Source organism: Miscanthus floridulus, chromosome 12 (genome assembly GCF_019320115.1).
Source record: "Miscanthus floridulus cultivar M001 chromosome 12, ASM1932011v1, whole genome shotgun sequence".
Classification (NCBI taxonomy): Eukaryota; Viridiplantae; Streptophyta; class Magnoliopsida; order Poales; family Poaceae; genus Miscanthus; species Miscanthus floridulus.
In genome coordinates, this window is record NC_089591.1 from 45061840 (window position 1) to 45133365 (window position 71526).

A 71526-nucleotide genomic window follows, 5' to 3' on the forward strand; every position below is an offset into this window, starting at 1 on the left:
ATATTTAAATACTACCCTGAAAACTCATTTCAAAATCTAAGCATATTTAGGCTTCCAAAAATTATGAAAATTTTTGTGTGACCTCTCTGTGATGTATATTATTTAAGAAAAATATGAAATGTTGTTTTTCAGTACTTTTTGAATGTGATAAAAATTGCTTAATTAATTAATAAATGGGTTTCCATGATTTTTCTAGGCTTAATTAATTATCCAAAAATTATGAAATTTGTTTTGCCACTTACTTATCATGTGATGAACCTTTACAAAAAAAATTGAGCTCAATTGGAACAAGTTGATTTATTTCATAATTTTGAATTAAATAATTAATTCATAAAAACAAATAGTAACATTTAATGATTTATGTTTTGTTTAAAATTTTGGATTAAGTGATGACCTTGGGTCATTAGTTGGTAATGATCCTTGGCAATTGATGTATGTGTTACGAAATAGGTTTAGTTCGTTTGACTTGCAACTGTTCCGCGAAGAAAAGTTGTATTCGAGTTGTTAATTTTGCATCCATCATCAAGCATCATGTTTTGTATCCCGCATCATGTTAAACATGGCATTGTTACTACGTGTAGTGAACGAAGGTGAACACGTGTTAGTTAATCAAGTTGCGGAGGAAGTTAATCTGTCTGTTGAGGTCGGACCTGATAATTGTGGAACGTCGTAGGAACCTAACTTTTCCGTCAACGAAGGCAAGCCCCGGATGCATTTAACCCTACCTTGTGTTTTACAAATTTTATCGCTTTTGCTTTTATATACTGCATTAAGTGATTAGGAGTCAAGTGGAAACCTAATTGGTGCATTACCAACCTTGTTTTTCTATATCTACCTTGTTACCAGTTTTAATTCGTAAATATCTAGTTATGCTTAGTCATGCTTAGTCGGGTGATTACCTGTGACCTGCGAGTTTTAAATGGATCTTTGGTTACTTATGTTATCATGAGATATGAGCATGGGAAGTAATAAATCTAGATCGAGCGGACTCGATGTGTGAGAGCCACAAGACATGGAGGTCTTGTGAGCGGCTTCTTTCTGCCTGTGTCGATTAAGGTCCGTCCATTGTTGAATTGCATGAGGTGAGACTTTGTAGTACTAACCACATACTCCAGTAAGCCTTAACTCGTCTATTCTATTACAAGAATGGCTACTCGCGTACTGGGAGTGGAGAGATGGCGAGAGTAGCGTGTACCCACGTGGTCATGGGCTAGAATGTTGGAGTACTGTATTCTCGGGTGGCGCGGACCTGTTCTTGTTTTAGAAGATCCGAAGGTAGGTTGATATATGTAAGTCGGGGACCTGCATATATCGTGTGGTCTGGAATCTCCAGCTGGGTTTATAATCGGTTCGAATCGTTGTTGCTCCTCGGTTATGGAGACTCAACTCACTGTTCATCATCGTAGTTAATAACTAAAACTTGAGCTGGATTTGAGAAAGAGTTTGATATGAAGTTCATGATCTCATTACGGATCATGACAGATTCATATATGGTTCTTATGAAGTTTTAAATATTGAAATACTAAAATTTTGTTAAAGAGCTTTTACGCAAAAGAATATTGATTATTGCTAAAGCCATACCTTGAATCCCTGAGCCTGCATTCCTAAGTTGTCTCAGTTTTTATTCCAGTTAAGTCTTGTTGAGTACTTTTGTACTCAGGGTTCGTTGACCCTTGTTGCAGGTGAGCCTCATAAGCAGGTCTGTTTTGGACCTTGCTGCATGACTGTTGTTCAGGTCGATGACGATAAGTGAATGTGTGATCCTTGGGCAGGATGCTTATTTTGTGTGTTTGTATTATGCTACTAAAGCCACTCCACTACTACTATGGTTTGTAATAATTATCAAACTTAGTTTGTAAGGTTTGAAACAACTGGTTTGTAAACTAAGTTATCGTAATACTTTCGCTATTTTACTCTGATGTATATATTTGAATAAATATTGTAATACTGCAATGACTCTGTAATGTGATTCTGCTCAGAAATCATGGATGATTTTGGGTTCCCCGAGGACACCCGACAGACTTCTTAAGTTACCAGAAACATATGCATAGTTGTCAAAGGTCGTTGGACAGCGACAAGTACATGTGAGTCCTATAATTTAGGAGGTTCTACCACAGTTACGTGGGGTTATTCATGTTAAAAGATGTATGCTAAAAGTTAATATTACTAAAAAAAAGTTGGCTTAAAGCTAATAACTAGCCCTAACCATTACGGGTGCCCTTAGTCTTTTGTTGGCACATCCCCCCCCCCAATATGTTTTTGTCTGCAATTTTTTGCACTCTTGGAGATACCCAACAGTGAAGCAATAGTTTATAATCTTTACTTCCCTGATTTTGTTTAATTTCTGTTTCACATAGAAACTTTTTCTTCTTATTTGCTTATTTACGCGAAAGAGCACATGTTCGATGAATTGAGACAACCTGTTGCGAGAGATGTATCGCCCTAATGCACCTAAGGTGGATATGACATGGTTGATCATCATCCTCTATAATAAAATTCATATGATTGACAAATAGTTTTAAAAACAAATTTAAGCATGTCCATTCATATGGTTACTCTCCTTGATTTGCACCTTAGGCTTCCTGGAGGATGAGGATCACGTGGCTGAGGTGCTGTCGCGGTTGGCAACCGAAACAATGGCGTCGCCGAACATATACGTTTTGCTAGGTCCGTGCTATCCTCTCAGTACACAAAATACTGCAGCAGCAAAGAAGAATTTTCTTAGGAAACCCACTGAGGCTAGATATACTCTGTTTTGTTTGTCATGTAATACAGTGCATTCTAAAAATTTTAAGACAAATAAAGAGGAAACATAAAAGACGCATGCACCTTTATTTTATTTCTTAATCTGGTGTTATCATCAACGTGATTAATAGTGATTGATTGATAAATAGAAAATAATTAATGCAAAACTAGCCTCTGCCCTCTAGAATGCATTATATTTGAGGGAAGTTTTGAATGCGAATGCACTGTATTATAGGACGGAGGGAGTAGCTTCTATAGCACGCTTATAAGGTAGACCACACATTGCAACTAGGGTTCAAATACTAAAAATTGCATCCCCCGACATATAAGTCATTTCAACATCTAAATATCATTTTACACATTTCTCAGTTGTCTACCCATAGAAACGTGGAGATGGCAATGATAATAATCTGTTGCTGACTTACTATTATTTTGATATGTTTCCTTTATGGCTAACCAGCATTGTCCGATGTAGGCATCAGACCCTTGGCGTCTATTCGCTTCAACTTATCAGCCTGATTTATTAGTCATGGTACAATATTTTTCTCTCACAACAAATTAGTCAACCATACTTTTTAATCTGTTTTTTCAGCTAAGCGAATAGGTGGCATACGCTTGGGTCTAGATGCATATGCCTGACAAACTTACCTGGCTCAGGTTTCAAAGTAAACACGTCCTCTGTGACAAAGGCTCTCCACGTCATTAAGGGTAAGACTGTCTCCAACAATCACGACCCAAAATACAAGACTTATTCGTCTTTTGGGTAGTGCTACAGATAAATGGTTCAATACCTATTTTTGGTCTTCTCCAACAACAAGACCCAAAAGACAACTCTTTCTGCAAATGGATATTCAGGAGAGATGATACTCAGATTTAGGTTATGCCACTCCTGGCACCTAAAACGAGTCTTTCATATAGGTACTCTGTTGGAGGCTATATGTATTGTGTTGGAAACCCATTTTATGTTTAGGTTCCGCAATGGGTCTTCTGTTTGAGACAGCTTAAGAGGGTTAAGCAGTCTTGACAAAGTGCACTGTAGGTCTAATAATGTATTTTACTTTTTAGAATGTAACTAAAACCCTTGCTTGGCACGAAGGTCACGTGAATATCAGAGTTCTCGGTTCGTTCTCCAATTGCACTCATGTTCTATATCAAAATATCTTTTATTTTTTACTCAAAAAATATATTTTGTTTGTTTACTTTTATGTACTTCATCCGTCCACAAAAGAATACAACTATGATATCTATTAAAGTAGTCTAGGTTTGACCAAATTTACAGTGAATAATATTCACATTTATATCTGTAAATTAATTTATTATGAAAGTTTTTGAAAATCTAATGATATTTTTTACCGATTTAGTTAAACTTAAAAGCATTTAGTTTGTTGAAATAAGAGAATTGTATTTTTTTTTTACGGACGGAGTATCCATTATGGACGACTTTAATAACGTGACAAATAGCATATGTATTAGATGTGTTTCATAGGAAGCACTAATTGTTATCTAATAAAAATTAGCTAAAATTAATCCTATTCCATCTAATAGGGGCCAATAGATATGCTAATTTTTTAGTCAAAGTTCTCAAGTAGTTATTAGTCAACTAGCTGACTAACCTTAATTAATTTGAAGCGCCCTAGCAGATCCAAATAGAACCATAAACATGACTTCATAGAGTCTTAGTGGACCCACCACAAGCTCCAATATAAATGGCTGCATGTGGTTTAATATCCGTCGGCAGATTTAGTGTATACAACTTTTTTAATAAACAACATAATTAGCAATACCAATCTGTATAAATAGGCTGTTTGGATCATGCCCTCCGAGGAGGACCGCGCCCAGACAACTATGGTAATGTTCATAGGACGCTAAGGCCAGATATTTATCAGGAAAGAGAGGAAAAGTGTTTCATTAGGATAAAACTCAGTTGTCACAGTTACTCAGCCTGTTCGTTTGTTGGTTTCAGTCAGCCCAAATCAGTCAACCAACAGTGTTTTTCTCTTACAATAAACCAGTACTAGTTAGCTTAAACCAGCCCAGAAACCAACCAACGAACAGGCCTGACTGCATCGAGAGCAACGAGTTTCAATATCTGGCACCCGTGTGGATCCCCAGCGTCACGCGCGTCTTCTCCTTTCCAGCGTCGCGCGCGCGTCTTCTCCTTTGCGGCGTGACGGTTTTCGGTCACGTACGTATCTGATTTGCATCTGGAGTAGTACGTAACGGGACAGGAGCTTAGCAGCGTAGAAATGGGAACATGACCCACGTTCCCGTGTTCCATGTTATGCCCCGTTCGTTGGTTTGAATCTTGGCTGAAACTGATTAAAAAACACTGTTCTGACTGAATTGTTATGAGAAAAAAACACCATACCAACTAAAAAAACAAGTCGAATATAGGATAAACCAAACGGAGCCTCTGTTTTCTAAGTTCCGGGAACGTCTGCGTTCCAAAAAAAACGCGAACGTTCTCATTCCTACATTATAAAATGATATCTCAAATTTCCGTTCATGTTTTCGTTCTGGGACGGAAACGGGAACATGGCTGCTAAGGACACGAGCAGTACTTGACGGGACGGCTCGGCTTGCATGCATGAAATTTTCTCCCATGCGTCGCGTACATGAATGAACCCGATGCATGTACGAATGAACTTGATACTTGTAGCTTGCGTGTAGTGTGAACGATGACTGTAGTCTGAAAGTTTTCTTCACATGTGAAGCCTTACTTTGGCTTTCTCTGGAAAATTCTCCGTATTCTTTCTATATTTTCCATCGAAGATTTTGTATATCTTAAATTATAGGTAATCATTTTAATGTATGCATATACACTAATGAATATTGGATTGATTATTTTTTATTTTACAATGTTTATTTGTCAGCATACAGTATATTGTAGTTATCAAAGTGACTAGGTTTAGTTTAGATATATTTTTCAAATGGCTACATAGTTTATATGGCACATAGAATCAAGACATCAGGAACATATTAACTGCTGCAGTTTGTCTTGCAAACGGTGAAACGAAACCCTCCACTGAGAGAGCCAGTTTCATTTCTCAATCCAAGTCTTGCAAACAGTGAAATGAAACCCTCCCCTAGTGCGTAGTCGACGCTGCCGTAGGCCCCCGCCTCCACCACCGCCGGCCCCCTCCTTTCCTCCTTCGGCAACTCGCCGGAGGCCGAAAGAAGTGATGATCCACCTCTCTAATAAGTTTTTTGAGTAGATCGAGTTATGTTGGAGTTAGTGTCTCTCTATGCCAAGTTACTTGGTATTGGGGATTTGTCTTCTCTTCCTCCTTTCCGGCGATGGCGAAGAGATAAGATGAATTTGGTTTCTCTTCGGCGACTTTGATGAAGACGAGGGGACAACTACTGTGTTAGCAACTTCCTTCGCATGGCGACATGAAGATTTTAGGTTTTCGGATGGCGACATCAAGGCGGAGATGATGTTGTCGTCATGGAATAATTTTCACTGGTCTCTTCTTCGTTTTGTTGTGGTTAGATCTGACCACGATGAAGGACTAGTGAGAATAAGTATGTCCCTCAAGCCGATTAATGGTTCTGAGTTGGGAAGATTCATATTGGTTTTCCTTATTCTTCGGTGACAGAAGAAAGAAGAAAGACACGAGAAAGAAGAAGTTTATGCTCAATTCCGCCTATACGAGTATTGATCATCGTTCGTTGAGCATATGTTCTCAGGCCTTTTGCTGAATGCTTGTCAGTGCGGTCATCCATATGAATCGTTGTACAGGTTTGGGATTTAGATTTGGAGCTATACGAGACGTGGGTACAATGTAGATGAAAAACGGTTTCTAGATATACGTATTATGGCCCCGTTGGCGTGCCCTTAAACCCAGCTTGATCCGCTTATTTTTTCATCCAGAACCGTATTTTTCTCTCACAAATTTATCCAGTATTTCTCCAAACCATCCAGATTCCTCCAGAATTTAGACAAACGAACATGCCCATATATTTCAAAGTACCTGTAACGTGACGATGTACTCAGCTATAATTTAACATAATTTTTCTTTCATCTTACAAAATCTAGGAATAGCACAAGTTCACTTTTAGCCTCATCTTAAACGTACAATAAGCTATTCGGCTAATGGTTTTTGTGGCTGATAAGTCGATTGATGCTGTTTTGTTATAAGAGAAAAATATTATACCATGACTGATAAGTTTCAGCGAACCGGCTGTTTGTTGGGCTGCTGCTACCGCCGCTTTTACTAATATAGTAATTTTGTGAGAGTAGAAAAAACGGCTGCCATTTCCCTCTCATAGATTTATTGTAGCAAAAGCGATTGTAGGCTGTCGGCTGTGGTCGCAGCCGAACAGGAATCACCCGATCCTGAGATTCCCACGCTTGAACTTGAAAATGGGGTGTGCAAGTTGCCACTCGTGGACTCGATCCGCTCGCGTCTGAAACCGAGACTGTTCGCGTTTGCGACCTCAAAAATATCCTGCTGTGCATTTGTTTAGAGATCCGGTACTTCTATTTCGCCCAATTTCAAGGCTATGTTCATTTGAGCTTATAAGTCCAAATTAACTATAAACTAATTTTTTTTTATATAATAAATTAGTTCTATAAATCAGTCGCGATAGTAATAAGTCCGGTTGATAAAAGCCTACAATACTGTACAATTATGCAAACACCCTGTCAGGCTGTCTGTCACTGTTCCTGTTTTGTGATCCTCCCTCTCCTCTCGTCTCCCTCCCACTGGTCCTGCACTCCACTCCTCCCTGTTCTGTTCTCCACTCTCCTCTCCCCGCCCTCGTCTCATCTCTCTCCCCTTCCGCTCCTTCTATCTATCGTACGTACTCTACTCACTAGTCACTACACTCTCACTCTCTCTGAGCAGTCACTTTTGTACTGTCAATGCTTCTTGTGTGCATTTCTTGTTGATTTGGACTGTGATTGGCCTCTAATGATCGCCACCAACCACCCAGCCACCCAGGCCAGCCACACATCTCACCACCGGGCACCACCCTCCGTCCCTCCACCTCCACGCCAAAATCCATGCTTGCTTGCATCAGAGCTAAATTAACCACGCTTCGCTCGTCGCTCCTCACGCCCCCAAAATAATCCAGTCTCAGCCCCCACATTGCCCGCAAATCCAACCTTTTTGGGCCCAATCAATCCCCAAATCCACCTTTTTCGTCACTCCATCCTGTCCTAAATCCCCTCCCTCCCCGCAAAGTCATACCTTTCCCACTGCCTGCGCCCGCCCCCTGCAGAAATCCAGAGATTCTTGGCCACTTTGGTTGTTCCCCGCATGAATCCGGCTTCGCGCGCCCAATTCTCTGCAAAACCCCAGTTCTTAGAGGTTGTTTTCTTGGGAAATTTCTTCATTCTTTGGTAGCGCCCAATTCTGCTGGGGGTTCTTGGGTGGGAGATCCATCATTCCGTTTCGGCTTGAGCAGCCGGGGGAGCTGAGCTGAGCAGCGCGGCGCCCATGTCGGACTCTGAGCTGTCCCAGGGCACGCTGGTGTTCGGCCTCCACCTCTGGGAGCTCGTCGGCATCGGTGTCGGTGCCGCATTCGTGCTCCTCCTAGTGCTCCTCTCCCTGCTCTGCCTCCTCGCCTCCCGCCGCCGCCGCCGCCGCCGCGCCGCTCCCGTCCTCCAACTCCCCGTCGTCGTGCCCAATGCCCAGCCCAAGCACCCCGCCGCCAAGCCCCCCAAGGACATCCAGGAGGTGCCCTCCCCCGGCGCCGCGGCCCCCGCCGCCGCCCCGGCCAAGGCGCCGCTCGCCCAGGTTCTGCAGGCGCCGCCGCCGGACTCCATCCAGATCGAGACGGGGAAGGAGCACCGCATCACGTTCCCGGAGCAGCCGCCGCCCCCGCACCACCAGCGGAGCGGGGGGGCCTCGTCTCGGTGCGCCAGCGGGGAGAGCCGTGGCGGTGGCGGGGAACCGGGGGTCCCGGAGGTCTCGCACCTGGGGTGGGGCCACTGGTACACGCTCAAGGAGCTCGAGGACGCCACGTGCATGTTCGCCGACGAGAAGGTGATCGGCGAGGGCGGCTACGGCATAGTGTACCACGGCGTGCTCGAGGGCGGAGTGCAGGTCGCCGTCAAAAACTTGCTCAACAACAGGTACTGATGCTACCTGTGGATTGAAGCATAGCCGTATTTATAAGCTTGTGTGTTCAATTGGCTATCGTCTTTCTTTTGCAAAATGTTGATTATAGTCTAAGCAAGATGTATACGAATTGTCAATGGAGATGTGACAATTCAGATGGTGACACTCTGTGCAAGAACTTGATACTAGAAAATATCCAACTGAGTTTTGTTTTGTAGGGTTCATGCTTAGTAGTGTACTCAGCCATATATATAATATAGATGATGAAATGTGTGTTTGAATTAGTGGTTTTTGTGCTGCTGAATTTGATAAACTTTGATGCTATATGTTCTATCAGGGGGCAGGCAGAACGGGAATTCACGGTTGAGGTGGAAGCTATCGGTCGGGTGCGACACAAGAACCTTGTGCGGTTGTTAGGATATTGCGCTGAAGGCAACCAAAGGTACCTTCTTGTATGGACAATAGCTTTAGCTTATATATCGTGAAATTGTAGAACCAAGGAGTTTGTAGTTTTATCATAAATTTCATTGTATATGGTTCTTTTCCAGGATGCTTGTGTATGAATATGTTAATAATGGAAACTTGGAGCAATGGCTCCATGGTGATGTTGGTCCTGTGAGCCCTCTTACATGGGATATAAGAATGAAGATTATTCTGGGAACAGCAAAAGGGTATGCACTTTTTGACTTTTACTGTGGTCCATATTTCTTTTGGCTGTCACTGTCTGCTTACATTATTTTACCTAATTGTGCAGTTTAATGTATTTGCATGAGGGGCTTGAGCCAAAGGTGGTTCACCGTGATGTCAAGTCGAGCAATATTCTTCTTGACAAGCATTGGAATGCAAAGCTTTCTGATTTTGGGCTAGCGAAACTTTTGGGTTCAGAGAGGAGTTATGTCACAACCAGGGTCATGGGGACATTTGGGTTAGACATCAACACTGCTTATAAGATTAGGATCACGCAAGATAAGCAAGAATGTGGTGGCTTATTTTTTTATTTTATCGCTTGCAGGTATGTTGCACCAGAGTATGCGGGCACTGGCATGTTGAATGAAACTAGCGATGTCTATAGTTTTGGAATTCTTATCATGGAAATAATATCTGGCCGTGTACCTGTTGATTACAACAGGCCGCCAGGGGAGGTTAGTAATGGTGGTACCTCCTTGCATTCGCTGAATAATGAACTTGAGAAGTGCATATATGAACTTTGTGGAGCAATCTTTTCAGATTAATCTTGTTGAGTGGCTGAAGACAATGGTCAGCAACAGAAACTCTGAAGGGGTTTTGGATCCAAAGATGACTGAGAAGCCTACTTCTAGGACATTGAAGAAGGCTTTGCTAGTGGCTCTGCGGTGCGTAGATCCTGAAGCTCGCAAGAGGCCGAAGATTGGGCATGTCATTCACATGCTTGAAGTTGATGATTTTCCGTACAGAGATGTAAGTTAAGATGGCACATGCATATTTTTGAGTACCCATTGTTTTAGTATGTTTGAAGGGCGGGCTTGGTGCAAGCGGTAGAGTCTTACCGCCTGTGACCGGAAGGTCCCGGGTTTGAGTCGCGGTCTTCTCGCATTGCACAGGTGAGGGTAAGGCTTGCCACTGACACCCTTCCCCGGACCCCGCACAGAGCGGGAGCTCTCTGCACTGGGTACGCCTTTTATTGTTTTAGTATGTTAATATCCTATTGATTTTGTTGCCTATAAATCTTATTGTCCACCAATTCTGAAGCAAGGTCACCATGATGAACACTTTGTTTGCACTCATTGTTTACATTTGGATTTGCTGGGTAACACCTTTATTTACTTGTTATAGTCAAGTATCCGTACAGGTTACTTTACGATATGCACTGAATTGTTTGCACTTGTTATCACAATTCCATGACTCTCATGGGGCAACTCGCTAGAGGACTGTGCTCTCATTAATCCTTTGTAGGTTAATTGGGGGGTTGCCCTCCATTCTTCATTTTTTTAATTTGTTCTCACAGCATATGAGTTTAGATTCAATCTGGTATGCCTGGTCGTTTTTGCTGTAAGTTATGTGTGCCTTCGCCTTCAAAGCCTGCAAGAGATGCGCCAACTTGTTCTTTCTTCAAATAATTTCAACGATCATGAAAAGAGTAATATAGTAATATTTTCCAAATTGCACAGACTTAGATTGCTAACATTGTGCTGCCCTTCCCAGGAGCGTCGGGGTGGAAAAGCTCCAACTCAAGCAAGATCGGTGGAAACACCTGCAAGTGAACCTGGTGATAGCAGCGGAAACAACACCCCAAAGGATGCACCGACGGGAGAACCTTTCAAGTGGAGAAATCAGGAAGACTAGCCATCAGGAAAACGGTGATTGCTATGAGTCTGCCTGATAAAGAAACTGGATATCGTGTAGGGACAGAGAAAAGATCATCTGCAGTCTCATCGGTTGGTTGGTTGGTTGGTCAGGCATGCAAACTCTGCAAGCACCTGTGTCGATCGTCGTGACAGTATCTGTACATTGTTGGATCAATATGTTAGCCATAGCGATTTTTTCCGTTGGTTTTCTTGGGGCTGTATTTATGCGAGGGATGATTTTGTATGATAAAGGCGTGCGTGTGTTGTACTCCTGAGGCGAAAAAGATTGAGCATTGCTATAGCTGAAAACCGTTCCAGTAGGATTGGCCGATGACCTCCAAAGTCCAAACCTTGCTGCCTATTTGAGCCATCTGCCTGGTATATAGCCCTCAATTTCTGATGTCATACTCATACCATATGTTGCTTTATTATACAGTCATAGCAATGTGACTGCTCAGCTGTTCAGGCTGGATACTTTCAAGTACAGTGCAGCTTGTGCCATGCATGGGATGCTGTTGGGGTGCGTCTCCTGCACTCCTGCTTGTGAGGGCCTGATTGTAGTAAGGCTTGCAGCTGCCGTTGTTTGGCACAAAAATAAGAGGATTGCGCCTGCACAGTCAGGTATTCACACGTAGTGATGGCCGATGAAGGCAGGCAGCCATGACGGACAGATGGATGTGTTAGTTTGATCTCCAGCCAATTGGGCCCTTGAATCCGCGCTATGATTGGATGCGCCCAACCGCTCCATGATTGGTGGGCTCCCGTTATACAGCACTATAAAATGAAGATGGGGGCGAGGCACACGGTACGAGGTTCCCCTGAGCCGCCAGACGCTCCACCTCCATCCCAACTCTAACCCGATCTAAGGAAAGGGTGCTGCCAGCGGCGGGAAACGCCACCACCGGACCGCGGCACCTCGTGTCGCCGTCGGTCGCCGTCACTGCATCACACCTCCAACATCCTCGCTGGTGCCACTGCAACTGCTACACCGACGCGAGGGGGCTCGGACATGATTCACTCTAGGTAACGATGACCTAGGCGAGGTACATCACCTAGTTTCCTATCTAAGTTATGTATTTACCCATTGATCTGCACCTATAGGTTTAGAAATACCTAACAATGGTACCAGAGCTAGGCCATCTAGTGTGTAGATCGAATGTTGGGGTAGAAAAGAAGAACGATTTTAGAAAGAAGTTGGACAAATCGAAAGAATGCAAATCGGGTTTAACCCTAACCCTAACCCTAATCAGGTGAAGAAAAAGAAAGAGGAAAGGGGTCTCGGTTTTGAGATGAACTCAAACCCTAACCCTAACCCGCGTAGAGTAGGCGGGGAAGATGAACAGTGGGTCCGGCCAAACCCGAACCCTAAGACCTAACCCTAGCAGAAGAAGGACGGAGCGGTGAGGGTACCTACCGAGGCTCATTCGCCGTAGACACCACTGTCGTAGCGCGGGAAGCAGACCACACCGTCGTATCCGCCAGCGTGAGCGAAGAAGATCCGAGCTGTCGGCCAGGAGGTCACGCTACCGCGCGGCCTACGCCTCGGGCTTCGGGGTCAAGGCACAACCGCAAGGCCGCTCGACGGCGGCACACTCAGCCTAGGACGAGTGTGCGCGCCGGCGAGGGGCCCCACAGCCGTGCCGCCACCTTCCTTTTCTCCGGCCGCCACGGGCTGCCATCGCGTCATGGTCGGTTTTGACTACGGCGCTAAGAGAAGGGGAAAGGGAAGAGAAAGGAAGAGGAGGAAGGGGAGCCGGACTTGCTCCGGTGGCTGCCTTCCTCACCGACGACGACGGCCACCATGGCCGCCGCCGCTGACGCCTATGCGGCGCGAGAGAGATGAAAATGAGTTAGGGTTTCGGGGGTCGGCCGCTGCGTCGTGTTTTTGAGCCGCCGAGAACGCCGCGTGACCGTTGATCTCAGATGAACAGCTCAGAGAGAACGGGCTGACTTTCGGCCCAGACGGGAGCGTGCAGCGGGTGGTTTTGCCGGCCTAGGCCCAGGTTGCGGCCTGGGAGGCACAGCGTGCGCGCAAGCAGAGCAGGCCGGGCCGGTTTTTGCTGCTGGGCCGAGCGCACAGTAAAGAATTAAATCAGTTTTTTTGTTTTTCTTTTTCCAGTAAATGTTTATTTTCTAGAAAATGATTAATGGCTCAAGAAAATTAGCAAAAGAATTTTTCCTGTGGGTAAAAATTCACAAATTATGTTTAAGTTTCTGCTGCAAAGTTTAAAGTTTATTATCTTCTAATTACATTCAAACCAACGGAAGAATTTAATTTGAAGAGTAGTTATATTTAGTAAATTATGATTATGCCGATCCTCTAATTAAATTGGAACCAACGGAAAAAATTTAATTAGAGGAGTAGTCCGTTTTTGTTTATGTAAGATTATGGTATTGTCATTTTCTGACCAACGTTGATGATGACAATATTATAACGAATTTAAGTTTGAAGTTTAAATCTCTGATAAATTTTACACAACGTGGTGAATTTTTCAGAGAGTAGATAAGAATCAAGAAATGCTCCTAAACTAAAAGAATGTATTTCATTATTAAGTTTCCGCTGCAATGATGTTGATTATCTTCTAATTAAATTTGAACCAATGGGAGAATTTAATTTTGAAGAGTAGTTATCAAGTTAATTTATGAGTTTTAATGCATCAATTCTATTTTCTGCCCAACGGTGATGTATAATTGATGCAGAAGCATATTGTATGTTTTATTTTTAACCGACAAGATCACTCGGCTGCATCCCAACAGGCTACAATGCTGGGGTATGTGAATGAAAAGGCTTAAGTCAAGCCAGTTTAGGGCAGTTTTTGTTAGTTTACTAATTTTCTGATTAAATTGGAACCAACGATAAAATTTAATTAGAAAATGAAGTATAAGTGAATGTTTTAGTCGTCATGACTAAGTTTTTGTATAGATGTATCCCGCATGGGGAGAAGTTTAGGCATAGTAATTATGCTAGTCCATCCAGATTGGAGGAAGAAGTTTTGTGATGACTCATACGTTTTTGTATCCCGCATAGCGAGAGAAGTTTGGGTAGCTGTTGGGCTATCCTAGTATTGACCATGGCAGAATAGAAATGCATCGTCATGGTCAATACTTACCAAAGGATAAGAAAAAGATGCAAGCGTGACTTGTAAAAAAACTGCTAATGAAAGACATCGTTGAGTTCTTAAAGTGGATTAAGGAAAATGTACTCCTAAATGGATCAAGAAATAACCTTATTTACATGACACAATCATGTGAATGAAGTAAGTTATAAGTGTCTCCTCGTTTATAGGCTTTCTGAATAGTTATCGAAATTATGGCAATAAAGTTCAAGCCATATTTCGAGGGGAAGAATATTAATATCAATTAAGAAAAATACTCTTCATTAAGAGTGAGATAAAGATCAGTTAAGAAAGATACTCTTCATTAAGAGTGAAATAGACCGTTGAAGGAGTACAACAGTTACAACAATAATACCCTTAAGTAGAGAAAGAACTAAATTTCTGGACCTTTTAAAGTTCCGACAGGAAGATAGCGTAGTCAGCCTCAAAGATGTTAAGGTGGTGCTTAAAGCGCCATATGAGGTTTTAAAAGTTTAAACCCAAAAGAAGGCATTTAAAGATATACCCATTTTTTAGAAAAGATAGAAAGATCTGGGGGAGCATGGTATGTAGAGGTATGTAGAGACCTAAGACTTGAGGAGAAGAGGAACCGTGTGTCCTCTCCAGTGACTCAGAAGCAACTAGTTTCTCAATATCTATTGATGTTGTATGACTAATACAACACCTGTTATTAGCTCTTTCAAGAAGATGAATAATGTTAACAAGGATCTTGTGAGGAGCCTGTAGAATCAATTGCCTCTTGGCAATGAAGAGCAACAACAGTCCCATTTGAAAGTACCAGTAGCTGAGGCCTCCAGAAGGTCTCAAAGAATTAGTAAATCGGTTTTTTTGATGACAATGAAGTCTATGTTAGGAAAGAAATTCAAATGAAGGGTGATCCCACCTCACTTGAAGAAGCCATGAGAAGCATTTACTCGTTTAAATGGCAAGAAGCTATGAAAGTTAAAATGAATTCGATGAATACCAATGATGTTTAAAACTTAGAAGTAATTCCTAATGGAGCCAAAACAGTAGGCTGTTAATGGGTCTACAAGACAAAATGTGACTCTAAAGGGAATATAGAAAGATATAAAGCACGACTTGTAGCAATATGCTTTACGCAAAGAGAATAAAAAGATTACAATGAGAGTTTTCTCTCCAGTCTTATGTAAGGATTCTTTTAGAATCATAATGGTGTTAATGACACATTATGATTTAGAGTTACATCAAATGGATGTAAAGACGACATTCCTCAACGGGGATTTATATGAAAACGATTACATGGCACAATCCAAAAGGTTTTGTCGTGGAAGAAAAAAACATATAGGATGCCGTCTGTAGAAATCCATTTATGGGTTAAATGTATGTCTCTAGACATTAGTATTGAAGTTGATGAAAACAATAAGAAAGTTTGGGTTTTAAAGAAAATGAGAAGGACGATAGCGTTTATGCGAGGATCAAAAATGAAAAATTTATTTTCCACATCCTGTGAATAGATGACATTCTACTTCTTAGTAATGATGTTAATCTGTCATTAGAGAAGAAGAAGTTATGTCATCAAGTTTCAATGTGAATGATCTTGGTGAAGTGTCATTGGTTCTAGGGATCAAAATTCACCGAGATAGAAAAAAATGAGATATTAGGACTATCGTAAATGCATACTTAGAAAAGATTCTAAAGAAGTAAAGTATACATGTGAGTAAATCTACGCCTGCTCTTATAGTCAAGGGTAATAAATAAGGGAACTTTCAGTGTTCCAGGAACCGATACGAGATCGATTGAATGAACCTGGTTCCATATGCTTCAGCTGTTGGAAGATTGATGAGTGTATAAGTACAAGTAAGAACTTACCCTGACGTATTTTACGTATTCGGGATATTTTAGCAAAAGTCCAGTCCAGATATAGATCACTAGAATGGAGTTGAGAATGTCTTGCAATTTTTACAAAGTATTATATGACTCATGCTGAGTAAGAAAGAACAAGTACTCTCAAATAGTTGTGGGTACAAATGTTATGTTTTGGCGAGATGTGTAGTGAAATTCATAGTAGTTGCTAACACTCACAGTTGAAGTATTATTGTGGAAAAGCTCCAAAGAAACAGTTGTGGTGTCATCAATGATGCATACCATAGTATAGCTTGTCATGAGGCTTAAGGAACATGCAAAAGAGGTTAAAGGAATATGTACCCAGATTTAACAATTGTAGACAACAACAATAATCATTTAAAGTAAGTTAACTTCTAAGACAATAAGTCAAGTGTGCTGCCAAACACATTGACACTAAGGTATATGATGTAAATGAGAAAATCCAGAATCATTTTGAAAGTATTGAGCACATAAGTACCGAGTAAGTACTTGCGGATCCGCTTACCAAAGGCTAACCACCCAGTGTGTTTAGAGAACACACAGTCGATATGGGTTTATGAAAAAGCCTATGATTTCTGGATACTAAGGACCTAGTTGAGTATCTATTTCAAAACAGAGATGCGCGTTGTAGCTGTTTAATCTAATGGTAATAGACCATGACGATAAGGCATGCTCTATGCACTAATTTGTGATGGAATGAGAACGAGATAAAGTAAGTAAGTTAAATTTAAGAAATAAGGTTGAGATCAAGTGGGAGAATGTTAGTTTAATCTCCACCAACGGCCAATTAGGCCCTTGATCCGCGTCCTGATCGGGGACGCCCAACCGCTCCATAGTTGGTGGGGCCCCGTCGCACAGCGCCATAAAAGGGAGGTGGGGCCGGGGCACACGATACGAGGTTCCCCTTGAGCCGCCAGACGCCCCACCTCCATCCCAACTCTAACCCGATCTAAGGAAAGGGTGCTGCCAGCGGCGTGAAGCGCTACCACCGGACCGCGGCACCTCGCGTCGCCGTTGGTCGCCGTCACTGCACCGCGCCTCCAACATCCTCGCCGGCGCCACTGCAACTACTACACCAACGCGATGGGGCTCGGACATGATTCACTCTAGGTAACGATGATCTAGAACAAGGTACATCACCTAATTTTCTATCTAAGTTATGCATTTATCCATTAATCTGCACCTAGAGGTTTAGAAATACCTAACAGGATGGAGGCTGATGATGATCCTCCAGAGTCCAGACTGAAGGTGTAAAACGACTTGGAGATGGGCGACGGGCGATGGCCAAATTCGGCTGCAGCCTGCAGGTCCTGTGAGATGAGACGACGACAGGCAAGGAGCTGGCCCCGACGACGATGAGTGAAATATCAGCTTCGACGGCCCCGATGGAATCGCTGTCCAAACACCACGCGGCTAAGGGCACGTTCGCGAGGAATCGCTGTCCAGATGCTTTTCGATTACGGATGAACATTTTCCGTGCGTCATACGCTGCAGTCCCCGTACAGCCCGTGGAGCCTGACGGGACGATGACCACCGCCGACAGGTTCCTGTCGGTGGCCACTCCGTATAGGGATGACGGATCCATTTAGTTTTCCACTCCTTTTTCCTTTGCGTTTGGGTCTGGCTAAACGACCCGAGTACATGACACTAAACATATATACCAGCTATTAATAATTAACTAGCTAATAGTTCATAGCTAATATTAGTCGTTATTAGTTAGTTTAGGTCTTGTTTATTCCCCCTAAAATTGAGTTCCTATCACATCGGATGTTTGGACTCATGTATGGAGTATTAAATATAGACTAAAAATAACTAATTGCACAAATTATGACTAATTTGCAAGACGGATTTTTTAAGCCTAATTAGTCCATGAATTGACAACGTGTTGCTAATAAATTTGTTTCGCGGATTCCTGAGAACTTTTATAATTTGTTTTATTATTGGTATCCGAACACTCCCAAGAGATACCCCTATGTGACACTCCTACACTTTAACCCCTAGATTTAAACACCACCTTAATTCAACTAGTGAAATAGTTGTTAGTTAAGTATTCAGCTTACAATTTTTTTATACAAGTATTTAGCTAATAATTAGCTAAACTATTGACTAGACTTTTGGATCCAAAGAGTTACTATTAGATTTTATGAATCCAAACAGAACCATAGTATACGGTTTGTTGAGAAGTTAAGGGCATGTCTGGATCACCTAAATTAGTTGTTAGATTTATTCTCTTTTGTTAGCAGGACGTGCTGCCATTTAGTGGACAATATGGCTCAAGGAATGAAGCCGATTTTGTATCTAGGACAGAACACGCCCTACGCATGGCCACCATGCTCCATTCGTGCCACCACTCGTCGCCTCGAATGAAAGCTAGTTTAGTTTTGGCTAATTGATGAAACCTAAGTACTAACCTATGTCATGAGTGATGAATTGAGGTAGGTTGGTACATCCAAGTGATGGAGCAAGTGAAAGTTCCATGGAGATGAAGATGGACATGAAATGATGGTGATCAAGCTCCAACTTGAAAAAGAAGAAAGAGAAAAACAAAAATCAAAGGTTGATCAAGGCAAATGTATCAAATATGTTTTTGTTTTGGTGATCAAGACACTATTAAGAGTGTGATCACATGTAGGATAGATAGCCGTACTATAAAGAGGGAAAATCTTTAGCTAAGCGGTTATCGAGTGCCACTAGGAGACATGATTCATGCATATGCATTTAGGGACCTAGTGCGCTAACAATTAACCCTTGAAAAATACTTTGAAAAATGCTAACATACGTGCACACAAGTTCTACACTTTGTGTTAACAACTTGGAAGCAAGGGTGAAGAGTTTGAGGAGATAGAAAAAGAAAAGGAGTTGCTGGTCTAGGATCGAACCCTAGCTTGGCCAGGACCGAACCCTGGCCAGCCTGAGTCCGGTCAGTCCTGTGCTTAGCCGAGGGCGCGTGGAGGGCGTCGGACCCAGGCGCGTGGTAGGACCGGACTGTGGCATAACCACCCGAAATAACATGTTTTTAGAGGTGCTCGTCTACCACTAGACACTAAGCACCTTGAAAGTGAGCTACATCGGATAGTTCAGTCAAGCACACCTCAAGGGAGAACTCGAAATAATCCACGTTTTACATCCAGAATCCAATAATGAGTACAAGATTACAATACTTAGTCCATTTCATACAACAAGAGTTCATAGAAATTATTTATTACAATACCAAAGTTTAGAATGCGACAATTAAACAACGGAATGAAAATAAACATCTAGTGGAAACGATATAAGGACCCGTCTGTGCCCACAAGAAGAATCCTCCTCACAAGAGCTACTCCCTAAGCTGCACCTGTAACATGAGTAAAATAAACCCTGAGTACACAATTTACTAGCAAGACTTACCCGACTAGTGAGAATAGTTTTCCGACTCTCAAGGATATGATAAGCAATATAGGTTTGTTGTTTTCTTTTTGTTTGCGGAAAGCATTACTAAAAGTTCATCCTAATAGTCAAGTTTTATTAGCAGTCATGATTACTTCATTAGCTAACCATTCTAGGTAAGCACCTGTTCTACTTTCAAGCAAGGGTTAAGCAATCAGAACCATTTCATCATCTTTCATGTTCCGGTTCTTACTACGGTGCTAGACCCTAGCCAAGTCGTACCGTCTTACAAAAACGGCGATTCATGAACCAATGTATCCTAGCTAGGTACCCCAAAACACATGCTACGTTTATACCCCAGGCACAAGCAAGACCAACCCATTCCACTCCTATCATGGGGTCCAGGTCCCCGTCCAAACTTGGACTCCAATCCTCCACACTTGAGACCTAGTCTTAATATAGTGCTTAGACCTACACCTTTTTCCGCCTCCAATCAGTCGGTCCAGAAAAGAGCCGGAACCCACGACAAGAGCGTAACAAGCCTTCTCGCTCCCATAAGCAAGTATGTGCTCAGGATAATAAGTCTGTGGCCTAACTACCGTCCACAACAATGGTCGGTCCTTAATCAACACGATAGGGAAAACAATGTAACCAAGTTAAACCCCGTTGGCCGTGGGACACAACCTGTTACACCCACCAATACCCATACCATATCCCTGCCCTGTCTCCATTTTTTTCATCATTTTATTATGAGAGTAATAATAATGATCACCTATTGTGAGTAACGACAGGTTACTCATGCTACCGAAAACTTAAGCATAGCAGCTACTCGAACCTATACTAGTAGGACTTATAGGACAGATATATCTATGAATATGGTTTCCATAAAATTTCTATAACGTAAATGCACATCACACACACACACACACACACACACACACACACACACACACACACATATATATATATATATATATATATATATATATATATATATTCAATGATTATTTAAAATAAGGGTTATGCACCGGGGCTTGCCTTGGGTAGGTGGGGTGTTAGCTCAGTCAGTCAACGGCGGCTCTAGGACCTCCTCCTACACAAGAATCTCCTCCTCGTACTCCTTGATCACCTCCTCGAACTCGTGATCTCCGATGGTCACAATCTCCGCCAACTCGTTCTCTACATGCATGCGATGATGATGCAACACTTAGTATTTTGGCAACAGCAACTCTTAAAATAAAAATACACATGCTAAGCTACCAAGCTAGCTCTACATGCATGCGATGATGGCATGCGCAAGGTGGAGAGGGAGGTAAGACGAAGCTAGTGGTGCAGGCGAATTGGCTCGGGAGGGACGGTAGGAAAGCTGCCCTCGACCATGGCCGAGCGCGCCTTAGTGGCACGGCGGCGGGAAAAAACTACAAATTGGAGCTTGGCCGTGCCCGCTTTAGGGCTGGGTGGGGTCGAGGGTCAGGTGGCTTAATGGAGAAGTTAGGGACGTGATGAATCGGGCGAGGTGACTCAACCATGCCAAATTAATCGAGCGGGGTTGGCCGATCGCGGTGGCAGAGAGAGAGGAGCAAGCGGCCGGTCGGACCCGAGGCAGCGTCTGCGCACCCGCTATGTGACAACGTGGCTAGACCATGTGCGTGCGCGCGGATGTAGGTGGGGGCATGGCATACGTGGCCGCAGCGCCATTAAGGCGAAGCAACGACGCAAGGCAGCCAGGACCGCCCACGTGCGCGCGGAGACAAGACGAGCAGCAGCGCAGCACAGCGTCGTAGTGGCGTCGGTAGCGATAACGCAATGCAAGGCAGCAGTGTAGACGCGACGATGAGGTGATGGCGCCGACAGTGGCTCCATCGTGGCGTGGGGCGGGGCAGGCAACAGCGACGGGGCAGGCGGCGGCCGGGCCACAGCCAAGCCAGAGGCAGCCACGACTGGCCACGCGTGGTAGTGTGCGCATGCGTGACCTATGCGGTGACGGTGAGCGCCCGAGCTTGGTGACCACATCCACCAGGCGAGCCAGCCCGAGAACATGCCGTGCATGAATTTTAAAGCGTCGATAGCAACTAAACGGTTGATGTTGACACTAAACCGCGTTGACTTTGCTAAAGAGGGTCTATTAGGCTACCAATCCGAGCTAAAACACAACACCACCTCTTAACTCAATTTCACAAAAATAAATCCCCAAACATGGCATTGTCTAGCTGTCAATAAATTTAAAGAATCTTCTAAGTCTTGGGCTGAATTCGATTTCAAGTTCCATTTCTAAGCTACTAGCAATGTTATTTTTTCTACAGCAAAAGTTGCATTGTCATCTATAAAGCTCGTACTTCAAACTTTATTTAAGTATCACACACATATTCTATAGTATTTTTGCTTAATAAAAATTGGTTTTCAATCCTACTTGATATACATGAGCTATTGAATCAATTTTCATTTAACATTTTTATTGATCATTTTAGGTTATAAGAAATTTATTTACACATTCTATCATAGCATTATCACATAAACATGATGCTCATGACATATTTTAGTAGTTAGTTTAGGGCGTAACACCGAGGGTGTTACACGGACCCTGCCCGTTGGGTCTGGTTAGGCGATGACGTCGACATTGAAGTGTGAAAATGTGATGTGGCACGACAAGGAGGGCCAGACCTAGGTTCTGAGTCTGGTGTTGAGTGTCGGACTCAGTCCGAGGGTCAAAAACCCTCTCTGCATGAAATTTGACGTGGGTGGACTCAGGTGATCGGTGGGTCCGGTCACTCTGCCTGGTGGGTCCAGTCATCAGCTAGCTGCGAGCACGTGTGTGAGGAGTTGTGAGGATCGGACCCTCCTCTAGGTCTGGTCATGCGACGTCGAACTGGGTTCGGTCGTAGTTTAACGCTCATGAACTCTCTAGATAGAACCAGACCCAAGGAGGCCGCGGGTCCGGTCTCACTTACTGTGGGTCCGGTCATCTCTTTGACTAAGCGCTGACCGTTATAGCCGTTGAGATCCAGTGGCTAAGATTTTAAACAGGGACACGTGGCATCAATCTAAGGATCGGACCTTGAGGACCAGACCCTGCTCAGAGTCCGGTCGGCCCCCGACTGAGCAGCGACTCTATTTTCTTAGGGCGCCTATTTAAGCGTGTTGGCCGGCTTGAGGCTCACTCTCTTGGTACTTTGATATACTTGGCATCCTTGTGAGCCCAAGCAAACACCTTCCACTCATCTCCATCATTGATTCATCATCATAGTGAGATTAGGAGTGATTCCTAGTGCATTTGCTTGAGTGATTGCATCTAGTGGCACTTGGAGATCATTGGCTGTGGATTTCTTGTTACTCTTGGTGTTTGCTGATATCTAGATGGCTTGGAGTAGCAGAGGAGTATTGGCATGAGTTGGTGATTATTTGTGGCCATCTCCTGATGATTTATGAGGGGTCTTGTACCTTCTCCGGCGAAGACCTAAAAGGTAACTCTAGTAAATCACTCTTGTCATTGAGTTACCTCATTTGTGGATAGGTTCTTGCGGCGCCAAGTGTTGGCTAGTTGTGTGATACCTATTAGCCGCTGAACCACCAAGTGTTGATCAACACAACGGGGACTAGCGTGCTGGTAAGCACGTGAACCTCGGGAGAAAAATTGATTGTCTCTTATGCATTGGATTTCTCCCGGTGATTGACTTGGCATTCATTGATTGGTTCTGAAAGGATCAAGATGCCCAAGAGGGAGGTGAATTAGGCTAATTCTAAATTTTCTTGCAATAATTAAATCCCACGGTTAGCCCAATTAACCCCTTATGCCTAGAAAAATATTTCTATTACTCTAACGCACAACGGACTTGCAACCTATGTTCCAAACTTACTCTAGCATGGCAATTCTATGAATGTAAAGATAAGTATTGAATTGCTCAAAGTAAATGCTCAAAGTAAATAGAGAGAGGGAAACGCGAAAATGTTTTGCCGAGGTATCGGAGAGTCACCACTCCCCACTAGTCCTCGTTGGAGCACCCACGCAAGGGTGTAGCTCCCCCTTGATCCGCGCAAGGATCAAGTGCTCTCTATGGGTTGATTTTTCGACACTCCGTCGTGGTGAGTCACCCAAAACCGCTCACAACTTGAGTTGGGTCACCCACAAGCTCCGCCGAGTGATCACCAAGCTCCCAATCACCATCAAGCTGTCTAGGTGATGGCGATCACCAAGAGTAACAAGCACGAACTCTCACTTGACCATACGAAGCCTAATGAGAACGGTGGATGCACACTTTGCTACTCTTGATTCACTAATGAGGCTACTCTCTTGGATTCACGAATCTCAATCACCTCACTAGGACCTTGCTCTTCTTGGCACTCACAAACGTGTTTCTCAACTATTGGAATGAGCAAAAGTGACTCCACACACGAGTAGAGCTTCTATTTATAAGGCAGCCTGAAAAACGAACCGTTATGAGCTTCTACGGGGTGACCGGATGCTTCGGTCAAGTTGATCAGACGCTCCGGTCAGTTCAACCCATAAACTAGTGATAAAGTGTTGACCAGACGCTGGTAGGGTCCGATCACCACTGACCAGACACGTCCGGTCGTATTAAACCCTCACTGGAACCTTACTGTACTCTACCGGACGCTGAACCCCCAGGGTCCGGTCAGTACTGACCAAATGCATCCGGTCGCAGATTCCCTTCTCTAGAACCTTACTAGAGTCGACCGGACGCTGCCTCTCAGCGTTCGGTCACTTGACCACTCTAGCGTTCAGTCGCACCGAACGCAATCTCTTGATCAAATGAACTGATCGAACCCTGTGGCCAGCGTCCGGTCAGCATTTGACCCTCCATTCACTTTCAACTCTCTAACATATGTGAATGAAGTTTGCTCCATAGGATCATAGGGCTGTTGTGGAGCTACCTAGTGTTAGTTTTAACAAGTGTGCACCACACCTAACTCACTAGACTCACCTAGGTCAAGCTACCCGTCCATACCCCCCTTAATAGTACGGCCAAAGGAAAAACAAAGTCCTAAACTACTCTAAGTGTCTCTCCAACTCCAATCGACACTTAGAACTAGTTATCCTTAACCTTGTCGTCCATCCTTTGAAAACCGAAACGATTTCCATCGTAGGGGCATGACATCCTTGATTGCCCAATTGATCTCCATTACCATAACCTAACTTAATTGCCTCTGCAAAACACACGTTAGTCATAGTAATCTTGTATTATCATTAATCACCGAAACCCAACAAGGGGCCTAGATGCTTTCAGGTTCATCTCCCTCTACACGGCGGTTTAATCACCCTACTAACTCTTGCACTTACTTTCTAGTGTGGCTAAGCTCTTAGTGTAATTAGTTTTGAGAGCTAGCCTATCTTGTATAGTTTGGTTAGTGAGGATCTTTAGTCTAGTCTTTGAGAGATCACTAACTTGGCTTGTAGTGACATAGCTTTGTGTGAACCTAGAGATTATAAAGAACTAGAATTGTTGGTGTAGGTGGCTTACAACCATTGTAGAGCTAGAGCAAAATTACAATTCGCCATTTAGCTTACTAACAAATTGCTCTAGTGAATTTGTAGAGTTTTTTATATGCTATTCACCCTATCTAGCCGTTTAGGACCTTTCATCAAGTTCGCCCAACTATGGAGATCGAGCCGACGCCCTCTCTCCCTCTCATATTTGCTCGCCCTTGCTCCTCTCCCTCTCGTTCTGCTCGAGAGCACAGGCACCGAGTGCCATGGTTGCCTGCCTAGCTTCCATGGCCGCCGCTAGCTCCCATGCCTCCACGCGCCCTCCTCCATGCAGCCTCTGTCCAAACCGACCACTCCACTGACTTCCTCACCCCCACCGTAGCTCGCACACCTCTTCGCCGACCACAACCGCCCCACTAAACTCCACGCGCGCTGCCATCGAGCTCTGCGTCACCAGCATCTACGCATTATCGCTGAGCTCTACGCGCGCTGCTGTAGTCGAGCCACATGTTGTCGACGAGCTCTACGCCATTGAGATCCGCTCCGCTGATGAGCTGCGCACTAGCGACCTCTATGGCATCGAGCTTCATGCCGGCATCAAGCTCCGCGTCGATGAGCCTCGATTCACCCAAGCGGCAAGAAGATGTTGCGCTGAAAAGCGCATGTTGCAAACGTATGTTTCAAGTGTTTCATATTATGTTGCAAGTTTCACGTGGATGTTATAAAAGTAGACTGGGATATTGTATATGTTATAATGGCTATACAAGTATTTTGCAAGCGTCTGTTCCAAATGTTTTAATCGTTTTAAACATATGTTCCACGTGTGTTTATCTGGGTGTTGCATATGTTTCACACTTATGTTGTAAGTGTTTCAACCGAATGTTGCATATGTTTCACATATATGTTGTAAGTGTTTTATCTAGATGTTGCATATGTTTTGTAATGGCTAAACACGTGTTTTCCCGTGTTTCAGACGTATGTTGCAAGTGTTTCAACTGATTTCGGATGTATGCTATAGATGTTTCCTCTAGATATTGCAAAACTAGATTTGGTGTTTGCACATGTTGCAGTGAGACCCATCTGCAGCAGCCACCTGCTGTAGTTGCTGAGCCCGTCTACATGCGCGTGGGTGTGGAGGGCAGGCGCGGGAAACCATGTCGCAGATCGAGATAGAGCGGCGTGGGACACAGAGCGGGCATAGGGCCCACATGAAGCAGGCACAACAGCATGTTTACACGAAGGAGGCATGGGCGTCCGGACGTCCGGATGCTAGCCTTTCGGTTTCAACTTTACAACTTGTCTTGTTTTCTGCAAATATCTATTTTCAGGAAAATAAAATATATCTATAGTAAAAAAAGAAAAATATAGTTTTCTTTATTAGTGGAAGAAAAATATAGTTGACCGTTAGTAGCAGGCCGAGGCGGAAACAAAATCCGTGCCTAGTGCATAAAGGAACGGCCTATAGAGATGAAAACAGTACGGAAATATTCCGTATCGAACCGCATCGTTTTCATCGTTTTCTAAATTTAATCTGATCGAATTCGTATTTTCGGATAAATTCGAATTCGGTTCGAAATTCGGAACACCAAATTCGAAATCAGAATGAAAATGGTTTAGACATTTTTTCGACTGTTTTCTACTTTTCTACTTTTAATTTAGAATATCCCGAATTCAAAATTCGGTTTCGAAAATCGGTTTGAACCAAATTTGGCCCACTAGAAGTCTAGACTTAGAAAAATTGTATCTTTTTTCATACGATCTTGGATAAAGATGATTTTATATGAAAATTGTAGCTCTTGACGAGATCTACAACTTTCTAGTTTTCATTTTTTTCATTTGAGGTCTTTAAGATGCTCAAAAAAATTAAACAAAATCTCAGCGGTATGTTAAATCGCGTACAAGCGCTTGTTGCCTTAGAAAAATCATATCTTCATGGTGTCGAATGGAGATTCCTTTTAAGAAAGTTATAGGACTTGTTAATTATTATTCACTTCTTAAATGTTATGCACTTGTTTCTACGGGTCAATATTCCGTATTGATTTTTTTTATACCGACCGTGTTCGACATAATTCCATTCGAATTAGTTCATTTTCGAAATTCTCGATATTCCATAAGCTCATATTTGTTTTCGTGTCGAGCTTTACCGCTTTCGCTTTCGTTTTCGTTTTCGTATTCACATGTAAAATTAGAAAACGGATGAGAGGTTTTCGGACAGTTTTCATCCCTAAATATGTATGTACCCCGGGTAGTAGTAGGCCAAGATGTTGCTAAAAAAATACTGGGCCAAGAAGCCCAGATGCAGAAGGCCCCGCCTCCATTTTGACGTTTATGCCCCTCACTTGCTCTGCAGTCTGCTCATCGAACCAAACCCTACACCGCGGCGGCAGCTATATAAAAGCCATCTCCCGACCCGTGCGCTAGGGTTCTTCGTTCCTCCCACTCGCCGCCACCGCCGCCTCCCCAGCGCCAGGCGCTCCAGCACCCGGAGCTCGCCCTCCCGCCGCCCACCATGGTAAGATAGCACGCGCGAGGTTTAATCCGCTGGTGCTCTTCGGCTTCCGTCTGTTCTGTTGCTGGTATTAATATCGTGTCTGTTTTCTTCACCCGCAGATCATCCCCAAGAAGAACCGCAATGAGATATGCAAGTACCTCTTCAAGGGTACGTGATTCTTGGTCCACTGAACTCGCAGTAGGGTAGGTTGCGTTGATTGGTTGTTTCGTTTTCTGGGAGCTGGCAGATCTTCAAATTGTTCTTTATTAATATAGGAGAGTACTGTGTATTATTTTGAGCTCTCCTTTTTGTGTCAGTTTTAGCATCCCACAAACTAGCGAGCAGATATATAGGCTTGACACAGCGAGCTTGTGATCTAAGTCTGTCCTCCAGATTTGTTTGCCCCCTAAACTAGGGAATGGACATAGCTTCTGGTTCGTTGTTATATATATATATTCATCACCGATAATTCAAAGCATGGACTGATGTGATCTGCGTTACTTTCATACAATTTCTGTTAATTTGATCTATCTGCTGCTGCAGAGGGCGTGCTGTACGCCAAGAAGGATTACAACCTGGCGAAGCACCCACAGATTGATGTGCCCAACCTCCAGGTGATCAAGCTCATGCAGAGTTTCAAGTCCAAGGAATACGTCAGGGAGACCTTCTCCTGGCAGTACTACTACTGGTATCTCACCAATGACGGCATTGAGCACCTCCGCAACTACCTGAACCTCCCGTCTGAGATCGTGCCTGCCACGCTCAAGAAGTCTGCCAGGCCACCAGGCCGCCCATTCGGCTCTGGCCCTCCTGGTGACCGCCCGCCAAGGTAAAGCCTTAATTCTTGAGGCGCTGTGGCATTCATGTTAATGTGTATACTTAACAAACGTGTCTAGTGATGATTTCACATGTTTGCTTCTCATATCTGGTGATGATTTCAGATGCAAAAGTACAATCAAGTCTGAAATGTCTTTTTGTACACTTTTCATCTTTTGATGATAGGGTTATCTAGTAAATTGCTTTTTTGATGGGTGCTTGTTATGCATTTTCCAATTATGTTTTGTGAGATGCAACACTTCTATTACTGTTGTGTAGTTGGTTGTTGCATGAGTAAATAAAGAGTACATGTTTATTTAAGAATTGCGGTGTTGTTGTACTTATTTATACTGAGTTATAATTGGTTTGATAAAATCTGCTCTAGGATGAGATTTTGTTAATGATATCCTTGTAAAGAAGACAAACTAAATTTATACAGATCATATTTGGGTGCTTTTAACACTGTTTTACTGAGGAGCATATTAAAGCTATCCAGTTAGGTACAAATTGTTTAGTTTTGAATTGCTGTTGCTGTTATTTAATCTTATCTTTGCTTGTAATGTATGTAGGGGCCCAGGTCGTTTTGAAGGCGACAGGCCTAGGTTTGGTGACAGGGATGGGTACCGTGGTGGTCCTCGTGGCGCTCCTGGTGACTTTGGTGGCGACAAGGGTGGAGCTCCTGCTGAGTTCCAGCCGTCTTTCAGGGTAATCATATTCGTCCGTTGATGCCATGTTATTTTATCCCTAGTTTTGAGCATACTGAGTTGAAATTCCACCTGCAGTTGTTCATGTCTTGTGCATATAGATACACATCATGCAGCTTGAAGTGAAATTGGCAATGTGAAACATCAGGGTGCATTCTAAGGGGTGGGCAAGCACTATGTTAGGATTGAAATGAATATGTTAAGTAATTTTTTCTGAAGTCATACTCCTAGATTTGCTGGCAGTTAGGAATCTTGAATGGACTTCGGATGAGACAGCAATCTATCCTGCACCAACTCAATCTTTTATAGTAGTAACCATAACCATTATACTGCTTTAAAAGATGGGAGTTGGTGGTGATTATCTGTTTGCTATCGTGTGAGCCCTTCATTAAAGCTAGACATTTGGCACAAGGCCCTCCTTTAACTGTATTTAGTTGTAAATATTTGAATAAAGCCATCATATCCTGTTAATTTACGAACAGAAAGCAGAGGCACAATTCACAATTGTTGGGCTAGTCTGATCACACTGCAACTGTGCTCCTGTGCCTCCAGAAATGTTCTTGTAGGAGAGGACATACGAGTATTGGGATAAAGTTAATTTGATAGCTTTTCTCCTAGAAGGTTTTACCTGATATATCTTTTAGTTTTAAAAGGGACTAGGTGATATTGAATGGAGATTGGATGTGATGGTGTATTGTGACTGTCATGCACCAACTTGTGTTTTTAAAGTAGTATATATTCGAAGGATACTACATTAAAAGTCCGAGTTAGTGGTTGAAATAACATGTGGGAGTGGAAGAGCTTGGCTGAGCTTTGAAGCAAATACAGCCTGTTTGTGCAGTCTCCTTGTAGGTACATTGTATATTTATGCTACATGCCATATCAGTAAACCTAATGCTTTTGCTCATTTTGCCCAAATGTGTTAACAACCATTTTCTATAATTACAGTATTGCTAGTGTCAATTTGGCTTTTGTATGATTGAAAAATCCATTTTCTATAATTACTGTATTTCATACTTGCTGATATATATTTCTGCAACTACAATATTGCAGAGTTCTGGTGGGAGGCCTGGGTTTGGCCGTGGTGGTGGAAGCGGCTTTGGCGCTGGCCCGACCTCGTCTTCCATGGAGTGAAGTTGCCCTTAGTTTGGACATGATGTTTCCGTTCGCATGAGGCGTTTTAATTTTGAAGGACACTTATTATGTACTAGTAATGTTATCTGGATCGGCCAGTGCTGACATATGCAAAAAAAACAATGGTCTATCATTATACATTGGTTCCAGTATAATAGTCTTTGCAAAACGCTTGGGTTTTCAAGTTAGTACTTTTTCGCTAATATATAAGTAATCGTCCTGCCTTTGGTGGTTGTCTGTCCGATGGGTTGGTGATGCTGCGATGTTGTTTCATTTGTTGTGTCCTCAAGCTGTTTCTGTTTGGAGCCATGAGGAAAATCTAATCTGGCAAGGAACTGTAGCAAATCCAATCTGTCAAGGTACTGTGGTTTGCTAGGTAGTATTTGTCAGTCTTTGGCTGTGGCCGTAGGGCTAAAACAAGCTCAGCCTAATTTCAAATGGCGCCCTATGGCTGCTACGATTTCTGATGGCGCAAAATTCTGCCTAGGCAAGATATGCCATTGCAGGATATAGTTCCAGTGATGCCAATGTTGTTCCAGTGGTATGACCCTTCCTGGGTCGGTCGATTTTGCCTTCTGCGTTACAGGCAAGTATTGCATATATGTTAAAATATATGTCGAGATATCTTTTATCGCCCTGTTTTTCAGCACGAAACGAACAGGGCCTAAATTGCCAGGTGAAACTCGAAGTACTTTCTTTCACACGGGTACGGGGGTTATCAGTAGGAACGCTTTTGGAGCTCAAACTCTGACAATTTTGTATTGCATTCTTGAACTTCTTCGAACACAATTCCATTATTAAGAACGCATTAGGAGCTCACATTCAGACTCAGTTTTGCTGCTGCAACTGTAGTAGCGACAACATGCTAACTTGAACTACATCTATTTACCATGTTTTACGAACTCACGTTAAGAATCTATCCAACTTCATTTGGAATGTATCCAACTTCATTGTTTTACGAACTCACGTAAGAATCTATCCAGCTTCATTTCGAATTTATCCAACTTCATTTCTTGTATAGATACATACAAAAGGAAAAGGCCTAGTATAACGGTTTCTAACTGAGATTCTCTAAGCTAGGAGCTCAATGTGGCACATTGGGCTCTCGTAGGCCCAGTCCATAAAACAAGAATCATGGGAACACTAAATAGTAAATACTACCGATTTAGTCCCGTTGAAGGGTCGAGATGGCGACTAGAGGGGGTGAATAGTTTTTTTTAAAACTTAATCGCGTCGGCTAACCGATACAAGTGCGAAATTAAAACTATCGGTCTAGCCAAGACTATACCCTACTATATATGTTCAGTAGCACCTTGCAAAGATAACAATTATGCAACAAAGGTGCCGGGCTAGTTAGAGCTCTCCTAAACAATTCTAGGAGCAAGGTTACACAAACCTATGCCACTAGTACTTTAAGCAACAAGGGAGCTCCTACACATGCTAGTAAGCAAAAGCACAAAGCTAACTAAGCTCACTAGCAATGCTCAATAACAAGGCAACCAATGCCTAATTAGAGAGCGCAAAAACTTAGCTACACAAACTAAGCAATGTGACTAACAAGGTTACTAAAACCAAATTAGCCACGCAATGGAGCTACTTCTATGCTACACAAGCAAGAAGGTAATTAGCAAGCTACACAAGCTATCTAATTACAAGAGCAACTACACAAGCTTAATATGTATAAAAGTAATTGCAAGCTTGTGTAATAGGGATGCAAACCAATGGGAAGAACAAGGTTGACACGATGATTTTTCTCCCGAGGTTCACGTGTTTGCCAACACGCTAGTCCCCGTTGTGTCGACCGCTCACTTGGTGGTTCGGCGGCTAATTAGCATCACCCGCTAAGCCCGCACGTCGGGCGCCGCAAGAACCTACCCCTAGAGTGAGGGTAGCTCAATGACACACTTTACTAGAGTTGCTCTTCGCGGCTCCCGCGGGGCGAGCACAATGCCCCTCACAAGCACTTCTCCGGAGCGCCGCACAAGCTTCTTGCGCGCTTCGATGGAGACCACCACCAAGCCGTCTAGGAGGTGGCAACCTCCAAGAGTAACAAGCACCACCGGCTTGCAACTCGATCACCTAGTGCCACTCGATGCAACCTCACGATGCAATCGCACTAGAATCGCTAACTCACACAATCGGATGATCACTATCAAGTATATGTGTGATGGAGGGCTCCCAAGCACTCACAAGCATGGACACTAAGTCCCTTGAGGTGCTCCCCACCAGCCATGGCCGAAGGCCACTTCTATTTATAGCCCTAAGGGCTAAACTAGCTGTTACCCCTTTACTGGGCAACGGTCGGGCCGACCGGACGCTCCGGTCGTGTTGACCGGACGCTGGACCTCAGCGTCCGGTCGCCCGCAGACGGCCACGTGTCCCGGTTCCAACGGTCACTTGACTTGACCGGACGCAGCAGCTCTCAACTGACCGGACGCTGGTCCCTCAGTGTCGGGTCGTTTCCAGTAAGCTCCCAAGCATGACCGGACGCGTCTGGTCGAACGCGATCGAACGCAGCCAGCGTCTGGTCACACTCCAGCTTCTGCATCACCATACGTCAGCCTGACCGGACGCAGCCAGCCAACGTCCAGTGCTTTCAGACCCAGCGTCCGGTCAGTTGACCGACGCCAGCGTCTTCGCGACCAACTCGTTTTCACTTCTAACTTCTTCACCCTTGCTCCAATGTACTAACCACAAGAATTTGCATTCGGCGCAACAGAAAATAGGCACTCCCATTTTCCCAAAAGCGCTGAATCCCGCCGAGCAAGCTCGGCGGGAGGGAGAGAGGGACCCAAACCCATCTCAACCCTGTAAACACCACCTCCTTTGTAAATGTGCCAACACCACCAAGTGTACACCACCATGTGTATGTGTGTTAGCATTTTCACAATCATTTCCCAAAGGATGTTAGCCACTCAACTTGCCACGCCACTCGATCCTAGCGACAATGCAAAGTTAGATCACTCGAGTGGCACTAGATGACCGATATGCAAACAAGTTTGCCTCTCTTGATAGTACGGCCATCTATCCTAAACCCGGTCATAAACTTCTCTACACACCTATGACCGGTGAAATGAAATGCCCTAGGTTATACCTTTGCCTTACGCATTCCATTCCATCTCCTTCAATGTCGATGCAACACATGCACCAACACGATCAACAATGATATGATCCACTTCATATCATCACGTGATCATATTGGTTCATCGATCTTGACTTTACTTGCTCTTCACCGTTGCCATCGTCCATCGGCGCCAAGTCTTGCTCAAGCTTCACCGCCACGCGGTCCATCACTCCAAAGCCTTCGACTTGCCCTTCACACTTGCAACCGGTCCATCAAGCCAAGTCTTGTCTTGATCTTCTCCATCTTGATCATATGACTCAATGTCATATCTCATGTGCATTTAAGCTCCTTCATCATCACATGTGTGAGCTTTGCAACATCTCCAAGCCATTTTCACCTTCATGGCATATGTTGCTCATACACATGTACCTGTGGACTAATCACCTGTGTATCTCACATAAACACAATTAGTCCACCTAAGTTGTCACTCAATTACCAAAACCAAACGAGGACCTTTCACCCACATCGACTAGCAAGAGTACGGTGAAGGCAGGACGGGGTTACAAAAGGAGAGGCCGGTCAATATGCAACTCATACCTTTCTCGGCCTTTTGGCTAAGATCAAGTGTAGTATCTATTCTTATCAGTTTAACATCTGATATATAGGTCATGTACCCACCTTGATGTAAGTTTAATTTTTGTGGGGGAGGATCCACCAAGTGGCTTGCCACCAAGGCCCTCACGTGTCTTCTAGGTGTTGCACCTATTACCTAGACTTGACACACCCCAACCAAATCAAATCAGACATGAAATTGGCTTTGCCACTAGATACCGCACGTATCATCTAGGTTTTGAACTATTGTCTTGACCTGGCACACCTCAATGGCTCAACCAAATCAAATCAAACTTACAAAATTGGCTTTGCCACGATGTTGCACTACTGTTTAGACCTAACACACCCCAACCAAATCAAACCAAACTTATGATGAAATTGGCTTTTGCTAGTGTAAAATATAACTCTCTTTATTTTATTTTTATGTTTTATGAACTCTATATTTGCATTTGTATAGGACTATCACTACCCACTGTAGGCACTTCTTATTTTGTACCTACCAACTCCTTGTAAGTTTTTGTGGCTATAAAAAAATATTCCCTCAATGTCAAATTAGTCATTCCAACTTTCTTTAAGAGTCAAAGCATCTTAAGTTTGACCAAATTTATATAATAAAATAATATCATTTATGATACCAAATAAGTACATTAGATTCTTTATTAATTATTATATTTTCATACTATACCTATTGGGTGTTGTAAATCTTTGTAATTGTTCCTATAAATTTGGCCAAACTTTAGATGCCTTGGCTCTTTAAAAAGTTGGAATGTATTAAAATTTGAAACGATGGGAGTATAGGGGGGGGGGGGGGGGGGGGGGGGGGGGGGGGCTTCTGTGGCTATAAAAATGTAAAGGAGGAGAAGGTGGGATTAGTGCCTTCATGGTTCGCCTTGATACTAGATTCACCCCATATTCAGAACCATAACCCCAGTGGTAGATTCACCAGAATGCTAATTTGTGACAACTCTAATCCTAGTGATAGATTCACCAGAATGCTAATTTGTGACCGTGCCCATGGCTCCTCGACAAGTTACGGAGTTTAGCCCAAGAGCCTGTTTGGCTGCCGGCCACACTCCTGCTGTGGCGGTAAAAAACAACGCCACGACTGTGACGAGAAATTTGCTGGAAATGAACTGAAGATGGTGTGGTGTGCCGCACATTAATTACGAGCCAAGCAGCCGCCTGCTCTTTCTGTGGCCGCCAATGCCTAGGCGAGGCGAACCAAGGCTGGCAACCAAACAACCTCAGAGTTGCAGGGATGGCATGATGCTGGCCTAGTTATGAGAATGCTCCTGGCTTGGTTTGTTTTGCCGTGGAGTTTGCACTAGACATGACATTATTTTTAACTGCAGGGTATTTTTCTTGTGTTGGACTGCTGGCATGGCTTTATTTTAACTGCAGGGTTTTTTTTACTACCAGGAGTGTTTGGATGTGATTCTTTGCACCACGGTCACTACTCACCAGTCACTGTTAGACTATCAGTCACATCTAGTAAGACTGTCTCCAACAGCTCATGCAAAGAGCGACGCATACCTAAAATCGGTCATGCACAGTATTTTAGCCGGCTCCAACAGAAGACGCAGTCGGAGCATGCATTTTGGGGACGAGGTCGACCGGGAGGCATATTTGCGTCGTCCTTCTCCAAGACGCAAAGTCTTCCGCGGCAGCCACCGCCTTCGTCCTCTCCCCGCAGCTCCTCGCCCTCGCCAAGCTCAACTCCGGAGCCAGCGTGGGGGCCGCCACCGCCTTCGTCACAGACAGTGGTGGAGCCCGTGCCGCCACCGTGGTGGTGGAGACCACGCCACCACCGTGGGAGCCCCGCGCAGCGCAGGAGATCCGCACCGCCCGCCCAGCCGCGCCGCCCCCCACGCTGGATCCACCGCGGGGGCGTGCGCCACCGATGCCTGGAGCCGCGTGGGAGATGGCCGCCGCCGCCAGGCGCGCGCGGGCCCTCGCTGCCGGGCATGTGGCCAACAGCTGCGCGGGCACATCTCCAGCAGGGGCCGTGCGGGCGCATCTCTGCCGAGCCCTCGCCGCCACTGGGACCTCCGCCGGCGGGCGCATCTCCACCGGGAGAGGTGGACGGAGGGAGAGAGAGAGAGAGAGTGGAGGAAGATGGGAGCCGCCGCCGTCTTCTTCTGAGAGAAAAGGGAGGCGGGCTGTTAGAGAAGGAAGAATTTCGGTAGGTGACCTATTTACTATGCAGAACTTAAATCTGGGTATAGATCACTGATTTAGGTATTGATCGTTGGAGATAGTCTAAGCCCATACAAAATGCCTCCGTGACTCCGTTGCTAGGAGCTCAAACTGGCCCATTAGGCTCTCAGTTTATATATTTAGTAAGAAGCCTAAGGCCGTCCCCTGTTTTAGTTCTGCATCGACCAGCAAGCTAGAGCAACTGAGCAAGAGCATCTTTCCGTATTTGATGTTGCGTTTAACCTTGTATATGCACCCTGTCTCATACACAGACTACTGTAGACTAAGCTGATAGCTGGCTGCAGCCAATCTGTCTATATATACAACAAAATACGCTCGCTGGCTGCAACCAAACCAATCCGTCTATACAACAAATACGCAGAATTTACATGCCCAGAAGAAGAGCAAGGAGAGACGGCAGCAGGATGAGCCGCTGCCATTGCAGCACCGGCGGCGGCGGCCTCCACGCCGCCGCGTCGGATGAGGCGTTGAAGATGCCTTTGGGCGTCCTGCCGTGCCGGGGAGTGCATGTCCCGCTGGCCTGCTCAGACACAACACACACACAGAGTTCCATCTAAGTAATTTACACAAGAGAATTTTACTAGAGGCTATGTGCAGCGAGGAGAGGAGGCATTACGTTGCAAGCCGATATGCTCCCGCAGCCGCAGACCAGGCCGCCGTTCGCCTTGTCCGTGGCCTCCGCCGCGCCGCCTCGGTCGCTCCTCTGCGTCCAAAATTCACAGCCCAGGTTCAGAGTTTATCTGAGTAGGAACCGCGGGGATGAGACGAACGACGGAGCTGGCTGCTGACCTTGTAGAAGTCGACGGCGATGAAGTTGGGCCACCGGTTCCCGGACTTGTCGTGGCAGGTGGTGACCATGTCCAGCAGCTGCGCCGAGTTGTCCTTGCACGCCGCCGGCAGGTTCGGGAGGTCCCTGAAGTAGTTGACGAGCACCAGCGACCTGGACAGGTCGTTCATGGCGGCCGACTCGGCGCGGTTGTGGCACGTCCCCTTCACCATCCCCTTGGTACCGTCTGCAAGCAAGAGGAAGCAGCCGGCCGTCAGAATCTGCATCGCTCATGGTGCAAAGAACTAAGGACAGGGACGGCGACGGAGTAGCGTACACTGGTTCTCGACGACGTAGCGCCACTCGTAGGCGATGCCCTCGGCGGCCTCCTTGCCGGGCTTGGAGGTGAAGACGAGCAGGCGGTGGTTGTCGCGGACCATGTCGCTGAGCCGCGGCCAGTCGCCGCCGGTCTTGGGCATGCGCCAGGCCGGGAACATGTAGCGGGCGAGGCCCGACGCGTTGAGCACCCGGGTGAGCCCCTTGGGCGACTCCACGTAGTCCTCCACGAAGATGGTCACTACCTCCGCGGGGTTCCGCGACAGGAAGCGCTCCACCTCGCGGAGCACGTTCACCGCCGGTTGCTGCCAGTGCCAGTGCCATTGCCATTGCCAGGGGAACTCGAGGTGGTCAGAGTCATAGCTTGTGTTCTACCTCAGTGGGTAGGGAGGAATAGGAGCTTACAAAAGCGGTGAAGTTCTGGCAGATGCCGCCGTAGGAGTGGCAGAGCCAGATGTCGTTGCGGAAGTCGTACATGTCCAGCATCAGCCCCCTCACGCCGTTCTGCACCACAGACAGAGGACTCAAGCGAGACCAAATCTATGTGCTGACTTGGCTGTGCAGTCTAGCTACTGGAGTCAGGTTAAAAGGTTGCCGTTTCCAGCTACGTAGACCAGGAAAAAAAAAACAATGTTACTTGAAGGCGAGATACCCCTCCCCTCACCACACACACACCCACCTCTATCTTTCACAATAAAGGCCCTTTTTCTTAAACTTATGATACAGTGATTTCTCTCGTAATAAATCAGTCAACGATATCTTTCGACCGAAGAAGGCCAAAATCGTTCGAATTCGGAATGCCACGTGATTATGGTTGCCGGAAATGCCATCGTGGGGACATCATGGCGAAGCAATGAGGCGAGACATTGACGCGGCAACCGAGCTCATTGACGCGCAGGCCATCACAGGAACAGAGACAGGAATCCTGCCTCCTGCGCGCGTGCCTGCCGCAGCGCAGTGCCATGTGTGCCGCGACCACGCTTCAAGCAAGCGCAGCCGCAGCCTGGCGTGTGGCTGTGGGCTCGTTGCGGCTCTGCTCCGCCACCGCGGGCGTGCACGCAGCTCGCTCACCGTCTGGAGCGCGTGCACGCGTCGGCACGCGGAGAACGCCCGCGACACCTGTTGGCTGTCGCGTCGCGCCGAGCGGCACCTCACGCCCATGCCTACCAGCTGGACGGTAAATAAACATATTACTACTTGTAGACTTGTAGTAGTACACCAATCTAGGAGTGGTGTTCTCATGCCCAATTATTCCTTTGCCGTGTGTCCGTGTCCAATCAAACCGTGGAAGCAGGAGGAGCTGGCAATTGCTCCAAGATTGGCGCCAGCGATCGAGCGACGGAGCCGAAGGAAGAAGCCGACACCGTTCCCGTGCCGCGTACTGCTGCTAGGACGTGGAAGGCTAACGTTTGCGTGCGTGGCGCGCCGCCGGGTCATCCGGACGTGGACGAGCGAGGAGCTGCTAGCTCTGCCGAGCTCAGGAAGCCGAGGAAGGAGGAGCCAGAGACTGGATGGGGGAGGGAACTCACGTTGAGCTGCTCGGTGACGGTGTCCTGCTGGTTCCACGGCGTGGCGATGGCGACCCCCGTCTGCGACCGCTGCCCGAGCCGCGCGAACGAGTTGTGCGTCGTCAGCCACGCGTACCGGTTGAACGGCAGGTCCCGCGCCTGCCACCACAGCGCGCGCAAATTGTTACGGGACGGGACGGTGTCGCCGGCGGCAGCGATCCAATTAATCCGGCCGACGATCGAGTGAGCTATGGCGAACAGGAACGCGCGCGAGAGAACCTGCATGTACCTTGGTCTGCGGGTCGACGGGGGCGACGCGGGTGCAGCGCGGCCGCACGTTGCCGTCGGCGACGCACGTCTCGCAGTGCAGCCCCGCGTCGCAGTTCCGGTCCAGCGCGCACGTCTCGCCCACCTTCCGGGCCGACACCACCGCGCCGGGGGAGCACAGCATCAACATCAAGAGGACGGACACGGCGGCGGCGACGCGCCGGAGAAGAAGCACCGCCGGCGCCGGCCCATCCCTGGCCCCGCGCACCATTTCCTTTCTTCCTTGCTTTGTCCTCCCGCCGCCGCCTCCTGCTGCTCTTGTTTAGCTCCGGCCGTGTTGCTGCGCTCCGTTGCTGGCCTGGGCACGGCAATCCGGCTATTCCAGCCAAAGAAGCCAGGAGGAGGAGCAAGCAGGTTGGTGCGTGGGCGGCGGTCGCTTCGGTCCGCTCGCGTCTCAGAGTGGTGCTTGTTTGTGTGGCTTGCAAGGCCGGACATGCAGTGGCGTCGGCACCGCGGATCTTGGCCGTTGGTGCCTTGGTGGGGTGCCTCATCCGCCGTGGGCCCCGGTCGTCATGTCTCACGGGTGGAGCCTGCTGGGCACAGGCGCGGCCGCATCCGGCGCCGAGGTGGGCAGCTGACCGTTGCGGTGGTCCGGGGCGCTGCCGCCGCGGGTCATCAACTGCCAGGTGAGCTGGCACGGGCAGCAACCGCAGCTCGTTACGTACGCCGCGCGCAGTATTCAAGGCCATGATTTGGTTATTGCCATTTCTCGTGCTGTTCTGTCACTCATGAGGTGTTGTGTTTTGTTTCGGAAATGAGGCACATGCCTCTTCGTGGAGTCCAGTTTAATACGGGATCGAGCTGTTACATGTTTTTTTTTTCATCCGATTCTTTTATTCCGTTATTTATTTCTCATGCTTTCGCCAACGCCCGCCCACATCCTCCTACCTTCCGCGCCGCCATCGCCGCTGGGTCCTCCGTCCTTGCTCTTGCCAGCTGCCACTTAAAACAGTTTCGTCGGTCTGCTTTTTTCAGTCCTCTCCAACCCATATGTTGCCCGGCGCCGCTCCGCTATCCCTTCCACCACCATGTTGGGGCCTACCTACTCCCGAATCCCTCCTTAGCCTGGCAACGACAAACCCCCTCAAAGCTGTAGTTTGGTTTTAGTGAATTGATAAAACCCTAATTGTCAACCCTTCTACTCTAAGTGATCATGAGATATGGTAGCACACTCCAAGTGGTAGAGCTAATGGTGAAGATCATGATGGTGGTGATGGCCATGATGATCAAGGTTCTCAGGCTTGGAAAAGAAGAAAGAGAAAAACAAAAGCTCAAGACAAAGGTGAAACTGGATTGGAGCTTTTGTGTTTTGGTGATCGAGATACTTAGCGAGTGTGATCACATTTAGGATAGATAACCGTCCTATTAAGAGGGGTGAAACTCGTATCGAAATGAGGTTATCAAAGTGCCACTAGATATTCTAACTCATTGCATATGCATTTAGATTCTAGTGAGTGCTAACACCCTTGAAAATATTTGTGAAAATATTCTAACACACGTGCAGAAGGTGATACACTTGGTGGTTAGCACATTTGAGTAAGAGTGGTGAAGTTTGGGGTCAAAAGGAGAAGCCTCGAAGTGACCGGACTCTGCATTGGGCAGTGACCGGACCCTGACCCCGCATTCGGTCAGTGGCGCGCAGTGAAGGTCGCCCTCGGTCCTTTGATTGGACGCTGAACAATAAATGTGATCGGACGCGTAGGGCCTGCATCCGGTCGCATGTGACGTACGTTGACGCAAGCGTTTGTGCGAAACAAATGAGGACCGGACTCTGGCGAGCGTCCGATCGCGGGTGAGTGGACTCGTCCGGTCGCGTTTTTGCCGCTCGGGAACCTTATTGGAAATGACCTGACTCTGGTTGGAGCAACGTCTGGTGAAGCGATCGACGCGTCCGGTCAGCTCTTGGTGGCTCGGGTCTTGATTGTTCACTGCGTCCGGTCGCCACTTAACCGCGTTGGCGTTAGAGGTGACCGTTGGAGATCTGTGGTCGTCGTTGAACGCGGGGGACGCGTGGCAGCAGATTAGCGACTGGACGCTGAGGGTGGTGCGTCCGGTCACATTGACCGGTGCGTCCGATCATGTCGATCTCTGCCCAAACCGAGGGCCAACGACTCTATTTTGATGGAGCCTCTATATAAGGTGTTTGGCCGGCTCTAGCTCACTCTCTTAGCCATTTTCATTGACATAGCAACCTAGTGAGCTAAGCCAAAGCACTTCCGCTCATCTCCATCATTGATTCATCATCTTTGTGAGATTAGGAGTGAATTCAAGTGCATTACTTTGGTGATTGCATCTAAAGACACTTGGTGATTGTGTTTCGCTGCAGGATTCGCTTGTTTCTCTTAGTGGTTGCCGCCACCTAGATGGTTTGGTGCAACGATGATCATCGAGCAGAGCAAGGCGATTGTCTCTGGCTCCGATTGTGGTGATTGTGAGGGGTTCTTGATCTTTCCCGGTGGAGAGCCAAAAGGTACTCTAGTGGATTGCTTGTGGCTTGTGGATCCTCATCTTGTGTTGGTTGTGCGGCACCCGATTGCAGGTTAGGCATGTGATATCTATTAGCTCGTGAACCTCCAAGTGGGTGTATCACCATAACGGAGAATAGCTTGCCGGCAAGCAAGTGAACCTCGATGAAAAAACATTGTGTCATTTTGTCTTCGAGGACTTCATTGGTATTCGTTTTGATTGATTGATTGATTGTCACTTGCCACGGCGATATATCTTCTCTACCTCACCCTTGTATTTACATTCCTAGTGTAGCTAAGCTCTTTAGTGTAACTAGTTTTGAGAGCTAGCTTGTGTCGTATCTAGTGGTTAGTGAGGCTCTTTAGTTAGTCTTTGAGAGCTCACTAATTTAGTGGTAGTGACATAGTCTCTTGTGTGTGAAATAGAGATCTTAGCAACTAGAATTGTGGATAGGAGGCTTGTATTTTTAGTAGGCTAGTGCAACACTCGCTTCGCTGCTTAATTGACTAACCACTTGGTTTAAGTGTTGTTGTAGATTTTTAATAGGTTATTCACCCACCTCTAGCCATTAGGACCTTTCAAGTGGTATCGGAGCCGAGGTCACCGTGATTTTAGGCTTAACAACCTTCGGTGTCAAAATGGCTCAAATCAACAACACCAAGAAGTCACCCCAATTTGATGGCTCCAATTATCCTTATTGGAAGGCAAAGATGACCACCTACGTCAAGTCAATCAATAGAAAGGTGTGTAAGGTGGTGGAGACCAAGATTGAGGTAGCTAATCCAGAAGCTCCCTCCACGGCCAAAAAAGTGCTTCTCCAAAACAATGACATTGCTCTTAGTGCCATTCATGATGCATTGAATAAGAGGACATTTAAGCAAATCAAGAACATTGAGATGGTTCATGAGGCATGGATGAAGTTAGAGGAGTCATTTGAGGGCACATAAGCGGTGAAGGGTGCCAAGGCATACATCCTCAAGGAAAAGTTTGATAGCTTCAAGATGAAGGATGATGAAAGTGTGCCAGAGATGTTTCATAGGCTCTAAGTGCTTGTCAATGATCTCAAAGCACTTGGTGAAGAAGTGAAGGACAAGGACATTTCTCATAAGTTCTTGAGATGCTTACCCTTAAAATTTGACACATTGGTTACTATTCTAGTGAGGAGTGGTTTGGACACCATGACACCAAACCAAGTGTTGGGAGATGTCGTGACCGATGACACTTATAGAGATGATGATGAGAAGGAAGAGAAGAATGAAAAGAAAGATGAGAAGATGGATGAGAAGAAGAAGAGTGTGTCATTCAAGTCCACATCATCTAAGGGCAAGGCAAAGCAAGAATCATCAAGTGAAGATGAAGACTCAGGCTTTGATGAGTTTGATGATGAGAAGATGGCTCTCTTTGTGAAGAGATTTGGCAAATTCATGGTGAAGAAGAGCTATCATGCAAGAAGGAAGAAGTCATCATTCAAGAGCAAGGATGAAGCAAGAAGGTGCTTCATGTGTGGTAGCAAGGATCATCTTGTTCCCCAATGTCCCTACAATAGTGAGAATGAAGATGATGAAAAGAAGGGCAAGAAGAAGGACAAGAAGGAGAAGAAGGAGAAGAAGGACAAGATGACCTTCAAGAAGAAGAAGAAGAGTGGTTCATATGTGGTTACTTATGATAGTGATGCTTCCTCAAGTGATGATGATGACAATACCACCAAAAAGAAGGCTTTTGCAAGCATTGCCATTAATGAGAAGTCTTCTCTCTTTGACACTCCATCAACTTGCTTCATGGCTAAGGCCACTAAGGTACAAACTTGTGATGATGGATGTGAGAGTTAAAGTGATAGTGATGATGATGAACCCACTAAAGATGAACTAATTGACATGCTTGAACATGCTAAAACTCACTTTGATCTCAAAAGAAAGGAATGCAAAGACTTGCATAAGGAACTAAAAGCCCTTAAGCAAGCCTTTTATGAGCTCAATGCATCTCATGAGAGGCTAGAGGATGCAAAGACCTGGTCGGCAAAGCTTTTCGAGCTGGTTTTTATTGGCCCATGGCCATCTTCGATGCAAAAGACCTCATCCGACGTTGCGAAGGATGTCAGTTTTTCGCCAAGCAAATACACGTGTCGGCGCAGGAATTGCAGACCATCCCAGCTTCTTGGCATTTTTCATGCTAGGGACTGGACATGATTGGGCCTTTCAAGCCCGCGCCAGGTGGTTTTTGATACGTATACGTCACCATTGACAAGTTCTCCAAGTGGATTGAATACAAGCTGCTTATTTCGGCTACTGCAAAGAAGGCAGTCGAGCTCTTTGAAGATATCATCCATAGATTTGGTCTCTCGAACAACATTATCACTGACCTGGGCACTACATTCATTGGTCACCATTTTTGGGACTTCTATGAAGACCGATGCATCTCCATCAAATATGTCTCTGTTGCACATCCTAGAGCCAATGGCCAGGTTGAGCAGGCCAACAGCATGATCCTCGATGCCCTCAAAAAGAGACTATACCAGAAAGAGGAAAAGCATCTAGGTAGATGGCTCAAATAGCTCCCAGCTGTGGTCTAGGGACTGTGCACTCAAGCTAGTCGCAACATCGGTGTATCACCATATTTTTTGGTCCATGGCTCAGAGGCCATACTTCCCGCGAACATTGCCTTCTGAGCACCTAGAATAGAGCATTATAATCAAGAGCAAGCTGCAGTTGTTCGGACAGAGGACATCGATAGAGCCAAAGAAGAATGCCTGATCACTTGCATCCGCACAGCCAAATACCTAGAAGGCTTGCGAAGATACTACAATCGCAACATCAAAGGTCGTTCATTTGCGGTCGGCGACCTCGTTCTCCGCAGAAAGCAGAAAACCGAAGGGATGCACAAGCTCTCCTCCCCCTGGGAAAGGCCTTACGTGGTCAAAGAGGTTACCCGACCAAGGTCTTACTGACTATGTGACATGGAGGGAATCGATATCCCCAATTCATGGCACATCGAACAACTTATATGTTTCTATCCTTGAAATGCTCCAGATATGTACTCTCCACTCCATAATGAATGAAGTTTTTGTCGCCATAATTTGTCTCTATTATTTCTCCACTCCAGTTTAATCTCCACTTACGATTACCAGCTCTGAGCTACTCCTTAACAAACTCCGACAATTATACATGATCTCCATAAATGCTCCGCCCCGTTTCTCCATACTAAAATATCTTTAAGATATTTTGCCAACCATCGAGCAGCACACGTTCCGCTCTATGTTTTTTTGGAGAAGACCCTGCCTCCGATCTCTCCGTAAACGTGCTACGGGCTCTAGTGCTCTGTGTTATGGGGGTCGGCTGTGGTTCCTTAGTCACGTCTATTCCTCCTACATGTGCACGGGCTCCAGCGCTCGATGTTATGGAATATGGGCTAGCTAAGGCCAAGAGCTTAGTAACGAACTAACTGCTCGGACGCTACTTATACCACATATAAATGCGTTAGGGTTAACAATACATCTATTTTCCCCAAAAGTGCTAGCAAGCCACACAAACATGCATACAACGTCTAATTACAACATTTATACAAATACATAAATGTTTGTTTATGCCCTCGCGCATTTAACTCTCCTCTCCAACTGTTCCATACAGGTCCCTCTCCACTCAGGTTATTGCGCTTGGCCCTCACTATGTACCTCACCGAATAGATCAACATCGCCAGCCAACTTCTTCGCCGCATCCTCCACCTCATCTTTTAGCTGCTCCTGGTTTGTCGCACCCATCCCTCTAGTGAATCCGGCCCCTATCGCCTGAAGACTGATCATAGGGTAGTGGGACTGGACCACTACCAGGGCATGCGTCATGATGGAGACAACGGCATCATGGCTGAAGCCTTTGAAGTTCTCCCACGCCGCCTTGCACCTATCAATGATGGCGTTCAGACATGGCGGCCTATTGTCAGGCTGAGGAGCTACCTCCATGTCGATACAGTCGAGCACCAGCCTAACTTCAGCCACTGTGGTGTCAAGTTTCCCCCTCTGGGTTCTCACCTCCAGCTCTAGCACGTCGAACTACGCCTTGGTCCTTTGACGGTATTCTGTAGACACCAAAGAGATTTGTCAAACGAAGAAATCATATCAGCAACAACTCCAACCACAAACTACACACCTTTCAGATCCTAGGCTAGTTTCTCCACTCGCTCAGATGTCTTTTCCTTCTCCTCTTGGAGTTGTCTGATGACCTAACACAACCGGCCGAGCTTCGCATCTTGCTCTACAAACGTAACGGTCGATAGCAACATTAAGACTGTTCCACAATGCGAGAACAAATTCACCAATCTGCAGTACCTTTCAGCTGCTTGAAGGTGTGTTCCAGCTGCTCGAAGCTACTTTTTAGCTGTTTAGAGGTGCGCCCTAGCTACTCAGAGATGATCTTGAACTGCTCGGATAAGGTGTCCTTATGGTACTCTAGGTCCCTCATGTTTGATTCAGCAAGATCCCTTTCACGCTGGGCCCTCTAGACGTTCTTCTCCATTAGTTTCACCACCTCCTTTAGCTTCTCGTTCTCCTCGGTGAGGGGCTCCATCCTCTTGATCAACTGCTGCCGTTGTATAGCAGTTCACGCTATGCCCTGCAAAGCACCAAGATTGTAAAGGACCTTATTCTCTAACGCTAAAGACGAACACTGCTGACGCAATACTAACCTCAATTTGCTTCATGGCTATGGAAAGGGTGGACCGTAGCCTCTTCACCTCATTAGTGGTGTCCTCCTCTTCCACAACCATAACTTCATCACCTCACTTGTGAAGGATGCGGATGGCTTAAGGTCATGATTCTTCACGTTCAATCTCCTCGACCTTGTCCTCTTCCTCCACAGCCGGTGGTGCTGCCTGGGGCTCGGTGGCCGCACATGGTGACCGACCATGCCCTACGGCATCTCAGAGCGCGCTGCTTGCTCCACCGACGCTGCTAGCCTCTACGCTGCTGATTCCAACATGACGTCGGCAGCTCTTGCTCTCGCCTCCGAAGACTTGGTGGCTCTCACTGTTGCTCCTGGTGTCTCCACCGAATCACCCACTATCATCGCCAACCGCTCTCCACCGCCAACTCCATCAGTAGCGGTGGTCGACTCCTTCGCAGATCGATGAGCGCTTGGGGACTCTGGGGTGGAGTCTGCCCGCATTGTCTCCACACCAAGAATAGCCCCCGCCTGCTCGCTAGTTAGGTCCGAGGGATTCAGGTCCCCCACGCACCCTGTTCTACAGCAGATCAGCTCATTGATCACCACAACTATAAAAAGCAGATAGCTACTGATCCCAAGGCAAATATACTTACACATCAGCTTCTCGGTAGACGGTTCTGAACCAGCGCTGCCTCCCTAAGCACCCAGACACTACTCTAGGGTCAACCCGTGTGGCTTGGGCTAGAGGTCTTGCGGCCCTTGCCATCAGCATCTCCTCCACCTGCTGCTCAGGGACTCCTTCCCCTCCCTTCGATTGCATCTCCACGCGCGTGTTGCGTGATGACACCTTAGTGCTAGGAGGGGGAGCTACTGGAGCCTCATCGTCATCTGACCACTTAGACATCACCGCACTCTATGTTCGAGTAGTCCGATCGCCACCAAGTGAGATGCTGCCCGGCTTGTGGGGAGCTACATCCATTGTTCTCCTCTTCTTTTGGGCTAGCTCATCTTGCACCGCCCTTTTCCCCTGAATTTTCTTCAATACTCGGGGAGGACTCTCCTTTCGACTAGCACCTTCCTCCGGCTGAGTGGTCAGCATGGCGTCCACTGCCTTTGGCCAATTGCTCCTCAGAACACCCAAGAAGTACGCCACTCGTTCCTCCAAATGGATCTTTCCATAAGCAAATCAGTTCACTTCTTGGCACCAGCACAGGATAAAAAGAACTAGGAACAATAGTCAAAATTTTTACCTGAGGAGGTGGGTTCGTGTAGTTGAAGGCTCTCAGTTACCCTGGCACGTTGAATGGCACATTTGGAGCAAATAGTTCAGTGGCCTGGCGTAGCACAACCTCCTTCGTTAGTCTATCCATCCTCTTCTGGGTGTTGTCAGTATCTCCCTTGAAGTCAAAGCCCGAATGAGCCCTCTCCTTGAAGGGCTGGACGCGGCGCACTATGAAGCTCACCGCCACCACCACTCCGTTCATCTTCATACCTCGTATTAGCTCGAGGAGCTCCTTCACCTGCTCCATATCAGCACTGGTTGGTTTCTCCAACCAGCTCCTCTGGTTCTACAGAATCTAGACGACATCGCATCGGATGGCAGGATGACTCTACTTCATGTAGAACCACCTAGCATTCCACCCCTTTAGTGAGGTATTTAGCAGCACAGTAATGTATTCACCTGCCATCCCATCGCGGAGCTATAGATACACACGCCAACCACTTTGGAGCTATCCCTTCCTTTCTTCTTGAGCCAGAAAAGGTGTCGAAAGAGATTGAAATGGGGAAGAATGCCAAGATAGGCCTCACAGAAATAAATAAACACAGAAATGTGCAAAATGGTGTTCGGATGGAGATTACACAAGATCACTCCCTAGAAGTCCAATAGATCCTGCAAGAAAGGATGTACCATAAGTCCTAATCCATGCCAGAAATAATCTTCAAACACAACAAGCTCGTTAGTGTGTGGCATCAGATAGGGCTCACCGTCGGCCGGACGCCATTCGGCGGTGATATGGTCAGGAAGAACACCCACCTCCACCATCTCATTGAGCTCCATCTCCCCCATGAGTGATGGCACCCCTTCGTTGTCATGGCTCGCCCCAGCGCTCGCCTTTTTCGGGTTACCACCTCCCCTCTTCGGCACCATCCCTCAGATCTAGATTGGAACTTGCCTTTTTTTGCAAACTTTTTAGCCCTAGCGACGGAGCGCGTGTGAATGCGAAGGGGGGAGCACGATGCTGAGGAGGAAGATGAAGTGGCAAAGTGGCAAAGGTGGGAGCGCAGAGTACAACGACATAGTTATAAAGAAACTGTACCCACCTGTTGGGTTCATAAACCTAGGGTCTCTCGGGGACCGGCTTCCACGCCAAGGCTCGGCAAAAGAGTCTAAAACGATAGACCGGAAGGGTGGCCTAGACACCGGCCAGAAGGACTGGCCAAAGAGGAACAACATCCTCTCGTCGGCTGCTTCGGTCCACCTCTCAGACTGGAGCGTTCGCTTTGACTCCAGCCGCCACCGGACGACCTCTCTGATCGAAAGGCCTGGCCCAAAACACTACTTCTAGCTTTGACCCCGCATCTTTGACCAGGGGTCGTAGGAACCCTGCTCATCGCTCTTCTCCGACCGACACACTTAGAGCCGACTAGAGCCATCCGACTAGGGACGCCCACTCGGTAGGAACCAGAAGACATGCGGAGAAAGGCAAGGCAAGGCTCACAAGTCAAAACCACTGTACCAGGGACCATACCCTATGTAGAATAGTACTCTGCAACCACCCTAACACAAACAGTATTGTAGGCGCCGACATCTCCCTCTATGGTATTGTAGGGGCCGCTAAAACTCCCATTTGGTAAGACCCCCCATATGTCTCTAGGCATCGATAGCGGTATGGGCACCAGGATTTACCGTACCAAGTGAACATAGTGAGACTCCTCACATGCCTCTAGGCATCAAATAGTATTTGCAGGTACCAACGTCCACCGTCCCTGAAAAAGGCAGCACGACCTCTTTGCCATTCTACAGTAACATCAGCAGTGTTGTAGGCGCCTGCCATTATCTTGTACCCACTGGTGTGGGCAACAAGGCTTGGTAGGCGTGGGCAACAAGGCTCGGTAACATACGCACCCTTTCCCTCTCACTTGTAAAGCCATCCCCTTCATCTATAAAAGGGGGTGCGCTTCCTCCAACAAGGAGGACCGATTCTAGTTGGCCAGAGTTCCTTAGATCGATAGCTCACAACCACAAAACCGCCGGGTTTGTACCCCAAGCACACGCTCGAACACTTAGCTCATAGCGTAGCTCCTGTTGCACTTGGCCCTTCTGACCAGAGCCGATCGGACCTCTTGTACACCCCTTTTTCTTCCTTCTTGTTTGTAACCCCACTGCAAACTTTGAGCACCTAGGCTCAAGAATAAAGTCACTAACTAACCCTGACTAGACGTAGGGCACGTTGCCTGAACTAGTATAAATCCTGTGTCATTGAGTGCTAGGCCACCTCCGATCGCAACGTACAGCAAAACTACAAATATTCACTAGTTGGTCACTTTCTACACCGACAGTTGGCACTGTCCTTGGGGAAAGATGTTGTACGTTCAACACTTTTTGGTCATCGGATGGCCCACTTTTCCGCCGCCCTCACCATAGCGGGCTCAGGCGATATGATTCGCTTCGGCTCGCTGGAGTTTCCCGCACTCTCACCCGCTAGGATGTGGGTTCCACCCGTCTTTGAGCCATCCTAGGCCTTCCTCTTCAGAAGCCTGAACTTCGTCGTGACCGGCTCGGCGTGCTACATCTCCACGAGGAGGCTCATGTCCCGGCACCCGTCGGAGGAGCTCCCTCCATCAACTCCAGGATGCGTGGCTTCGACGATGCGGCATCTACACTTCTTTCTGATCAAACTCTCTGCTCAAACCTCACTATGAGTAATATACATGTTGTTATTTACTTACTATTCTTTATCTTCCACCGATTACCCGGTGGAACCCTATTGTCCCCAATGCAACCGCCATACGGCTAGTTCCCCTACGACCTCGTGTCTTCCGCGGACGCATATGCCCAGGGGCTCCAAAGGATGCTTGCGCTGCCCCCTCTCACATCCAAATTCATGGGAATGGTGAGCTATGCTCCCACTTGTTTCTTTGACCTCATGGATGACGATGACGAGTGACGGCTCCAGCATCGGTGACATGGCACCTAGCCACCGTCTATCCTAGGAGTGCACCGTGGCGGATCCTCCAGGACACCCATCGGTGGAAGCAGAGTCCTCACGGACTCACACCTCTTCGGACCCTCACGCGGAGATTCCCGAGCTCACACTTGAGCATGGGGAGGAACTACGACAACAGTGGCTGCATCAGCCACCAACTATGCCGGCACGCTCGGCGCACCACACTGCGCCCTGCGTGCATAGACCGGCGAGCGGCGCCTGGGGGCACACCCGTCAGGTCCAGCACAACACCATAGACAGGGGGAACAATCCCCCGTACTTTGCTTGGGTGAACCAGAGCATCACCGCCGTGGCAATGCTTCTACGTGGCCTGTCTGAGCCGAACGACCCTCATGAACAGGCGATCCACCGGAACCTCCAGGCTCTAGTGGAGACCGCCACCGTTCAACAAGTGGAGTGCTCCATATCGTGACGCCGATACGCATCCTCGCTCTCTGCTAGGGGAACAAGAACGCGGCAGATGGGTCGCTCCACCCGATCGCCGCTACAATCGTCGAGTGCGGCACAGGAGGCTGCACCGGCACCTCGTCTTGACCCAACGACCGCTCTGCACCAACCGCATGTATTTGCGTGGCTCGGACTGAACTGAGACACACGTAGCAGCGACCAGAGTCCCAGCCCTGATGGCCTAGGACCACGGACCTTTGTCCAAAACCCCCAACAAACGCCGCTCCCGCCGCACTCTGACGAAGGCCGAGGCAAGGGCAAGCCAAGCACCGGGATCAGGACGAAGGCCCCTCCACGCAAAGGGGAAAAAGAACAGAAAGAATCACCGCTGACTGGCCAACTCCGCGTTGGTTGCCACAGCTGATCATGCGGGCACACAGCCCCAGCAGGGCCCTTCCGGCCACTTCCACAAGCTCATGGAGAGCCCATGCACCAACCATGACTACCCCATAAAACACCTCTACAAGGACTGTCAGCTCCTCAAGCGCCTTCTATGGCCGGCCGGCAAAGGCAAGGAGGCAGCAACCAAGAAAGGGGGCATAGCGGGCTAGGACGCGTACCGACCGAAGGACAACAACAACGCCCATCTCTCCGAACTACTAGAACAGTTGTCGTTTTTCCTAAGCTTCAATCTTACCATTGTTTACTTAGTATATGCTCCTACAAAAGCACCCTGACCCGAACACTTTTTGGCCTGGGGCGCTCAGGGGCTCCACTAGGGTACACTACTATCATTATGCATAAATGACTACCTTCTTGTTTTGTTTACATATGGTGGAATTCCTTCCTACCCAACCAACGGGATAGTTTGTTCCTTAGTTTTGCTTTACGTAGCTTTGCTTTAAAAACATTCCAACCGATCGCACCTCGCCTTTCCCTATGGTTATGAGCAGCCGAGCCTTGCGGGCCATGCCCTAGGCTCCCAAGGTCGTGGCCTACGGGACAAACAGGCAGGTACAAGAAGGAAAGAATAAAAAACAAAATTATGCTAAGGGAAAACTAAGGAATAAAAGGGAACAGGCTCCCCGAACGGAGCAATTCCATCACAGAAAACAAAACCGACTGTAGTCATTAAGCACACAGTAATATTTACACGGGGGCTCCCCACACACTTAAACTTCTACCTTCACTAAACTACTTATATTTTGCAAGCTATTGGACCGGCCCGACGGCATCTGCTGTCGGAGTGACCGACGGAGGAGCAGGCTGCTCACTCCTCGGTGGCACGACATTCAGCTCGGTTGGGACCGGGGCAACGTTCGCCTCCGACCTAGGCTCCGTGCCGTCTATAGACTAGGAAGCTAAAAGGTCTAGTTTGGTTTTGGTGAATTGATAAAACCCTAAGTGCTAACCTAGTTTATCAAGTGATCATGAGATAGGTAGCACATTCCAAGTGGTGAAGCAAATGAAGATCATAGCATGATGATGATGCCATGGTGATGATCAAGTGCTTGGACTTGGAAAGAAGAAAGAGAAAAACAAAAAGCTCAAGGCAAAGGTATAAACCATAGGAGCTATTTTGTTTTGGTGATCAAGACACTTAGAGAGTATGATCACATTTAGGTTTGATAGCCGCACTATTAAGAGGGGTGAAACTCATATCGAAATACGGTTATCAAAGTGCAACTAGATGTTCTAACTCATTGCCACTGTTCGCCTAAACGGCCGTTTAGCCCGTTTACACACCGTTTAAACGCTACACGGTGGTACACCGTTTCCGTTTAATCGGTTGTTTTGACCGTTTAAACGGCCGTTTTTCCCGTTTAAACACCCGTTTTGCCCGAATAATAGGCTAAACGGTAGGTGACCGACTGTTTACCGTTTAGCGTTTAGGATAACACTGCTCATTGCATATGCATTTATGATCTAGTGGAATGCTAACACCCTTGAAAATGTTTGTGAAAATATGCTAACACATGTGCACAAGGTGATACACTTGGTGGTCTGCACATTTGAACAAGGGTGAAGAAGTTAGAGGTGAAAAGGAGTTAGTCTCGCTTATCACAAGGTGACTGGACGCTGGTCCCAGAGGAACCGGCACATCCGGTCAGTTGTAATAGCAGAGACGCTGGCATCAGTCAAACAACTGGATGCTGGGTCGCTCAGCAACCGGACGCTGGCGAGGTTTGTCCGGTCCTATTGTTGAGCAGCGCATAGAGGCTAGGGTCTCTGACTGGATGATGGCAGGGTCCGGTTGTGCTTGACCGGACGCGTTCGGTGGGTGAAAAGCGTTTCTGGAACCTTACTAGAAACGACCGGACGCTAGTGGCTCAGCGTCCAGTTAGTTATAGGGCAGTGTCCGGTCAACTCAAGTTACCGTTGAAATCGGGACACATGGCTATCGTCGGGCGACCAAACACTGAGGTCCAGCGTCCGGTCAACATGATCGAAGCGTCTAGTCAGCCCATGTTGTGCCCAGTGAAGGGGTACAATGGCTCTTTCATGGGGGCTTCTATTTAAGCCCCATGGCCATTTGAAGCTTGTACATTTTTGGCAATTTTCATTGACATAGCAACCTTGTGAGCTTAGCCAACTCATCTCCATCATTGATTCATCATCTTTGTGAGATTGGGAGTGAATCCAAGTGCATTGCTTGAGTGATTGCATCTAGAGGCACTTGGTGTTCGTGTTTCGCTGCGGATTTTGCTTGCTACTCTTGGTGGTTGCCGCCACCTAGATGGCTTGGAGCAGTGAGGATCGTCAAGCGGAGGTTGGTGATTGTCTTTGGCTCCGATCATAGGTGATTGTGAGGGGTTCTTGACCTTTCCCTGATAGAGAGCCAAAAGGTACTCTAGTGGATTGCTCGTGGTTTGTGTGATCCTCATCTTGTATTGGTTGTGCAGCACCCTATTGAGGGTTTGGCGTGTGAAGCCAATTAGCGCGTGAACCTCCAAGTGAATGAATTGCCACAACGAGGACTAGCTTGTCGGCAAGCAAGTGAACCTCGGTAAAAATCATTGTGTTCATCATTGATTCCGATGTGATTGGTCTTCATTGTTATTCATCCTTGTGATAGATTGGTTCCTTCATCTACACGGTGGTATAACCTTCTTGATCACTCTCTTTACATTACCGCAAACTAGTTGTCAAGCTCTTTAGTGTAGCTAGTTGTGAGAGCTTGCTTGCTTGATTGATGTGGCTCTTTAGTTAGCCTTTGAGAGCACACTAACATAGAGTAGTATCATAGCTATTGTGTAATAGATACTATCTAAACTAGAATTGTGGTAGGTGGTTTGCATTTTGAGTAGGCTAGGCAACACTTGCTTCGCCTCATAATTGTCTAACTACTTTGTTAAGTGTTGTTGTAGAAATTTTATTAGGCTATTCACCCCCCTCTAGCCATTAGGACCTTTCAATTAGTATCAGAGCCGAGGTCATCGTGATTTGAGGATTAACAACCTTCGGTGTAAAAATGGCTCAAATCAACAACACCAAGAAGCCACCCCAATTTGATGGCACAAATTATCCTTATTGGAAGTCAAAGATGACCACACACATCAAGTCAATCAATAGAAAGGTTTGGAAGGTGGTAGAAACCAAAATTGAGATTGGTGATCCGGAGAATCTCACCGCGGCCGAAGAAGTGCATCTCCAAAACAATGACATTGCTCTAAGTGCTATTTATGATGCAATTGATGAAAGAACATTTGAGCAAATCAAGAATATTGAGATGGCACATGAAGCTTGGAAGAAGTTGGAAGAATCATTTGAGGGCACTCAAGCCGTGAAGGGTGCAAAGGCTTACATTCTTAAGGAGAAGTTTGCAAGCTTCAAGATGAAGGAGGATAAGAGTGTGCCGGAGATGTTTCATAGGCTTCAAGTGCTTATCAATGATCTCAAAGCACTTGGAGAAGAGGTGAAGGACAAGGACTTCTCCCATAAGTTCTTGAGATGCTCACCTTCAAGATTTGGCACATTGGTCACTATTCTTGTAAGGAGTGGTTTGGACACCATGACACCAAACCAAGTGTTGGGAGACATCATGACCGATGACACATATAGAGATGAAGATGAGAAGGAAGAAAAGAAGGAGAAGAAAGATGAGAAGAAGGATGACAAGAAGAAGAGCATGGCATTCAAAGCCACATCATCCAAGGGCAAAGCTAAGCAAGAAACATCAAGTGAAGAGGATGAATCTTGGGATGATGATGATGATGAGAAGATGGCTCTCTTTGTCAAGAAGTTTGGTAAGTTCATGATGAAGAAGGGCTACCATGCTAGAAGAAAGAAGTCTTCATCCAAGAACAAAGAAGAGTCAAGAAGGTGCTTCAAATGTGGAAGCAAAGATCATCTTGTTGCTCAATGTCCCATACAATAGCAACAATGATGATGACAACAAGAAGAACAAGAAGAAGGACAAGAAGGAAAAGAAAGAGAAGAAGGACAAGATGGCATTCAAGAAGAAGAAGGGTGGTTCGTATGTAGTCACTTGGGATAGTGATGCTTCCTCAAGTGATGATGATGATGATAGTGATGATAACAAGACCACCAAGAAGAAGGTTCTTGCAAGCATTGCTATCAATGAGAAGCCTTCTCTCTTCGAATCTTCATCATGCTTCATGGCTAAGGCCACTAAGGTACAATCTTGTGATGATGAAAGCGATGAAGAACATGATGATGAAAATGAACATGAAAATGAAAATGATAGTGATAATGAAATGATGAACCCACTAAAGATGAATTATTTGACATGCTAGAGGATGCTAGAGAACACTTTGACATCAAGAGAAGGGAATGCAAAAGCTTGCGTAAGGAACTAAAAGACCTTAAGCAAGCCTTTGATGAGCTCAATGCATCTCATGAGAGGCTAGAGGAAGCCAATGAGAAGCTTGGCAAAGCTCACAAAAAGCTTGAAAAGGCTCATTCCTCTTTGCTTGATGAGCAAAATAAAAAGAAGCATGTTGAAACTTGCAATGTAGGTTTAACTTGTGATATAATTGATGAATCACTATCTATGCCTATCATTGTTGCTTCTACTAACCCTTCTTGTAGCACCTCCACTTCTACCTCATCTAGTAGTGATGGTCTCACTTATGACACCTCACTAGTAGTTGAGAATGAGAACCTCAAGAAGGAGGTCAACAAGCTCACTCACACCATAGCTAAAGCTTATAGTGGTGAGGACCGCTTGCTTATGTGCTTGGGTAGCTAAAGAGCTTCTCTCTACAAAGAGGGATTGGGCTATACCCCCAAGAAAGGCAAAGCGGCCTTTGCTCCTCACAAAACTAGTTTTGTGAAGAACAATGGTTGGTTTTGCACTAGTTGACAAGCAAGTTGGTCATATAGAGCAAAAATGCATGAACAAGAAATCACAAGCTATGTATCCTTCATAAAGCTTGATTCATGCTATATGCTTACTAGGGGTACAAATAGTGTGAAGGCTAAGTTCATTGGTAAACCATGGATGGGCTCAAAGAAGAAAGCCATTTGGATACCAAAGAGCTTAGTGACAAACCTTAAAGGACCCAAGTAAGTTTGGGTACCTAAAAAGAATTGATCTTCTTTTGTAGATCAATTACAAAGCCGAAGGAAGGCATTGGGTTCTTGATAGTGGGTGCACTCAACACATGACCGGTGATGCAAGAATAGTTCAACTCAATCAACACCAATGGCAATGATGGTTATGACAGTATCACATTTGGTGATAATGGCAAAGGCAAGGTCAAAGGGCTTGGTAAGATTGCAATATCCAATGACATGAGCATATCCAATGTGTTGCTAGTAGAGAGCTTGAACTTCAATTTGCTATCCGTGGCTCAATTGTGTGATCTTGGATTCAAATGCATATTTGGGGTAGATGATGTAGAGATCATAAGTGTAGATGGCTCTAACTTGATCTTCGAAGGCTTTAGATATGAGAATCTATACTTGGTTGATTTCAATGCTAGTGAAGCTAGATTATCTACATGCTTGTTCACTAAGTCTAGCATGGGTTGGTTATGGCATAGAAGGCTTGGTCATGTTGGAATGAAACAATTGAATAGATTGGTTAAGCATGACTTGGTTAGAGGCTTGAAAGATGTTGTGTTTGAGAAGGATAAACTTTGTAGCTCTTGTCAAGCCGGCAAATAAGTTGGAAACACCCATCCTAAGAAAATCATGATGAGCACTAGTAAAGCATTTGAGTTATTGCACATGGATTTGTTTGGGCCAACACAATACACTAGTATCGGTGGAAATAAATATGGCTTTGTGATAGTGGATGACTACACTAGATACACATGGGTATTCTTTCTAGTGGACAAAAGTGATGTATTTACAACATTCAAATCATTTGTCAAAGGCATTCACAATGAGTTTGAAACAACCATCAAGAGAGTTAGAAGTGACAATGGTAGTGAGTTCAAGAACACTAGAATTGATGAGTTATGTGATGAATTTGGAATTAGACATCAATTCTCGGCCAAGTACACTCCCTAATCAAATGGCCTTATTGAGAGGAAGAATAGAACACTCATTGATATGGCAAGGTCTATGCTTAGTGAGTACAATGTGAGTCAATCTTTTTGGGCCAAAGCTATCAACACGGCTTGCTATTGTAGCAACCGCCTCTATTGTCACCGATTAAAAGAAAAGACACCATATGAGCTCTTGAATGGTAGAAAGCCCAACATTGCATATTTTCGGGTCTTTGGTTGCAAATGCTATATCTTGAAGAAAGGCACTAGATTGGGCAAGTTTGACAAGAAATGTGATGAAGGATTCCTACTTGGTTATTCCACTACAAGCAAAGCATATAGAGTTTAGAATTTGGATAGTGGTACTCTTGAGGAAGTTCATGATGTTGAATTTGATGAAACCAAGGGTTCACAAGTAGAGAATGAGAACTTGGAAGATGTTAGAGGCATTCAACTTTCAAAAGCCATGAAGAACATGGATGTTGGTGAATTGAGGCCTAGGCAAGTGAATGATGATGAAGATGATCAAATGCAAGTGCTCTCTAACTCAAATGTGCAAGATGATACAAATCAAGTTAATGTAAGTGGATCTCATGACAATGAACAAGATCAAGTGGCTAGTACATCATCTCAACCCAATGATCAAGCAAGTGCAAGCAATCAAGTTCCAATACTCCAACCAACAAATGTTGCAAGGGATCATCCATTGGACACTATCATTGGTAATATTTCTAGAGGTGTACAAACAAGATCAAGATTGGCATCATTTTGTGAACACTTCTCATTTGTGTCATCCATTGAACCAAAGAAGATAGATGAAGCATTGAAGGATGTTGATTGGGTGAATGCTATGCATGAAGAGTTGAATAACTTCACGAGAAATCAAGTATGGGAGTTGGTAAAAAGACCAAAGGGACACAATGTAATTGAAACCAAATGGGTCTTTAGAAACAAGCAAGATCAAGATGGGATAGTAGTAAGGAACAAAGCAAGATTGGTAGCACAAGGCTATACATAAGTTGAAGGTCTTGACTTTAGAGAAACATATGCCCCGGTTGCTAGATTGGAAGCAATTAGAATCTTGCTAGCCTATGCTTGTGCCCACAACATAAAGCTCTATCAAATGGATGTCAAGAGTGCATTTCTCAATGTCTACATCAATGAAGAAGTATATGTTGAGCAACCTCCTAGTTTTGAAGATGATAAGAAGCCCAACCATATGTACAAGTTGAAGAAGGTATTGTATGGCTTAAAGCAAGCACCTAGAGCATGGTATGAGAGATTGAGGGATTTTCTATTCTCTAAAGGGTTCACAATGGGCAAGGTTGACACCACTCTTTTCATCAAGAAGATTGGAAAAGATCTATTTGTGTTGCAAATATATGTTGATGACATCATATTTGGATCAACCAATCAAGACTTTTGTGATGAGTTTGGAAAGATGATGGCTAATGAGTTTGAGATGTCCATGATTGGAGAGTTGAGTTACTTCTTGGTCTTCAAATCAAGCAATTGAAGAATGGTATATTTGTGAGTCAAGGCAAGTACATCAAGGACATGATCAAGAAGTTTGGAATGATTGTAGCAAAGTCATTAGCACACCAATGGGAACCAATGGCAACTTGGATAGTGATGCAAGTGGAAACATGGTGGATCAAAAGTTGTATCGGTCTATGATTGGAAGCCTACTCTATGTGACCGCATCATAGGCTGGATGTCATGTTTAGTGTATGCATGTGTGCAAGATTTCAAGCCTCACCAAGAGAAAGTCATTTGTAGGCTACAAAGAGAATATTGAGGTACTTGAAGCATACACCAAATGTTGGTTTGTGGTATCCCAAAGGAGCAAAGTTTGAGTTAGTTGGTTATTCTGACTCGAATTATGCGGGATGCAAGGTCGAAAGGAAGAGCACCTCGGGCACATGTCAATTGTTGGGAATATCACTTGTTTCATGGTCATCAAAGAAGTAAAATAGTGTTGCATTATCAACCGCCGAAGCCGAATACATATCCGTCGGTAGTTGTTGTGCACAAATACTTTGGATGAATGCCACTTTGAGTGACTTTGGAATCAAGTTCAAGAAAGTGCCATTGCTATGTGACAATGAGAGTGCAATCAAGTTGACAAACAATCCGGTTCAACATGCAAGAACAAAGCATATTGATGTCCGCCACCATTTCATAAGAGATCACCAACAAAAAGGGAACATTTGCATTGAGAGTGTAGGCACCGAAGATCAACTTGCCGATATATTCACCAAGCCATTGGATGAGAAAAGGTTTTACAAGCTAAGGAATGAGTTAAACATATTGGATTTCTCAAATAAGTGTTGATGCACCCCCCACTTATATGACATGCCTCTCCTTCGAGCTATTCAAGGTAAAAGTTGATTGGCATGACATACATCCTTGCTAAGGACATGTTTAGTGCATCTAGTCACTATTTTCAATCTTTTTAGGACCTTAAAGTGGTTCAATTTTATTAGTCTCATTCATGAAAATCAAATGAATTTGATGTTTATATGGTATCACTATTGCTTCTATGCTTGACATGATCTAGTGATAACATATGACATGTTTGTGGGCTTGTAAACCTAGTGTTTAATCTAGAAAATAAACTCTAAGTGTTTAACTCAACATGGTACAAGATAACCCTCATTTGGAGGTGTGAAGAAGCTTGTCCTTGGATCAAACCGAGTTAAATATCTTTAGCAAACGATCTAGATTAGACCAAATTTGGGAAAATGATCCTCACCCCATTGATTGACATTGATAATCTCGACCCTACAAGTGGTACTATCTATATTTTAAACCTTTGTGGTCATTGATGACAAAGGGGGAGAAATAGTGCACAAAGATAAGCGAAAAGATAGTGAAAGGGGAGAGAAATAAAGATACAAGTGATAGGGGGAGAACTCGACATAAGGGGAGAAATATGACAAAGGAAAGGAATCAATTAAAATTTTGAGCATACAAGTAGGGGGAGCAAGCTCATAAACTTGTATAGTGCATTTGAATGTGCATTTCATATGTTTGCTTGCATGGCACAAGTTTTAAATTTTGTTATCCATGCTTGTGTGGTGTATGCTAGTTGTAGGTTTGAATGATAAAATGAAAAACTAGCATACATAGGATATCTAATGATTTCATTTCCAAGTATCTTCAAGTGGTATCAAGCTAACCATGATGCTAAGGATGGTATAATAGTGCACTCCGATTGGTATCACGCTTCAAAGGTCTATCTTTTATATCTTAGCATCATTTGGTAGACATTGTCTCCTACTTTTCCTATCTAAGCATATATGCAAGCTACAATCCAAACTCTTAGCACACATGTAGGGGGAGCAATTGCTACCATTTAGGGTTCATGAAACTTGTCCATATTCTTTTACACATGGTAAATATGCTTGGGCAAGCAACATGGATTCAATTGAATTTTATTTCATATCTTTGTATAAGGGTTGTCATCAATTACCAAAAAGGGGGAGATTGAAAGCTCTAGTTTGGTTTTGGTGAATTGATGAAACCCTAAGTGCTAACCTAGTTTATCAAGTGATCATGAGATAGGTAGCACATTCCAAGTGGTGAAGCAAATGAAGATCATAGCATGATGATGATGCCATGGTGATGATCAAGTGCTTGGACTTGGAAAGAAGAAAGAGAAAAACAAAAAGCTCAAGGCAAAGGTATAAACCTTAGGAGCCATTTTGTTTTGGTGATCAAGACACTTAGAGAGTGTGATCACATTTAGGTTTGATAGCCGTACTATTAAGTGGGGTGAAACTCGTATCGAAATACGGTTATCAAAGTGCCACTAGATGCTCTAACTCATTGCATATGCATTTAGGATCTAGTGGAATGCTAACACCCTTGAAAATATTTGTGAAAATATGCTAACACATGTACACAAGGTGATACACTTGGTGGTCCGCACATTTGTACAAGGGTGAAGAAGTTAGAGGTAAAAAGGAGTTAGTCTTGCTTGTCACAACGTGACCGGACCCTGGTCCCAGAGGAACTAGCACGTCCGGTCAATTGTAACAGCATAGATGCTGGCGTCGGTCAAACGACTGGATGCTGGGTCGCTCAGCGAGCGGACGCTGGTGAGGTGTGTCCAGTCCTATTGTCGGGCAGCGCACAGAGGCTAGGGTCTCTGACTAGACAACGGCAGGGTCCGGTCGTGCTTGACCGGACGTGTTCGGTGGGCGAAAAGCGTTTCTAGAACCTTACTGGAAACGACCGGACGCTGGTGGCTCAGCGTCTGGTCAGTTATAGCACAACGTCCGGTCAGTTATAGCGCAGCGTCCGGTCAACTCAAGTTACCATTAAAATTAGGGACACGTGGCTATCGTCGGGCGACCGGACGCTGAGGTCCAGCGTCTGGTCAACATGACCGGAGCATCCGGTCAGCCCGTGTTGTGCCCAGTGAAGGGGTACAACGGCTCTATTTCATGGAGGGCTTCTATTTAAGCCCCATGGCCATTTGAAGCTTATACATTTTGGCAATTTTCATTGACATAGCAACCTTGTGAGCTTAGCCAAAGCCCTCCCACTTATCTCTATCATTGATTCATCATCTTTGTGAGATTGGGAGTGAATCCAAGTGCATTGCTTGAGTGATTGCATCTATAGGCACTTCGGTGTTCGTGTTTCACTGTGGATTTTGCTTGTTACTCTTAGGTGGTTGCTGCCACCTAGATGGCTTGGAGCAGCGAGGATCGTCGAGCAGCGGTTGGTGATTGTCTCCGGCTCCGATCGTGGTGATTGTGAGGGGTTCTTGACCTTTCCCCGGCGGAGAGCCAAAAGGTACTCTAGTGGATTGCTCGTGGCTTGTGTGATCCTCATCTTGTGTTGGCTGTGCAGCACCCTATTGAGGGTTTGGCGTGTGAAGCCAACTAGCACATGAACCTCCAAGTGAGTGAATTGCCACAACGAGGACTAGCTTGCCGGCAAGCAAGTGAACCTCGGTAAAAATCATTGTGTTCATCATTGATTCCGAGGTGATTGGTCTTAATTGTTATTCATCCTTGTGATAGATTGGTTCCTTTATCTACACGGCAGTATAACTTTCTTGATCACTCTCTTTATATTACCACAAACTAGTTGTCAAGCTCTTTAGTGTAGCTAGTTGTGAGAGGTTGCTTGCTTGATTGGTGTGGCTCTTTAGTTAGCCTTTGAGAGCACACTAACATAGAGTAGTATCATAGCTATTGTGTGAATAGATACTATCTAAACTAGAATTGTGGTAGGTGGCTTGTATTTTGAGTAGGCTAGCGCAACACTTGCTTCGCCTCATAATTGTCTAACTACTTTGTTAAGTGTTGTTGTAGAAATTTTATTAGGCTATTCACCCTCCCTCTAGCCATTAGGACCTTTTAGCAACGTCTTCTCCACGCATGCTTCTGGCCATGTCTTCATGGCGGACGTCCATCACCCACTGGGTAGAGACTTGCTTCACCACCGACCTTGCGTGCGGCAGCAAGCCCTCCCCGATCGACTAGATGTCCTCCATGCTCAAGCCTTCAGCATCCCACTGCAGAGGGCGGTGAAGTCCAGGTTCAGATGGTGCGTCGCCACCGATGTCAGCACCCCCGACGCCTCGTAGAACAGTCCACTCCTGATAAGGTCCTAAGCCGCATTCGGGACCTCTGCCAGCTAGACCGTGGGTGCGCTAGTGCTAGGCGCCGACCCGAAGACGTCCGAGACGACAAGCTGGGCAACGTTGCAGATCTGGTCAAGATCCCCCTCAAGAGCACGTTGCTCTTCATGGGACTTGGCCAGTTCCTCTACATTCTAGCTGAGGGTTGCCTTGATCGTTTCCAGGTCTCGCTCCAGTGTCTTCACCTTTCCACCTAGCTCTGAGAGAAGAGCGACAAGCTTAGAAGTAGGCTGAAGGAAAAAACCAACAACGAAGAACAGAAAAGCATGTACCAACGTGGAAGTTCTCAAGGATGGAGAGATCCTCCGCCTGCTAGGCCGCCTACTCGCGCAGCCGGGCACTCGCGTCCTCTGTCCCCATCACCCGGCCCTAGAGCGTGAGCACCTCCTGATCTGCCTCCGACTGGGCCCTCCGCTTTGCCTCTAGGGCCTTTCGTGCTGACTCTACGGTGGCCCGCTCCGACGCCAAAGCGCTCTACTCCGGCTCAAGGGCCGCCAAGGCCTCCTGAAGCGCCGCCTCGGTGTTCGCCAGGGATGCCTGCAACCCTGCCTCAGTCTCCACCTGGCGAGCCTTTGCTGCCTTGAGCCCTTGCTCGGCGGTAGTCGCCCGCTCCACTGCACGCTGCCCCTCAACCCGCGCCATGGCTGCCTCAGCCGCCTGGTCCTAGGACTCGTGGCAGGCGGACTCTACCCGACGCTCGAGCTCGGCCATCCGAGCGTGTTTCGTTCGGAGGAAGCGAGACTTGCGGGACGACATCTCCTTTAGACTCTACAAAAAACAGGCGCGCTAAGGCAACCAACAAAAGGTTCAAAGGTCAAGGACAAAGTACAGAAAACTCACTGCCGCGGCAAGCTGCATGTCGACCTCCACCAACTACTGAGCAAACCTTACCTGCCTCTAGGCGTTTCCAAGCTTCTCGGATAGGTTGGTGAGCTCAGACACTGTGGCATGCCCTTGCTCCCCAAGGATCTCCCAGAGCTTATGCTCCTGGGAATCCTGAAGGACAAACCATGCCTCCGTTTGGTCCTCAGGGTAGGCCCACTCTAGGTCACCCTCCGACAGCCCACCGGAGGGCCCAACCTCCGATTGGACCACCGCCAGCTCCCGCGGCGTCACCGGCGGCCTTGCCGCAATATTCACCTTGTCATCAAATGGAATGTCCACCACTTCATTCGCGTGGACCGCCACCGGGCGTCCCGACTCTGTCCTGGCCGCACTTTCGTCCAGCGCCTTTGGCCCCGGCGGCAAGGATGAGCTAGGCGGCCCTTCGCTCGGCAAGGCCAGGAGCTCGGTCTCCCTCTCCTCTTCCACCGTGACCAGTGGAGGAGGGGCCGCGAGGGTTACTTCCAACGTAGCCCCTGCCGTTGGCACCAGAATTGCCACCAAAGTCGCCGCCGCCGCTGTCACTATGGTAGCAACTGCCCTCGAAAGGGAAGGGCTCGCCGGCACCACCCTACTCCCCTCGTCACTCACCACAGCACGCTACAGGGTGGGCCTCTAGGTCTCTTGCATGGGAGTTGAGGTGATGCTTAGCCCCGTCATCCCTCGGCCGCTGACAGAAGTTGCAGGTAAGTCACACACCAAAAAGACTCAACCAGCAAAAGATCGAAGAGCAACAAAGGGAAACACACCGAGAGGTGAGCGGCATGACTCTGAAGGCAGGCCCCGACGATGATGGACCTATAGGATGAGGACCGCTCCTAGGCTACAACCTGCGCCCCCTCGCTTCAGACAGGGGCAGAGTCATCCTGACCGGCTCCTGCCCGGCCTCCGGGTCGCTACGACCTCCGGCTCGGGACTCCTCGACTGGAGCAACGGGTGGAGCGTCCACCGGCTGCAAATCACGCGACATACGAGCACCAATCTGCTCCTCGGACCGCCTGGCTTGCTCAACCGCGTCCGCCATAGGCGATGATGGGACCAGCGACACCACCAAGGGGCACGGTGACCGCGTCTGTTTCACCGCCCGTCCGCCAATGGCGTCTACGCTCGCCGCACGCTTCCTCGATGCGGGAACCACCGCATGCCACGCGGCCTCATGCTCCTTGCCAGCGGACATCGCCATAGGGTCGCGACGCTCCACCAAGGTCACAACGACCTCCCGACTCTCCTCCCCATCAAAGAATACCATGTCGTCCACATCCGTAGGATTATCCAACGCAAGTTTCGACTCGATGTCGCTCCTACGTTCCCCGGCCTTCACGCGTCGGGAGACCTCCTGCTCCTTCTCCTGCTTTCGTCGAACCTCCCTGGTTCTCTTCTTCTTCCTAGCATCTGCCGCCTCCTTTTGGGTGGCCTGCCAGGCCACGCCCTCTGGTCCCTTAGGAAGGTGCGGCCAAGACTTGTACTTTTCAAGCCCCTACGGAACGGATGACCTGAAATCAAGAAATAGGAAAAGCAAAGGAAGAGACACGAACGAAAAAGAAGGGATCATACCAGTCTGGATACGACCGAGGCATTGAATGGTATGGGTTTCCCCACAATCGTCTCCTTGGGCCTCAGCTGTAGCACACGGCCCAGGCGACTCCAGACCTCGTCGTCTGGCAGGTCCTTCGACGACGCATGATTCGGGTCCGACTGATCGCTGTACCTCCACATCGGCCATGTCCTCTCCGCCAACGGCGCAACCCGGTGGCGGTAGAGGGTGAGGAACACCCGCACCCCATCAAGGCCCCACTTTACGAGCCCCCGGAGCTCCTCCTCGATGACTCCCACCTTATGCTTCTCTGTGCGGGCGTCACCCCATGACCAGCTATCCCGCTTCTCTAGCCTCCCACCGGTGAACACCAGGAACAGCGCCGCCGCTGGATTCCTGATGTAAAACCACTCCCCGTGCCACCCTCGGTTGGAGTCATAGGGGGTGTACGCGGGGTACGAACCTCCCGCGCTCGGCTTCCTCTGCAATGCGAAACCTCCCACCAGCGTGGTTTCAGCCGAATACCCCACCGTCGGGGTCCTCCTAGAGAACAGCCGCCAGAAGAAATCTGCATGTGGCTCCATCCCAAGGAAAGCCTCGCAGACGGTGACGAAGCTGGCGATATGCAGCACCCCCATCAGATTAAGGTGTTGTAGCTCTAGACCCCACTCATTAAGGAGTCCGCGCAAACACCAGTGCGCGGGGTATCCCAACCCATGCTCATGGAAGGTGAGGAAGGACACCACCTCATCGGGCCGAGGCTGTAGAAACTCCTCCCCCTCGGGAACCCTCTAGTGCGCCACCTCCTATGGTGGCAGAAACCCCTTCTTGACGAAGGCCTCCAGCACCGACTTCCTTACGGTGGACGACCTCCAGTCCGACATTTCGCTCCGAGATCACAAGAGGATTGGTGAGTTCTTCTCTTCCCCCTCGCTCTCTCCCCTTTCTTTCCTAGAAACCTCCGCGGCTCTTAGGAACGCTCACAGCAAGAAGGAAGAGGGAAGGCGGCGGCAGACGAGGAACAGGCAAAAGAACGGGGCAAAAAAACCCTCCCTCTTCTCCTACTTAAGGAAAAGGAAACAACAGTCAGGGAAGGGCGCGCTGATCGGGGAAGACGGAATGGCGGAGCGAGGAATTCTCTCTCTCTCCCATTTAATGCAGATAAGACATGCCCTGATCGATGAGACATGCCCTGCGTGATGGAATAGCTCCTGATCAGAAGGGATGTGGCCTAGCCATGACCCACCACTACCGCACGACCAACCACTACCGCACGACGGGCACAAGAACCAAAGCGCCACCACACGCAGGTGGCTCCCTGCTTCCCCAAGCCATACCTAGAGGAACCCAAAGTGAAATCTTCCGCCAGAAGAAACCATCCGACCCCCTGAATCGATCGAATCACTCAGGATAGACACCAAATGATAGGTAAGGAAGCGAAGGGGTGCCCCATGTAGGCCATGCCAACTCTGTCACGAACGACGAGCACGGGTCCTAGTCGGACATTTCCAGCTGAAGCTCTCCAAACCCCGTCACTCAGGTCATCAAGGTGAGCATGTGTTCATTAATACAAAAACTGTTCACACAAGGACTCACCCACGATTGATGAGCGTAGGTCCTAGTCGGACGTTTCCGACTGAAGCTCTCCGAGCCCCATCACTCCATTCGTCAAGGTAAACATTATCAAACCCCCACTATTTCCTTAAATCATTTCATACATCCATACGTGCATCTCATTCCATACGCCCGAACCTCCCAGACGATTCGGGCCCTGAACCGCCCGGGGGCTCAGGAACTAAGCATCGCACGTGCAGCGAAATGCATCACAACATTCCATGTTGCATCACGAAGCGACGGTTGCCTCATTTGACATGAGCAACCAATAGAGCGAAGGGAGAAAACCGTAGATGAGCCCTGTGCGACCCTCGCTCGGTCTGGTAGACCGAGTCATCTCAACCTTCTTGTTCAATCCTGAACCTCTCACTAAGCCCATAGAATCTCTATCGAGGGGAGGCCGTTAGGCCACCCGGGTCGGTCTCCGGAACGACCTAGGCATCTGCCAGGTTGTAGGTAAAGGAGTAGTGGAATGTCACAAGAGGGCTATGCCGACCCCGTCACGAATGATGGACCCAGATTCCACTCGATCATACCCGTTAGCGAACTCATCGAGCGACGTCATTCGAGCCTGAGCGATCGGGACAGGCGACAAGACTCAGCCCCTCCAGTTGTGAGGAACCAAGGATGGAGTAATGCACACAACTCACACCGACCCCTACTAAGGCCCAATAGGGCTCGGGGGCTCAAGATAAACGCCAGGGACTACGACCCTGAACTTGCTAGGATCCATGACTCCGACTCACCCGGTCCCACGACGCGCACCAACGCTAGGATCTGTGAGCACCACCTCGTCCGATCTGTAAACTAACCAACTAACTACACTTCCGACTACGCTCCAAAAAACCAGGGACCGCGACTCTGAACTCGCGTCGACTCCGAACTCATGTCATTCAGCTATGCTTCCGACTGCGCTCCAAAAAAACCTGGGTTTGTGACCCCGATCTCGCCCCACGACTCCGACTCGCTCGATCCCACGGCGTGCATCAACGCCAGCATCAGTGAGCTCTGTCTTGTCCAAGACTGACTCCCTCGCTCGATCCCACGGCATGCATCGACGCCAGGATCAGTGAGCACTGTCTCATCCAAAACACGACTCCGACTCGCTCAATCCCACAGAGCGCATCGATGCCAGCATCAGTGAGCTCTATCTCGTCCAAGACCGACTCCCTTGCTTGATCCCACGGCGTGCATCGACGCTAGCATTAGTGAGCTCTGTCTCGTCCAAGACTAACTCCCTCACTCGATCCCACGACACGCATCGACGCCAGGATCAGTGAGCACTGTCTCGTCCAAAACACAACTCCGACTCACTCGATCCCATGATGCGCATCGACGCCAGCATCAGTGAGCACTGTCTCAACCAAAACACAACTCCGACTCGCTCGATCCCATGGTGCGCATCGATGCCAGCATCAGTGAGCTCTATCTCGTCCAAGACTGACTCCCTCGCTCGATCCCACGACGCGCATCGACGCTAGGATTAGTGAGCACTGTCTCATCCAAAACATGACTCTGACTTGCTCGATCCCACAGCGCGCATCGACGCCAGGGTCAGTGAGCTATGTCTCGTCCAAAACTAACTGCCTCACCTGATCCCATGGCGCGCATCGACGCCAGGATCAGTGAGCTCTGTCTCGTCTAAAACTAACTGCTTCACCCGATCCCACGGCGCGCATCAACGCTAGGATCAGTGAAGCTCCGTCTCATCCAAAACCCTTCACTGACTCTCTTGCTCGATCCACGGCATGCACCAACACTAGGATCCACAAGCTCCCTCTCGCCCAATCTCTTAAAACAACTAAAAACCGCCTCGGCTACACAACGACGCCTTGGTCGACAAAACTCTGTCTCAAAACCAAAGACTCCCCCACTGACAACACAGAACCCCCCCCCCCAAATGGTTCTGCCCGAACCGCCCGAGGGCTCAGGGGCTACAACCGCGGGTGCGCTCGCGCGCACCCACCGGCAAGACAAAAATCCCCTAAATGATTCTACCTGAATCACCCAGGGGCTTGGGGGCTCCTGTTGGGTTCATAAACCTGGGGTCCCTCAGCGACTGGCTTCCACGCCAAGGCTCGGCCCAAGAGTCTAAAATGACAGACCGGAAGGGCAGCCTAGTCACCGGCCGGAAGGACTGGCCGAAGAGGAACAACACCCTCTCGTCGGCTGCTTCGGCCTGCCTCTCCGACCGGAGCATTCGCTTCGACTCTAGCAGCCATCGGACGGCCTCTTCGATCGAAAGGCCTAGCCCAAAACACTACTTCTGGCTCCGACCCCGCATCTCCGACCGAGGGTCATAGGAACCCTGCTTACCACTCTTCTCCGACCGGCACACTCAGAGCCGACTAGAGCCATCCGACCGGGGACGCCCGCTCGGTAGGAACTAGAAGACGTGCGGAGAAAGGCAAGGCAAGGCTCACAAGTCAAAACCACTGTACTAGGGACCATACCCTGTGTGGAATAGTACTCAGCAACCACCCTGGCACAAACAGTATTGTAGGTGCCGACATCTCCCTCTATGGTATTGTAGGGGCCGCTAAAACTCCCATTCGGTAAGGCCCCCCACGTGTCTCTGGGCATCGATAGCGGTATGCGCGCCAGGATTTACCATACCGGGTGAACATAGAGATACTCCTCACATGCCTCTAGGCATCAAACAGTATTTGCAGGTACCGACGTCCACCATCCCTAAAAAAGGCAGCACGACCTCTCTGCCATTCTACAGTAACATCAACAGTGTTGTAAGCGCCTACCATTATCTTGTATCCGCCGGTGTGGGCAACAAGGCTCGGTAGGCGTGGGCAACAAGGCTCGGTAACATACGCACCCTTTCCCTCTCACTTGTAAAGCCGTCCCCTTCATCTATAAAAGGGGGTGCGCTTCCTCCAACAAGGAGGACCGATTCTAGTTGGCCAGAGTTCCTTAGATCGATAGCTCACAACCACAGAACCGCCGGGTTCGTACCCAAAGCACACGCTCGAACACTTAGCTCATAGCATAGCTCCTGACGCTCTTGGCCCTTCTGACCGGAGCCGATCGGACCTCTTGTACACCCCTTCTTCTTCCTTCTTGTTTGTAACCCCACTGCAAACTTCGAGCACCTGGGCTCAGGAATAAAGTCACCAACCGACCCTGACTGGACGTAGGGCACATTGCCTGAACCAGTATAAATCCTATGTCATTGAGTGCTAGGCCACCTCCGATCGCAACATACAACAAAACTACAAATATTCACTAGTTGGTCACTTTCTGCACCGACACCACCTTTTGCATTTAATGGTTTTTGGGAAACTGCACCATATTGATTTGAGCCCTTCTGAATTCCTCAAAGCGGTGTGGTGGGTCGTTATCTGGGCTTCCACGCAACTATGACCCATATCACCCATTCTTCGACGCTACTGCACACCAAATATTCGTCGACTTCTCCACAATACCATCAAGGCTTAGTAATTTCTACTGTACAGCCATGATTCCAATTTTTTCTCCATGATTTGAGTAATCGATACTTCTTGTTTATTCGAGATTTCCACTTGTGGCTCGAGGACTACGTCATCATTATGACTCGGTTTCTCACCACACTGAGGACTTCTTCTAGTTACTATTGTTTTTGACCCTGGCACCACATGACCACATCATCTACTGTCAGGCTCGGGGATTAAGTGGGCACACTTCCCCTTACGGTGAATGTGCACTTTTCATTTCAGGGCTCAGCCCAGGGACTGGTTGCCTGCTCGGTTGGTTCTCTGCCTTTCTTCTACTTTCTGGACCCTAGCACCATGTGACCACATCACCTACTACCCGGCTCAAGGACTAAGTGGCCACACTTCATCTTGTAGTGAGTGTGTTTTCTTTAATCTGGAAGACTCTATGCCTCCTAAAGTTGAAGAAGATTATCTCCCTTTCTTGTGGTCGGACTCTAAGTGGGCACACTTGGTTCACAACAAGGAAATTTTCAATTTTGAACTTGAGCTCCTTACATCCTTCTGGCAAGCCTTACTTGGGATACTCTGCTCGGCGATGGTCCACAATCGCTCGACGACTCATTAGAGTGGTCGGACTATGAGTCTGACTGTGAGGCTTTGTTTACACCTGCTCGGACAAACTCAAGACGGCGTTGCACAATGGATACAAGGCCCTCAGGGACTAGCTATGGGGGGTATGACCCCAGATACCCATGGTAGACTATATGGGCTGCGCCCCTGGGGGTGGTCTAGCCCACAAGACAAAGCCTTGTGGACCACGACGCTACTCGGCACGCCCCGCAAGACACCGAGAAGATATCCTGAAGATACGGCGTAATCTATTAGGATATGTTATATCCCGTGATCCCTGTAATCTGTTATTACTTACCGGTTATCTCCCAGATCTAATCGACTTGAAACCCAATTCCCTAGCTTTATAAGATGGGTAGGGGACCCCCTCAAAACACACGCAATATCATATGATAGCCAATACAAACCGATATACCACAGGAGTAGGGTATTACGTCGTGCTGACGGCCCAAACCTGTCTAACTCTTGTGTCTCTATTGCCTTCTTATTCTTGATTACGCGCGTGAGATACCCCTCGAAGGATTGCCGAGCATCTTTTGTCGATAGTTTCTCATTCTCCATTGCAACCTCTTATGTGCATGTATCTACAACAACTTTCTCAACATAAACTTGATTGCATAAGGGTGAGTCTAAACATAAATCACTGCAAGAAGTAGAAGCATCCTTTTCAGGCTTATCAAAGATAAAACTTTTCTTTTTAGGTTCCTT

At 46.9% G+C, this 71526-nt stretch overlaps 3 protein-coding genes and 1 non-coding gene across 5 annotated transcripts; 3 read left to right on the forward strand and 1 right to left on the reverse strand.

Annotated features, from left to right (window-relative positions):
• The first annotated feature begins 7496 nt into the window (after positions 1-7496).
• LOC136496677 (probable serine/threonine-protein kinase At1g01540) lies at positions 7497-11471 on the forward strand. Of its 2 annotated transcripts, XM_066492413.1 has the most exons (7): positions 7501-8827; positions 9151-9255; positions 9362-9484; positions 9568-9738; positions 9826-9955; positions 10041-10250; positions 10995-11471. In XM_066492413.1, exons 1-7 carry the CDS (start codon positions 8190-8192, stop codon positions 11133-11135), a joined length of 1518 nt encoding a protein of 505 aa, XP_066348510.1. In that variant the 5' UTR covers positions 7501-8189; the 3' UTR covers positions 11136-11471. The 2 variants fall into 2 exon arrangements, with proteins under 2 accessions (XP_066348509.1, XP_066348510.1); XM_066492412.1 differs by having other exon boundaries at positions 7497-8827; positions 9568-9955.
• A 15838-nt stretch (positions 11472-27309) lies between these two features.
• Positions 27310-30289, forward strand: LOC136496752 (small ribosomal subunit protein eS10z). The gene is made up of 5 exons (XM_066492515.1): positions 27310-27419; positions 27518-27566; positions 27942-28227; positions 28784-28919; positions 29972-30289. The coding sequence occupies exons 1-5, from the start codon at positions 27417-27419 to the stop codon at positions 30050-30052; spliced, it is 555 nt and encodes a 184-aa protein (XP_066348612.1). The 5' UTR covers positions 27310-27416; the 3' UTR covers positions 30053-30289.
• A 3420-nt stretch (positions 30290-33709) lies between these two features.
• Positions 33710-33905, forward strand: LOC136498800 (U2 spliceosomal RNA). Its single transcript, XR_010769798.1, has one exon. It is a non-coding gene; the product is annotated as a U2 spliceosomal RNA (small nuclear RNA).
• Positions 33906-36243: 2338 nt separating this feature from the next.
• LOC136498005 (PI-PLC X domain-containing protein At5g67130-like) lies at positions 36244-39234 on the reverse strand. Its single transcript, XM_066493926.1, has 7 exons — positions 38845-39234; positions 38577-38714; positions 37453-37551; positions 37049-37352; positions 36735-36958; positions 36562-36648; positions 36244-36465 (listed from the first exon to the last, which is right to left on the reverse strand). Exons 1-7 carry the CDS (start codon positions 39091-39093, stop codon positions 36310-36312), a joined length of 1257 nt encoding a protein of 418 aa, XP_066350023.1. The 5' UTR covers positions 39094-39234; the 3' UTR covers positions 36244-36309.
• Between the last annotated feature and the right edge of the window lie 32292 nt (positions 39235-71526).

Coding starts and splice junctions, on each gene's coding strand:
- LOC136496677 (XM_066492412.1), top strand. CDS start 8,190: ATGTCGGACTCTGAGCTGTCCCAGGGCACGCTGGTGTTCGGCCTCCAC. Junction 9,485..9,567: donor ATTCTGGGAACAGCAAAAGG/GTATGCACTTTT, acceptor CTAATTGTGCAG/TTTAATGTATTTGCATGAGG. Junction 9,956..10,040: donor ACAACAGGCCGCCAGGGGAG/GTTAGTAATGGT, acceptor CAATCTTTTCAG/ATTAATCTTGTTGAGTGGCT.
- LOC136496752 (XM_066492515.1), top strand. Junction 27,567..27,941: donor ATGCAAGTACCTCTTCAAGG/GTACGTGATTCT, acceptor CTGCTGCTGCAG/AGGGCGTGCTGTACGCCAAG. Junction 28,228..28,783: donor CCTGGTGACCGCCCGCCAAG/GTAAAGCCTTAA, acceptor TAATGTATGTAG/GGGCCCAGGTCGTTTTGAAG.
- LOC136498005 (XM_066493926.1), bottom strand. CDS start 39,093: ATGGTGCGCGGGGCCAGGGATGGGCCGGCGCCGGCGGTGCTTCTTCTC. Junction 38,715..38,844: donor CCGTCGACCCGCAGACCAAG/GTACATGCAGGT, acceptor CTGTGGTGGCAG/GCGCGGGACCTGCCGTTCAA. Junction 36,959..37,048: donor CTACGTCGTCGAGAACCAGT/GTACGCTACTCC, acceptor TCTTGCTTGCAG/ACGGTACCAAGGGGATGGTG.